The 51,723-nt window shown below is 35.3% G+C and overlaps 1 protein-coding gene and 1 non-coding gene across 3 annotated transcripts; one reads left to right on the top strand and one right to left on the bottom strand.

Moving 5' to 3' along the window:
• Nucleotides 1-39,708: 39,708 nt before the first annotated feature.
• Nucleotides 39,709-39,922, bottom strand: LOC124886341. The gene has a single exon (XR_007043427.1). It is a non-coding gene; the product is annotated as a small nucleolar RNA U3 (small nucleolar RNA).
• A 1,891-nt stretch (nt 39,923-41,813) lies between these two features.
• Nucleotides 41,814-51,264, top strand: LOC107877743 (CCR4-NOT transcription complex subunit 10). Of its 2 annotated transcripts, XM_016724449.2 has the most exons (6): nt 41,814-42,491; nt 45,714-45,800; nt 47,162-47,344; nt 47,447-47,533; nt 47,606-47,677; nt 48,980-51,264. In XM_016724449.2, exons 1-6 carry the CDS (start codon nt 42,264-42,266, stop codon nt 50,945-50,947), a joined length of 2,625 nt encoding a protein of 874 aa, XP_016579935.1. In that variant the 5' UTR covers nt 41,814-42,263; the 3' UTR covers nt 50,948-51,264. The 2 variants fall into 2 exon arrangements, with proteins under 2 accessions (XP_016579935.1, XP_047249404.1); XM_047393448.1 differs by lacking the exon at nt 45,714-45,800 and having other exon boundaries at nt 42,006-42,491.
• Nucleotides 51,265-51,723: the final 459 nt, after the last annotated feature.

Genomic DNA, 51,723 nt, shown 5'->3' with positions numbered 1-51,723 from the left:
TTGAATGATTTGACCTTTTGGTCAAATCATTCAAAATATCTCAAATATTTAACATCAACGTGCTTATAACACACACTTTCTTAAAAAAACAAAATTTCCAATGAGGATTCACGATCCAAATATCAAAATCATGATAAATATCGTTCAAGATTCATGCTTTATATCTCCACACATGTAAATTCATCTTTCAAAATCATAAACATCAAGATATCATAATTATCATCATAAGATATGGGTTCATGCTTCAAATTCTTAAAAATCAAATAAAAGTTATGCCTTTGTAAAGAAAATTACTTTTGGGCACAAGAACGAAAGAGAGTTCTTGTTGAAAAACCCCACATACCTTGAATGATGAACTTTAGATTGATACTCATTCCTTTGAATGATGGTTCTTGGAGTTCTTGAACTAGCAACTTGGAATCTTGAATAAATTTGCCGAATTAATGGTGAACTTTGGAGGTTCTTGAAGTTCTTGAACTAGGAACTTGGAATGTTGAATAAATTTGCAGAATTAATTATGAACTTTGGAGGTTCTTAAAGTTGGATGTAGGAGCTTAGGATTTTCTTTTTGAGGGAATTTGATGAAATATAATATATAATGCTTCTAATAGGCTTTAAATATAGGGTTTGGATGGATTTTGGGTGAGGGTAAATGACCAAAACTCCCCTAAAAATCAAATAATTCTCGAATCTGTCCTTTGGTGGACTATTTTGATAGTCGGAAGTAGATCAACCATAACGTTTTACTCCGATATCCAAATTGGATGAAACTAATTTCATTAGAAAGAGGACTCTCATATCTTTCCGTTGATATATAGTATCTCATCCAGATCATTGTGTACAAGGAGTTATGATCGTTTGAAGTTGACCCAAAAATTCACTTTTGATAGGCTAAAGTAGATCAACCATAAATTTTTGCTTCGATAGACAAATTAGATGAAACTAATTTCATTAGAAAGAAGACTCGCATAGCTTTTTATTGATATATAGTAGATCAACCAGATCATTATGTACAAGTATTTATGATCATTTAAAGTTAGAGAAAAAATACGCCAGGCGTCAGTACTTTTTCCTGCACGTTTTACTGTTCACTACTATTCACGGTTCGATCAAAATGTTCATAACTTGTCACTCGGGTGTCCGTTTTAGATGATCCACATATCGTTGGAAATATTATTTAATACTCTACACAATGGTGGGTCATAATCTAAGACAATTCATATGGAAAATTTATAATTTATTCTAGAAGATAGAACCCAACACGTTTACGCATAAAATTTCAACGAAAAATTTTTTGGGGTATTACACACAATTTCAGTATTCAGTATTCAGTATTCAATATTCAGTACTCAGTATCTGATATTCAGTCCCAGTATTCAGTAAAGAACTCAGATAGTTCTACAGAACCATGGCTATCAGTTATCAGTTAATCAACCATCAGAATTCAGTACTCAAATTCAGTATTATCTTAGATATATAATGCATACCTATATATATACAATATTTTATGTTTAACATGTTCAGCAGTTTTAGTTTTGCATGTACTCTCATCTAGTTACTTCATGATGTTTACTCAGTCAGTTATCATCTCATGCTTTTGAACCTATGTATATCATCCTTACCTCACTTAGCATACCAGTACATTCCATGTACTGATGCATACTCTCTCTTTGTGTTATGATGTCTATTTCATAGGTTTGGACACTCGGGTTCCTGACCGTCTTAGCAGCTCAGTCTATCAGCAACAGTTATAGTGGTGAGTCCTCATATTTTGAGGACAGGGCTTATATCTTTTAGTATTTCAATAGTTCAGTAGTTATTTCAGTCAGAGTTAGTTGGAGGTTTGTCCTATCAACTCCATATTCAAATAGTTAGAGGCTTTCAGACTAACATAGTCAGTTATTCAGTTTTCAGATATTATTTTCAGTTATTGTTTTAGTATTTTGAGAACCTTATGGAATTTTTAGATTTCTTCCGCATATGTTTTCAGGATTATTATTTAGTACTCACAGCAAGTACTAGCCATGGGTTAGCTTGTGGTCCTTCAGGATTGTAAGCACTGTGTGATGCCCAGGGTGTAGTCTTAGGTCATTACAAACTTAATATCAGTGCTTACAGTTATATAATGTCCTAAGGAGTCTGAAATCCATGTCAAGTGGAGTCTTGTGCATTGGTGTGTAGCACGCCATACTTATGGACAAGAGGCTATAGGGTATTTTTAGAAAAAGTTTCCCTTCTTTTAGTATTTATGTCATGCGAGTGAGCATGAGCTCAAGATAAAATCTCTATGTTGAATTTAACTCTTTCTTCCATTTACAGAACATGCCTCCCAGAAAGACCAACGAAAGGAGAACTAGGAACCAGCCAGCACCTCCGCCGATTCAGGAAGATCCCCTAAATGAGTATGTTTCCCATGTAGAATTCAGAGCTGTATTCACCACTCTATATCATTAAATAGCGACACAGAATAAATGCCCAAATGCTTCTCAGGCCAACCTAGTGGCCAATACCACTGCAGCCAGCATTCAAGGCTTCACCTGAATGAATCATCCTTCCTATTTGGGATCCAAGTATGAAGAGGATCCACAGGAATTCTTAGACATAGTGCCAAAAGTAACAGATATTATGGGACTGGCCTCTAGTGAGAGTGCTGAGCTAGCTGTCTATCAACTATAGGATGTAGCTCATACGTGGGTTAAATAGTGAAAAGTTGATATGGGCGCAGATACAGCGCCCATAGAATGGGAGAAGTTTATTACTACCTTTCTAGATTGGTTCTTCTCATTGGAGTTGAGGGAAGCTAAGGTTTTAGTGTTTATTAACTTGAAGTAGGGCAGCATGACAGTGAAGGAGTATTCTCTTAAGTTTACTCAGTTGGCCAAGTATGCTCCTCATGTGGTAGCTGATAGCAGGTCTAATATGAGCAAGTTTATGTTTGGTGTATCTGACAGTGTGGTTAAGAAGTGTAGGACCACAATATTGATTAAGAAGATACACTTATCTAGGTTGATGGTCCATGATCAATAGATTTAGGAATAGAAGACTAAGGAGAAAGAGGGAAAAAAAGAGGGCTAGAACAGGTAGCTTCGATTTTATTTAGCCTAAGTCAAAGGGTGGTAATTATTCTTAGTTCTGCCTAAAATTTTTAGTCCCAGCTCTGTCCTCAGCCATTGCTCCAGTGCTCAAATTCAAAAATGGTAATAAGGATAGGGCGCCAGGCTCTAAATCTCAGGGCAGTGTGAGCAGTGCCTAAACAAATCTTCTTTGTCAGAAGTATGGCAGAAACTATCAGGGAGTCTGTAGAGCTAGAAGCGATGTATGTTTTAGGTGTGGCAAACCAGGTCATAGAATCAGAGAGTGTCCTTAAGTACCAGAGTCAGTATAACCGTCTCCCAGTTCAGTCTAGTCACCCATCTCAACAGGGTGTCACTTCCAGTGATACTAGTGGGCAATGCCCAAACAGGCTCTACGCACTTCAGTCCTAATAGGATCAGGAAAGTTCTACTGATGTGGTCACTGGTATGTTACAAGTTTACCATTTACATGTTTATGCTTTTCTAGATCCAGGAGCTTCTTGTCCTTTGTAACTCCTTATATAGATGTCAACTTTAGAGTCATTCCCAAAATCTTAGCAGAACCCTTCTCAGTCTCTACCCCAGTGGGTAAATTTATCATAGCCCGGTGGGTATACGGGAACTGTCCGGTTGTGGTATCTCAAAAATTTACTTCACGGACTTAATAAAGTTAGAGATGATAGATTTTGACATTATTCTCGGCATGGATTGGCTCCACTTATACTATACTTTAATTGATTGTAGAAATAGAGTTGTTTATTTTCAGTTCCTGAATGAACCTAGCCAATAATGGAGGGATAGTACCACAATGCTTAAGGGCCAACTTATTTCATACCTTAGAGCGAGAAAAATAATATCCAAGGGGTGTGTCTATCATCTTGTGTGAGTCAAAGACTATAGTTCTGAGGCTCCCAGTCTTGAGTCAGTTTCAGTAGCATAAAAATTTCCAAATGTGTTTCCCAGAGTTCCTCACGAAAAGGAAATTAACTTTGGAATAGACCTTCTTCCAGACACTCAACCCATCTCTATTCTGCCATACAAAATGGCTCTAGCCGAACTCAAAGAGTTAAAAAAGCAGTTGAAAGACCCCTAGATAAGGGATTTATCAGACCAAGTATTTCTTCGTGTGGCACACTAGTCCTATTTGTGCAAAAAAAATACAATTCTCTTAAAATGTGTATAGACTACAGTCAATTAAACAAAGTCACCATCACGAATAAGTACCCACTTCCTATAATCGATGACTTGTTTAACCAACATTAAGGTGCCAGTTACTTTTCTAAGATAGACCTCAGATCAGCTCAAATTCAGAGAATGTGTATTTTCATAGCTTTCAAAACTAGGTATGGTCACTTCAAATTTCTAGTCATGTCATTTGGTCTTACCAATGCCCCAACAACTTTTATGGACTTGATGAATCGTGTGTTCAAGCAGTACTTGGACATGTTCGTCATAGTCTTCATCGATGACATTCTTGTTTACTCCCGCAGTGAGAATGATCACACAGACTATCTCAAAATAATATTGCAGACCCTCAAAGCCCATTAGTTGCTCTCCAAATTTAGTAAGTTCGAGGTTTGGATAATATCAATAACATTTCTTGGTCATATCATTTCCATTGATGGCATTAGAATTGATCCTTGAAAGACCAAAGCAGTGAAAAATTGGCCCAGACCCATCTCTCCATCAGATATCAGGAGTTTCTTGGGTTTGGCTGGCTATTACCGATGGTTTGTTGAAGGATTTTCATCTATTGTATCACCTATGTCCATATTGACTCAGAAGAAAGTTAGGTTTCAGTGGTCAGATTCTTGTAAGAAGAGTTTTCAGGAGTTGAAGACTCGACTCTCTACAGCCCTAGTTTTGACTTTACCAGATGGTTCAGATGGGTTTTTTGTGTATTATGATGCTTCTTGAGTTGGTTTGGGGTGTGTTTCAATGCAGAAGGGTAAGGTTGTCGCCTATGCCTCTATACAGCTTAAGCCTAATGAAAAGAATTACCCCACCCATGATCTAGAGTTAGAAGCTGTTGTGCACTATTTGTGTGGGCTATATGTTGACATGTTCACAGACCATTAAAGCCTGCAGTATATATTTTCTTAGAAATACTTGAACTTGCGTCAGAGAAGATAATTGAAGTTTCTAAAATACTAAGACATGAGTGTTTTGTATTATTTGGGAAAGGGCAATGTAGTGGCAGATGCCCTCAGTAGACTGTCTATGGGTAGTGTTGCTCATATTGAGGATGATAAGCAGAAGTTAGTTTCATAAGTTCATCAGCATGCCAAACTAGGTGTCCTTTTTGTTGATTCGGTGGAAGGTAGTATTTCAAAATCTTTTTTAGGTTTTGAGGTAAAAGAAAAGTAGGATAGATATCCCAGTTTAGTTAAGCTAAAAAGATCAGTCAGAGACTAGAAAGTAGAGGTTTTCTCCCAAGGGAGAGATGGTGTTTTGCATTGCCAGGGTAGGTTATGTGTGCCATGTATGGATGGCGTGAGCCATAGGATTCTTTCAGAAGCAAATAGTGCACATTACTCGATTTATCCAGGGGTGCGGGATATCTATTCGTAGAGTGGGATGAAGAAGGACATTGCAGAGTTTGTGTCTAAGTGCTCTAAATGTCAGCAGGTGAAAATTGATACCAAAAGCCTAGTGGTTCCATGAACGAGTTCAGCGAACATGGATTTCATGACGGTTTTACCTCGTACTCGTCATCGGCATAGTTTGATTTGGGTCATTGTAGATAGGATGACCCAAACCACTCATTTCTTGCAAGTCCATACCTCATACTCAGGAAAGAATTATGCTAAGCACTATGTTAGAGAGTTGGTCAGATTGCACAGAGTTTCGTTATCCATTATTTCAGATAGGGGTACTCAGTTTACCTTTTATTTTTGGAAAGCATTCCAAAAGGGTCTTGGTACTCGATTCCACCTCAGTACAGCCCTTCACCCTCAGACAGATGGTCAAGCAGAAGGGATCATTCAGACTTTCGAAGATATTTTGATAGCGTGTGTCATTGACTTTAAGGGCAGTTGGATGATCATTTACCTTTGATTGAGTTCGCATATAATAACAGTTATCACTCTAATATTCAGATGGCTCCATTTAAGGCTTTTTACAGGAGGAGATATAGATCTCCCATTAGTTAGTTTGAAGTAGGTGAGGTCGCGGTAGTGGGGATTAACTTGGTGTTTGATACCTTAGAGAAAGTGCAGTTGATCAGGGAGAGGCTTAAAACAGCCCAAAGCCGACAGAAATCGTATGCAGATGTGAGAAAGAAAGATCTTGAATTTGAGATTGGCAAATTGATGTATTTAAAAATCTCTCCCATGAAGGGAATAAAGATATTTGGTAAGAAGGGGAAGCTAAGTGTTGGTCCTCATAGAATTTTGAGTCATTTCTTTAAGGTAGCTTATGAGCTTGAGTTACTGCAGACTTAGCATCAGTACACCAAGTGTTTTACGTCTCCTTGCCAAAGAAGTGTATTGGTGACCCAACAATTGTAGTCCCTATAGAGAGTATAGATGTTCAGCGCAGTCTCTCTTATGAGGAAGTCCCAGTCGAAATCCTTGATCACCTCTTCTCCACAAACTCAGACTCAGTCTAAGGTAGTAGCCTTACTTAGATTTACTCTATTCCATGCTCAGATACAGCTGCATAACATTCTCATATCACTCATGCATTCATAAAATAGTTAAGTAATGTGTCATGTCTCCAGAATTCAGTTGTGCTTCAATTATGCATGTCAGTGTAAGTGCAGTTCCCCAGTTTCTCTCAGTTCAATCAGTCTCATTCGAGGATAAATGTTCCTAAGGGAAAGATATTGTAAGACCCCATAAGGACCTAGTCATTTCAGCCCCTATAGCATGCTAAAAGAGGTCCCAAACTTAGAAAATTTTTTAGCTAAGTATTGACACTTAGTCTCATTTTTGTCCTCGATAATTCAATGATTTTATTTTTAATCTTTCCGACCTTGGATTATCGATTTTTAAATTAATTCATCATCGGGGTTATCTATAGATCATCTCGGGTGAGTTTTCGAAATTTTAGACATCGTTTGAGTTATGTTTGGATGTCCAAAACAACAAGCCAACTGATCTCAATGAGTCGCGTTGGCTATCGAGTTGACATCCTTAATGCGATGCGTCAATGATCGCGTCTACACCATCGACGCAGCGCATCACCTATCACGTCACTGGGCTAGTTTTGTGTAGTAAGTTATGGGTTTGTGGGGGTAATTGAGTAATTTTTCCCTTACAATACTCAGTCATAACATGAAATTAAACCTCCCAAAGGGCAAAACTCACTTATTATCTCATAAATTCTCTCAATAGCAAAGCCCTAGTTCATCAAGTTCAAGTCCAAGTTTCATGAATTCACCAACAACTCCCACAAAATCAACAATCAAGGTATGTTAGGTGTTCATCTTTGGGACTTCTTCCTCCCTTGGAGTTCAAGAACCCTTTTTAAAACTTGAAATATGATTCCCATGTTATGAATTGAATTATGCTCATGTTTGTGTTGTTGTATGGGTTTCAAGTTAAAATCTTTTATGAGTTCCATGAAATTATGTCATGTGTGTTGAATTATGAATCTCTCATGTCCAAACCCTTTAATTTACAAGTTGAATGTTGTAGTTATGATGACCTATGTGTTTATTTCTCATGTATAGAAATCATGCTCCCTAAGTGTTTGATGAAATGTCCATATGAGTAAAGTATGCATGGTAACATGTTGTTGTGTTGCTAAAGTTGTGATATAAGTTTATCAATTTTGCTATCGAGTCCTGGGGGTATTTATTACCCGAAATCTAGTTGTTTACTTAGTTTCAGTAGTTACAGAATAGTCCCAGTAAAGGTCAAGAATAATAGTAGTCAATCAGTTAACAGTATTCAGTGAACTCAGTCGAGTTCAGTCAGGAAACATGATCAATGTTAGTTCAGTCAAGCCTAGTACACTCTAGTAATCAGTTCAGTGTCGATTCAGTTGGGAGTAGGATTCAGCACCGAGTGGACCCAGGGATGGGGGCATTCCTGCCAACAGAGGGTTTAATCCTTAGTAGCAATCCCTGAGTTACAAAACTACGTAGCCAACGTAGGGTAAGTCATCCTCCTGCTAGACTAAGGTTGACACAATCATATACATATTTCATGAGTCTTCCTTCGAGATTAGGGTTGACCTTGCGTTGTTAGTATACCATGGCATGGTGTTAACACACTTCCAACTGGGTCACAGGTTGGACCCCAAATCAGTCTATAATCGGGGTATGTCGGCTAGATGATAACTCCCACAATAAAAGTTTCAGTATTCAGTACTCAGTATTCAGTATTCAATACTCAGTATCCTATATTCTGTCTCAATATTCAGTAAAGTACTCAGACAGTTCTACAGAACCATGGCTATCAGTTATCAGTTACTCAACCATCAAAATTAGTACTCAGATTCAGTATAATCTCAGATATAAAATGCACACCTATATGTTCAGTATTGCATGTTTAACATATTCAACAGTTATAGTTTTGCATGTATTCTCATGCTTATGAACCCATGTATATCAGCCTTACCTCACTTAGCATACCAGTACATTCAACGTATTGATGCATACCCTCTCTTTGTGCTATGACGTCTCATATCATAGGTTCAGACGCTCAAGTTTCTGACTGTACTTAATAGCTCAAGCTATCAGCAGTAGTAATAGTGGTGAGTCCTCATATTTTGAGGACAGAGTTTATCTATTTCAGTATTTTAGCAGTTCAGTAGTTATTTTAGTTGGAGTTAGTTGGGGGTTTGTCCCATCAACTCCATATTCAGACAGTTAGAGGCTTTCAGACTAGCATAGTCATTTATTCAGTTTTCAGATGTTATTATCAGTTATACTCATTTATTGTTTCAATATTTTAAGAACCTTATGGCATTTTTCAGATTTCTTCTGCATATGTTTTCAGTATTATTATTTAGTGCTCACAGTAGGTACCAGTCATGGGGTAGCTTATGGTCCTTCGAGATTATAAGCACCATGTGATGCCCAGGGTGTAGTCTTGGGGTATTACACTTTGATAGGTACAATCAGCGATGGATGACCCACACACTTCCATAACATCAACACGTGGAACGCCTAGTGAATGAAACTCAAACTAGGAGGCAGCTCCAACTCATATGTGACATTACGAACCCTTTTCGAGACCAAGTACGATCCAACATATCAGGGACTGAGCTTCCGCTTCTTCCCAAACTGCGCCACTCCCTTCATGGGAGACACCTTCAAGAATGGCCAAACTCTAACTCCCTACGCCTCACATCCTTATTGGACTTTTCGCGACTTTGGGCAGTCTTAAGCCTATACCAAATCACCGTCACCTTCTGTATGTCTTGGTAAACCAAGTCAGGGCCAAACAACTCATTTTCACTGATTTCAAACCACCCAATAATAGATCTACACCTCCTACCATACAAAGACTTAAAAGGGGCTATCCTAATACTAGAGTGGTAGCTATTATTATACGCCAACTCCATGAGAGACAAATGATCAACCCAACTACCACCATAATCAATCACGCAATCCCGAAGCATATCTTCTAATATTTGAATAGTCCTTTCCATTTTCACATCCAACTACAGGTGGAAAGTTGTACTAAGGCTCACTTTAGTTCCCAAACCTCTCTAAAATGAACGCCAAAATTGTGATGAGAACTGAGAACCACGATCTAACATGATAGAAACAGGTGCCCCATGCAACTTCACAATTTCCTCAATAAACAACTTGGCATAATCCTTAGAAGAGAAATTTGTCCTTACTGGCAAAAAGTGAGCAAACTTAGTCATCCGATCCATAATGACCCAAATCGAATTAAACTAATTTCGAGACCCGAGGAAGACCGGTAACGAAATCCATATTAATCACTTCTTACTTCCACACCAGCAACTTAATTTCTTGATACAACCCTCTAGGCCGCAAATGTTCAACCTTCACTTATTGACACACCATATATTTAGCCACAAAACTAGCCACATCTCGCTTTATATTGTTCCAACAATAGATCTTCTTAAGATCATGATACATCTTCGTCGAACTAGGATTAATGGCGTAACGCGACCCAATAGCCTCGGCCTAGATCCTCTCTCGCAACCCATATAAATCAAGAACACACAATCTGCCTTGGTACCTCAAGATACCATCGCCTTCTATCTCAAAAGCTATAAACTTTTGTTGTCCCACATCCCACTTAAATTCATTAAGACAGGATCCCGTGCCTATTTTTACTTTATTTCAGTACCAAGAGATGACTGAGCTACTTTTTGCACAAACACACCACCATCTTCAGAGTCCAAGAGATGAACTCCAAGGTTAGCCAAACAGTGAATATCTTTCACCAATTCCTGCTTCTCCTCATTCACATGAGCTACACTCCCCATAGATAACCTACTAAGAGCATCAGCAACCACATTAGCTTTATCTAGGTGGTAATAAAGACTTATGTTGTAGTCTTTTAGCAACTCAAGCCATCTCTTTTGCCTAAGATTCAACTCCTTCTGGGTGAACACATATTGCAGGCTTTGATGATCAGAAAATATATCTACATAGACTTCATATAAATAGTGATGTCAAATCTTCATTGCGAACACCAAAACCAACAACTCCAAGTCATGATTCGAATAATTCTTCTCATGAACTTTCAAGTGCCTAGAAGCATAGACCACTACCCTACCATATTGCATCAACACACAACTAAGTCCCAACAGGATGCAACACAATAAACCATAAATGCATCAATTCCTTCAAGCAGAGTCAAGACCGATGCTAAAGTCAACTTATCCTTCAGCTTCTCGAAACTACCCTCGCAAGCATCCGACCACAAGAATTTCACCTTATTCTGAGTCAATTTAGTCAAAAGGGCTACAAATAAGAGACTTTCCATAAACTTTCTGTAATAATCGGCTAAACCCAAGAAGCTCTGAATATTGATTGGAGTCGTGGGTCTAAGCCACTTCTTAACCACTATAACCTTTTGTGGATCCACTATGATCTCTTCATTAGACACAACATGACCCAGATAAGTCATAACATTCAACCAGAACTCACATTTTAAAAATTTGGCATATAACTATTGATCTTTTAAGGTCTACAACACAATGCAGAGGTGATCGGGATAATCCAACTCACTCTTAGTGTACACCAGGATATCATCTATGAATACAACGACAAATAAATCTAGAAACTAATGAAAAACCCTATTCATCAAGTCCATGAACGTTGTTGGGGAATTGGTTAACCCAAAAGACAAGACCAAGAACTCAAAAAGCTAGTATCAGGTATGAAAGGCAGTCTTAGGGATATCAACTTCCCTAATCTTTAATTGATGATACCTAGATTGAAGATCGATTTTGGAGAAAAACTTAGCACCCTAAAGCTTATCAAACAAATCATTTATCCTTGGAAGAGGGTACTTATTCTTTGTCGTCACTTTATTTAGTTGCCAATAATCAATACACATCTGAAGGGAACCATCCTTCTTATGCACAAACAGAACAGGTGCACCCTACGGGGACACACTAGGATAGATAAAACCTTTGTATAGAAGATTTTTCAACTGCTCTTTGAGTTCCTTCAACTCAGCTGGAGCCATTTTATATGGAGGAAAAGAGATAGGACGAGTGTCCGAAACAAGATCAATCCTAAAATCAGTTTCCCTATTAGGAGGAATACCAGGAAGATCATCAGGGAACACCTTGACATGTTCACAAACCACAGGGCAGTTTGTAAAGAAGGACCTTCGGATCTAGAATCCTTAACATGAACTAAGTGATAGAGGCACTCCTTAGAAACCAACTTCTGGCCTTTAAGATATGAGATAAACCTTCTCTTAGACACTAGGGAACTACCTTCCCACTCAATAACTGGTTCATTAGGAAAATTAAAGATGACCTTACGAGTCCGACAATCTAAAGAAGCATAGCATGAATGCAACCAATCCATCCCTAATATAACATCAAAATTAACCATGTCTAGTTCAAATAGATCCATCAAAGTCTATCTACCACCCACCTATACTACACAACCCCTATAGACCTTTTAAGCCACTACAGAGTCACCCACCAGGGTAGACACAAAAAAGGGGTTCAAAATACATATGGGACCAAAACCAAAATACATAGCCACAAATTGGGCCACTTAAGAAAGAATGGACCCCGGATTAAGTAAATAATACACATTATGGAAAAAGAGTTTTAACATACCAGTAATGACATCAGGAGATGCCTCAGACTCCTGATGGGTAGTAAGAGCATAGAGACAATTCTGACCCATGTCGGAGCCAGATAGGGCACCTTTTGGTGAAGGAGCTAATGAAGAGGCAGCAAGAACATTATTTTCCCCAGAAGCAACCTTACCCACGGGATAATTTCTAAGCATATGCCTAGGCTGACCACACTTGAAGCACTTATCCCTCCCCTCATTATAGAAACCATGATGTAGTCGACCATAAAATCTACATGAAAGATATGATAGAGCTGATTGGTTTCTACTAACCAGAGATTGGGTATCATGTGCCCTAGAACCATTACCACCCTAAAAATATCGTCCATTAGATGGATTGGATAAGGGGAACTAGCCGTCGAATAGGACCAAAAGTTGCCCCACTTCTTTTTGGACCACTTTCCACCATCCCTGCCACTCTGCTGTTGACCCTCCCCCCTTTCTTCCTTCCTTCTTCGATTTAAATGCTAAAATTTCTTATTCAGCCTCTCCCCAATTTCAGTCTGCTTCTTCTTCTATTCCTCGACTTGCTGTATATCAACCACAATCCTAAAATATCTATTTTCTTGTTTAATAAGGCATTCTTACTCTCTAGAATTAAGTCTCAAGATAGCCCAAAAGAAAACTTCCCATTCTATCTCTCATGCTAGATGCTAACTCAGGAGTAAACCGCGATAACTGATGGAATTTCAAGGCATACTTCTTGACTATCATCCTTTCTTACTTTAAATTAACAAACTCTTTTACTATTGCCTTCCTCAACTCTTAAAGGAAGAAGCGGTACAAAAAAATACTAAAGAAATCTTCCTATACAGAAGAATCAGTATCTTTACCTCTCAACTACTCTCATTTTTCATACCACTGGTATGCTATATCCTTCAATTGGTAGGTAGTGAATTCTACACCCTCAACATTTGAAACATACATCACACAAAAGATCTTTTTTATCTCATCAATGAAATATTAAGGATCTTCCTCAACATTAGAGCCAGTGAAAATAGAAGGATTCAATCTCATGGATTGGCCAACTCTAGCGGCCATGAAGGATGAAGCAGTAAAAGTGACTCGCTCAGTCTGAGAGGCTACCAACTGGGTAAGAAAGTGAATTAACTAGTAAAACTCAACATTAGACACATCAGCTAGAGATGCCTGAAGAGAAATAGGGAGAACTGGTGGAGCTCTACCAGGGAAATCAAAAGTAGCGACCCTAGACCAATCTAAACTCCTGGAGTAGGACGAGCTATGTCCACATTATCCTCATAATGGATAGAAGAGTTCCCAGGGACATTAGATCTTCTTGAGGCATGATCTAAAAGCCGAACAAATGGAAATTAGAGAGATTTCAGACCTCGAACTCTATAGCTTGAAACAGAACAACAAGAAAGGAAAATATTCTTAAATGCCTCATAGCCCCTCCCTTATAAGTGTGGTACACTACATACCCATAAAAGAGACTCTACTCGACACGGCTTTATTAGAGATCCAATGACTGACATGAACCAAATCAAAGCCTGGCCATGTCTGGCATCTCAAGTCCCATGTGGACTAGAGATCACCCCTGCACCTAGCTAACACAAACCCAACACCCCCCAAATTTGGATAAATTCTAAACAATAACAAGATAGCGTGCAACAGCTTAACAAAGTTTTAATGCATGTCTATAACTAACCACCGACGATCGGCCAAACGACCGAACGACACCGCTCTATAACCATAATAGTAAAAAACAAAGCCTTTTAAATAATGATCCAAAACTAAATACTAACAAAATATCAGTACATGCCCCCAATAATAGACAAAAAACAAATCCAAGGGAATAGTCAAAATGTAAAGAAAACTATAGTCATAAAATGAAGTCTTCCAAAGTATGAAAGCTCACCACTTCAATCTGACTCACTAGTTGATCTCAAATCTAAGTCACTGAGCTGGAGATATGGAAGTGTGACTAGTTCCTGCACCGCATAGGGATACAACGTCTAAATATGATTAGCGGTTAGAGCGCTAGCATGAAACTCAGGGATAGAGGAACAAAATAATTTTATGATAACAGTTCAAAACCAGTTCAACATATAATACATTATATCATATGAAGTACATATATGTAAACATAATATCATATGCTAGGGTAGGGAAAAAGGCTTAGCATAAACTTCAAAAACCTTAACCTGGGTTGTGAAGCGTTACTATCATAAATACATCCACGGGCTATATGGGTCTAGTGTTACCCCGTGGACAGGCCCCAGTACGTGTTAGCCGCATGAATCAAAGATATCATAGATGACCGGGGATTCTCTTATACCCTTCGCCCTCCATGATACATATATACGTATGTGCACTTAGGGGATTTCCTTGTACCCCACAAGTACTTGGTCATCAATACCAACCCTCATTTCGAAAAACACAAGTTTCTAGTATAGTCCTTCCGACTTACACCTTCACGGCTAGCTAGTACAACCCCCATTATTACACAATTTAAAACATTTAACACATAACCCATCCACCAATTTCAGGAATCAATTATTAAGGCATTATTAAGTGGTATCGACAAACCAACTATAGCTTACAACCAATGTCATTAAGCCAACACTTAGAGATTTCTGTGTACCCCGCAGACTCCATTATAAAAATCACTTGGGGGATTCTCTTGTACCCCAAGGTTTTCAAGACCATTATCGTTCAATTAACCAATTAAGCCATACATTAATGTCAAGAAATAAATCAAACCAAGTGATAACGCATATTCAAACACCAGTAATGCAAGTGGGTTGAGGTTGTTACCAATTTCCATACTAAACCAATTAATTTAGGGTTCCTTTGTACCTCTATTTTCACGATTTACCAATTTAGGGATTCCATTGTACCCATGTCCATCCACTATTCCCATTCACCCCAAAGCATTTACCAACCATCAATTTAAGCAAAATAATTTCATAAATATCATGGAAGAAGCATTTAAACAATTCATATTTAAAAACCCTCAGCCCATAGTTCAAAATCCAAAATCAAAACCATATAAACCTTATCCAAATCATACCATTAAGAAAATAAAAGTATAGGGGAAGAGTAACATGCCTCAAATACCAAGAAATTTGTGGAATAAAGCACCCTTGGAACCTTAGGTAATCACCTCTCTTGGAACCCTAGATTTAACTTGAATGGAGGATTTTAGAGAGTATTTGGGAGTGTTTAATAAGGAATAGTAGGATAATGAAGTCCTAAAGATTCCTTTTAAGTCGTGGGGTCTAAAGGGTTAAAGTGATAAATGACCAAAGTGTCCTCAACTTAAGAAAACTGAAAAAGCGTCGCCCTTACATATGAGTCACCCATCGACTCGTAACCATACCTTACGACTCATTACCACAAGTCATAACCAAAACAAACTCCAAGACCCCAACCTACTATTGTCCATATGACTCAATCGATCGAATCATCACATGACTCTACGACTCGTAGGGTCCAAGTCATAGTTAGAGCGGAACCCAATTAGGTGAACTCTGGACATTCTACGGTTTAATCATTATGACTCATTATGAGTCTTTACGAATTGTGACTTTAAGTCGTAATAAAGATAGTGTCTTAGGACAAACTTACTGGACACCTTATGACTAGGGTGAGTCGTCACCTGACCCGTTAATACACCTTACGACTCGTAGAGTTAGTCGTTACCAAGGTAGTGAGCTCAAAGCACAAGGAATTGTCAAGGACCAAAAATTTGGGGCATTTCAGTATTCCTATTAGACCCTTTCAATTTTGAAAAATTATTTTTCTACTTATTCTCACGCATCTCGTAAATATCTAAGTTAAACCACATAAATTTGTCAGAAATGCCAACATGAACACTTTATTATGTGTTTAGGTTCTTGATTGAGATAAATTATATTGACTTCAAAATTTCAAATACTAGACAAAATCTTAAATATTGATATAATATTTTAATAACAAAAAATTGTTCAGGAATAAATTAATTTATTAAAGGTGTATACATAATCACCTTAAATAGTCCAAAAACATCACATTCCATCAAAATGTATAATTAGCATACACATTCAAACCACAAATTATATTAACAAATACAACTAGTTTCAGTACTCGCTCACGAATGTTTAAATCTTTTACTGCATTGATAGTGGTTATTTATTATTTCATTATGTCCCTTTGGAAAAGTACCACGCTTGTAGTTAACATGTTTTCTTCCATTCAAATATGAGAATTGATGATACCGAGTTCAGGAATTCTTAGGCAAATGGGTTAAACAAAAGTATGAAAAAAACATTAAAAATGTATAAAGTTGGTAAAGTACCATATTTCGAACGTCCTCTCGAGTGGCGGAGCCACAGCCAACAAAGGGTGGTCAGATGAACACCCTTCGTTGGAAAATTTTTTTGAGTATATAGGTTAAATATAGATATTTATGGTTATATACATGTTGTTGCACACCCTTGACAAGCTAGAGAAGCATAGTCCAGTGGTTAAGAGTGTGCATTTCCGTATCAACAACCCGGGTTTGAACCTTGGCAGGTGCAACAGTGCTTTATTTTCTTTATTTTTTAAACAGTTCTTTGCCCAAGGAAAAATATGAACACCCTTAACCAAAAGTCTGGCTCTGCCACTGGTCCTCTCTATGCATATTTTGTAAGTGTTAAGAAATTTGTCAAGCAATAAAGCATCATATTCCACAAGCTTATGCGTCGTGCTAAAACTAATAAAGAAATCTTAAATCATGCATGATAACAAAGAGAAATCATAAATGATTCACAATACATTAAATTGATTTAGTCAATTGACCATTATATGGCTGATATAAAAAATAAATAAATAAATAAATTATTGAATAGAGAAATTATAAAAGATTCATAATATATTGAATTGATTTAGTCAATTGATCATTATATGACTTATATAAAAATTAAACAAATAAATTATTGAAGAAAATCAGGGGTGGATTTACGAGGTTAGGTGGGGGTTCCTGGAAATTTAGTAACTTTCGTACGGATCTTGTATTTATATTGAGAAATCTAGTAAATATATCAAAATTATAAGTTGAAAACTATGATGAAGTGTGTTATTGGTCTAGTGTCTAAGAAGGTGCCTACTAAAGCATTGCTGCCCTTTTGGTTGGGGGCTCTAAACCCATCAATCACTTCTTTTTGGATCTTTGTTTTGCCCAAGTAACCCACAAACTTAAAATACTATTTTATTTTGCCAAGGAACCCACAAACTTAAAATACTAGATCTGCTTCTGAGAAAAATCTCTCCTAAACAAATCTTCGTTTGTGAACGACGTTGTGAATGTTATTATATTGTTTTAAAAAAATCAACTTATAGAAGTTCAGAACCTATTTCCCCCTAATAAAAGAATTGCCTAATATGGAAGATTTTTATTTATCTTCCATAAATTATTACCAATATGAAAATAACTTCAATTCCAAATAAACCAAAATTCATACATTTGTTTACTTATAGTGCGAATGAATCTCAATATAACCCCCAAACACTAGTATAATAAGAAAAATTGTAATGACTACTAATAGCCCGTTTGGATAGGATTAAAATCTGATCAAATCAGTTTTTAATCATTTTTTTTTATTTTTTAGGTGTTTGAAAATAAAAAAGTACTTAAAAAAAGCTAAAAACTAATTAAAAAAAGGTAAAAGGTGAGAAGCTGGGTATCCCAACTTTTTACTTTTTAGATTAAAATTCTTTCAAATTTGACCAACACATTTACCTTTTTATCCCTTATATCCTCCAATTCCAACAATACTCCTAATTTGTAACCCTTAAATATATTGTTTTTCTTTTTTTTCTCTTTGTTGCTTCTTTTCGTCTCTTCCCTCCAGCTTTCTCTTTATCTCTCCAGTTTATTTTTGAATTATTATAATTAAAAAATTATATATAATTCAACTTATTTATGATGTTAATAATATTAAGGGCATTTAAGTCATTTTGACAACGAAAAAAGTGTTTAACAACACTTGTTTACCAAACAAGTCAACAACTTATTTATGAAGAAAAAAGGTGAAAAGACGATTTGTCTCAAACGGAGACTTTTAATGAAGGACAAAAAGTTCAGGCAACATTTCTAAGGCCCTTCACTCTTTTAGTATAACTAGTTTAGTGTACACGTTTTGCGTGGATACTTATATGTTCAATGTTAATTAAGTGAGTGATTCTTAGAAATAATTTAGTTTTCATAGGCAATCACATACTTCTTATTATTATTTAGTTCTTTGGTCATGTTAAATTTCTTTTTCAACTCCAATTTATTGTTATTATTATTATTAATATTATTATTATTATTATTATTATTAATAATAATAATAATAACAATCTATATTCTATTATGACCAAAAAGAAATATTTCTAACGTTCATTTAGATATTTTGGGGATAAAAATAATTTTGTCAAGTTGATGATTAGTACCTTGAAAAAAATCTTGTTGCATATATTGGCTATCTTAAATTTAAACTGTTCTTCTAAGGTCAATTATTCTGATCGCTCGATTAAATTAAAGAGAAAATGATATGCACAATAAATTAATACTATAACATTACCTTTTGATAAATGTATATGTCTTGACGCTTTATATCTCTTGATTATTAATCCTTAATGTGTGAAGACTATCTAAAGCAAGTAACAAACAGGTATGCTACAAAAGATATATCCTCCATCTGCTTGAAAAAAAAATCAGTACAAAGAAATCTGAAATATATATATATATATATATATATATATCATCTTTAAATAGATATTCAGAATTAAGGATGTGTAAAATAACTAAATCATTTTCCAACTTAATCAAATTTCGACAAAAAATTAAAATTTACATGCATAGCCCATCCAGGATTAATATGTACTTCTATTTGGTAAATTCAAATATATGAAACAATCCCTCTTAATGTTCCCTCTCCAAAATATGTGTAAGAATATAACCAACCTTTGGATCGTACAGAATAATCATTTTAGCGATGAATTTAACGATACCGTTATATATTGATAAATTTAACGATATAATACAATAAAATTTAAGTAACAATTAAAATAAATACTATATTTTAACCAAGAACACAAATACACAATAAAAAAAACAATACAACACAAATGCAATATGCAAAAATAATATTAAATTGTTTTTTTAAAAAGCAACATCAATCAACATCTTTGAACACAAAAAATAAGCAGTTGATGTAATGTCCCGCAAAATCCTCTTCCAGTCTGAGCCTTAGAGCGTATTTGGTAAAGCGAAAATCCGAGTCAAAATATTTAAGAAATATCCTCCCAAGTATGAAATACTTAAAATCGTGTGATAATCTACTTGAGCATGAATTAAGATCATAGAGGTCCCCTAACTCATGAACGAGTTGAAAACTTTCCTATCGTTCAAATTTTAGTGACCATCAAAATTTGGGTCAACTTCAATAGACCATAACCTATTATATATTAATAACTGGGTGGTTTGCTATATATTGAATGAAATATCTTTGAATTATCTTTCAAACGATACCAATTTCGCCTAAATCCGATATCGGAGCAAAGAGTTATGCCCATTTTACTCTAGCATGTCAAGCTGAAAAATGGTGACGACGTTTCTGACCGGCTATCACGTTTCTGACGCCCTTTTTGATGACGTCGTCACATTCTGATGACATTTCTGACAACATCGTCAGACCTGGGCAGAAAATCAAGAATTTGGACCCTTTTTGTGAGGACCATTCATGACGGCCTATCACGAACCTGACGGCCTGTCACGGATGGCGTCAAGTATATTTTTCCAACAATTCAAGGAAGTTTTTGCAAGGGTATTTTGGTTATTTCCCACCCTTTTTGAGCCTCTATAACTATGATGAACCCTCATTCAAACTCTAATTCAATTATTTTCTTTTTCAACTCTCTCAAGAGAGTATAACTAGGGTTTCAATCAAGAACCCTAATCTTCCAAAAATCATCCATAAATCTTCAAGGTTTCTTCAAGAATCAAGTTCCTCATAGTGTAGGCTTCAAGAATTTACTTATTTCAAGTGTGGATAAAGTTTCAAGCACTAAAGTTCATCCAATTTCAAAGGTTAAGGTATGTAGATGTTGATTCTTGGGTCCCTTTTATCCAAGAAGCTCAAGAACCCTTTTTAAAACTAAAAGATTTTTATGTTTATGAGTTGTAAATGATTTGTATGAGTTGAAATGGATGTTTAATGTGTTGTTGAGTTTTGACTTATGTTTTTCTACAAAATTTATGAGCTTTGACCCTAGTATGTGGAATTCATGTGATGTTTATGATAGACCCTCTTGAAGTTGTTTTTCCATGTGATGTGTTCATGACTTTTAGGTGAAAAAATGGTTGAATAAGTGAAGAACGTTCCCCATAGGTTTGATAAAGAGCTTAGGTGAAGCATAAGGGCCACTATAGTATGTTGAATAGGAAACCCCAAATTGTGAGCTAGTTCATGCATGCCTTAGTGAGTCAAATGTACCAAGATAGCATGAAATCCCAAAGTAGGTGTAAAATCGGTCGTGTCTAATGGTTGTTGAAAGACCCTAGTGAATAAGTCAAGATATGATGGTTGTAAATTCCCCGATTTTATTCTCTTTGATATATGCTAAGCTTTTAATACATGTCAAGTGGTTAGCAAGCAAGAGTGACGTGTTAGTATGAAGTTTCCCCCAAATCAAGTGATATGCAAATACATTACAAGACCGATATAGGTATGAAGTACTTGATGTACGATCTCGTTGAATAGTGTATAATCTAATAGCTTGTCTTCCCTAGGTTAGTATATGATGATGAATAGAGGTCTATCTTTCCTAAATGCTTAATGCAATGTCCTAAGGATCTTGAGAGGGAAAGTATGTTGTGATGTCCAATTACTTGAAGTGATTCTTTAACGATTGTGATAATACATGAATGATTGTAATGATGAATGAATGCTTGTAATCATGAATGAATGATGGTAGTGATGAATGGATATCGTGATGATGCATGAATGATTTGTGATGAAGAATGATTATGTCTTACTTTTATGTTATCGAGTCATAGGGGTATTTATACCCGAAAATAGAGTTGTTGTCTAGAGCATATGTCAGTTTCTCGATAATTCCAATTTAGCCATGATTTTTAGAACTCAGTGAACTATAGAACTCTGTTTCCTCAGACAAGTGTGAAGCTTAATAAAGCTCAGTAATCTCAGTTATCTCTGTAATCTCTATATCGCTAGTAATCTAACCTCAGACTTGTAATCCGCTCAGTTCTAATAGTATTCAAGTGATTTAATCCTAATCTCAGAAGCAATTCGAGTAATCTATTCAAGCTTCGTATCGTCAGTCAGATACCATGATTCGATATCTTTTCCGTCAAATATGGAACCAAGTGATCTCAGCGTAACTCAGTCATACCTTTTGAGTAATATGATCAGTATCAAATTCAGTTCAGCCAGTGTTCAATTGAGAATTCAGTTCTGAGTCTTTCAGTTGGGAGTAGAAACTAGTACCGAGCGAGCTCAAGGATGGGATCTCACCTACTAGTAGAGGGTATGATTCTTAGAAGCAATCCTTGTGCTCCAGAACTACGTAGCCAACGTAGGTTGAGACATCACACCTATTAGTTGAGGGTAGATGAGAGATACCATACCTGCTAGATGAGGGTAGATGAGGTGGCTTGACCTGCTAGATGATGGCTTCACCGTTCTCGTTTGAGGACCTACTAGATGAGGGTCATATAGAGTTATCTTTACCAGTGGCGCGGTAATGACACCCTTTCAACTGGGGCACAGGTTGGACCCCATATGTGGTAGGTCGGGGCATGTCGATTAAGTGACTACTTCCCACAGTTTCAGTTTCAGATTCAGTCTCAATTTTAGAATTAGTCTTCAGAAATCAGGACTGTCAGATACAGTCATCTATCATTGTGAGGAACTCAGATAGTTCCATTGATTTATGGGTCATCCGATCAGATAGACTTGGTCTCACATACAGTTATTTGATATTATATTCAGAGATATGCTGTCAAACAGACTTGATCACAGTATCAGATTTCTATAGAGTATTCTTGCTGTCAGATTCAAATATAATAATATTTCTTATCATTGATAAAGCTTCCGAAATCATCTGCTAGAAAGGTTGATCTCTAATACTGTCAGTCAAAAGCAGTAAGTCCAAGAATTCAGTCATTGATGTAAGCACATCCAGATCCTCAGTTATCAGTATCAGATGAGTCAATGATTCAGTATCTCAGTGTTAGTAGTGAGTTCAGTCTGCAGTAAAGTGGTATCTGAGTTTCAGTATCTAAAGTTACGATAATTGTGTTCATGTTCTGTGCATTCATGTATGTGTTCTCATACGGCATTTTCATGATTATTCAGTTTAGATATTGTGCATGCATGAACCCTTGCATTAGCCTACCCCATCTAAATACTCGGTGCATTTTTGTACTGACACATTTGCGCTATGGTATTTTATTTAACACCATAGATTCAGAGGCTCAGGATCCAGTTTATCCTCAGCAGTTTGGTCCCAGTCAGCAGCAGTAGCAGTAAGTCCTCTTTTTTTTAGGACGAGTCTCAGTTTACTACTATTGTTTCAGACTTTGTTTATTTTTTGTTGACGGAGTTAGTTGGGGACATGTCCCATCAACTCCACAGTTCAGAAAGTTAAAGGCTTTCAGACGGATGTATTTGTATTCAGTTTTCAGTTTTGAGTATGTCCAGATGTGTTGAACCTTATGGCAAGTTCCCACATTTTTTTAGATATAATGCAGTGTACAGGTACAGTTATCAGAAAAGGGTTAGCTTGTGGTCCTTCGGGTCCATAAGCACCGTGTGACATCTGGGGATGGAATCTCGGGGCATTACAGTTGAGCATTTAATTATAATTCTCTTTGTAATCCTTCTCCCAAAAGAAATTATGTTAGACAAAAAAAAAAAGAGTGAGGTTGATTTTGTTTTTTCTTAAAAAAAAAAAAAAAGAGTACTACTCCTTTTATACAAACACTTTTTAAATTGTCCTTACTTAGAATTTTATTTTTAGAAAAAGAAGTACAATTCGTGTTCAAACTTTACCTTCTATAAATATTCGAAGAAATTTATACCCATTTATTTTAGGAGTTATATCAAAATATTATTAAAAAATAAAATTAGAAAAATAGGTAAAAAGACAATTTTGTTCCTTAATCATAAAAACTTAAAATGCATGACTTTTAAGAATATTATGAAAGACACATTTGACGAAAAAAATAATATTATACATATAATGTCATAAAATTATTAAAATATTTGACAAAGTGATAATCTATCAACTCTACCTAAAAAATGAATGGTTTGCAATGTGAAATATCAAGTCAATACAAGTAAAACAAATAAAATAGAACTAAAAATATAATATAAGTTCAAAATTCAAAACAAAAAAGTTAACATAATACTCTTATGTCAAATTTCAATGTAACGTACATAAATCTGATCAAAGAAAAAAAAATGTAAGTCTATAATCCTACAATGAATTCTACTTTAATTTAAAAATTAGAATACTAATAAAATTATGCTAAATGTAAAAACTAACATAAAATGAATAAAGATAGACAATACGAACAACTGCTTGGAATCGCAAGAAGTAAAGGATGGAAATGAAATATAAATAATAAACAATAAAAAATAAAATTTGAAAAATATTAAAATAATAAAAATAAAACAAAAACACCAACATACCTAGTGTATTCCCACAAAGTGAGGTCTGGGAAGGGTAAAGTATAACAGTCCATACCACCACCTCAGATGAAGTAGAGAGGCTAATCTCGGTAGACCCTCGACTCAAGACATATAACAGTATAACAAACAAAAAATAAAAAAGCACATAATAATATGGGATAACATACTGCTAGATAATAAAGGAAATAAGACACCCAAAAGGTACTACTATAAACTATCTATCAAAAATCAAAGACATCACCGAAACACTATTCGTCTATTTCTCCTCGTTGTCCTTTCTCTCAACCAAATTTTCATAGGCCACCCTCTTAGTAGTCACCTTCCTTTAAACATATTCATTCCATAACCAGTCCCCCCCCCCCTCCGGTGCTTGCCAAATTGGCCTCTTGATACACCCAACACCTTTTTAGTAGTCTCCCTAATGCAACTGGTCGTCGTCTCTCACATACTATTCACATTCTCTCTACTCTCCTAGGCCCCATAGCCATCAACTTCTCCTCTATTTCTAAATCACTTGTCAAAGTCAAGCTACCTCACTTTATCATGTGTCGATCCTCCGTACTCCTCTTCATTCTACTCATTTTGATTACACAGTCCATCACCAACAACTTATGTTGGGTTGATAGACTCTCACTATATATGACTTTATAGCCTTTACATAGCGCTCTATCACCCTTTCTAAGAAGTAAAAAGTCTATCTAGGTATTAGTCACTGAAGTGCGAAAGGTAATAAGGTGCTCCTCCTTCTTTGGAAAGCTCGAATTCACTACGCACAAACCAAAAGCCCTAGCAACATCTAAAAGTAAAGCTCCTCTTTCATTTTGTTCCCCAAAACTAAAACCGTCATGCACATCATCATAACCTCTCGATAAAGACCCAATATTCCCATTGAAATCCCCTCCAACACAAAGTATCTTAGTGTTAGGGATGCCTCTCACCACCTCATCCAAAACCTCCTAAAAGATCTTATTCTCCTCATCGTCCAATCCTTCTTATGGAGTGTAGACACTAATAACATTCAACATAGACCCTCCAATGACCAACTTAAGCGACATCAACCTATCCTCAATGTACTTAACCTCCACCACCTTCCCCCCCAGCTCTTTATCTACTAAGATACCTACCCAATTCTATGTCTCACGCTACCCAAGTACCACAGCTTATACCCGTCCACATTTACTACCTTGGATCCTACCCATTTGGTTTCCTAAACACAAGCTATACTAATCCTTCACTTCCTAAGAAATAAGAATCTTCATGAGCTCTATGGACTTGCCTTGAAGAGTCCCTATGTTCCAACACCCAACTCTCAACTGGGAACCTTTCTTGTCCCTTCTAACCCTACTACTCCTCGCCCTCAACCCCAAACTCAATCCTAGACTTATCCCTAACCCACTGCCAGACCCATACCCCACCATCACCCTCGACCCTAGTCCATACCCCAACCCCAACTCCCACCTATGACATAACCCTATTCTACCATCGACTACCATAGCCACTACTTAATAAGAAAAGAAAAAGACAAGCAAATATAAGGCTAAAAAGCAAATAGATAAGGCTAAAAAGACACAATGGTAATAATGAATGAAATCTACAAAGAAGAATTAATAATCAACCACGTATATCAAAAGCTACAAAACCAATACACTATAACACAAGTTTGATAAACAACAATCAATAACACAAACTACTACCCATAAGTAAAGAGAAAGTAACGCCCCACTGTAAATAGATATGCTAGTCTCATAAGAACCAGGCAACAAGAACCAATAATCCCATAAGATAGTCAAGATAATAAGATAAGAAATAAGAAAGTACTGAAATAGTCAGACAACCAAGATCAGATAAACTAGAGGAGATAAAATAAGTGCACCTGATACAGAGATAAGATGAAGTGAGGTCATATTCATGATCGGTTTATCATATTTCAACAATTTAGTGGAGAAATTGGTCAGTGGAGTTTTGTTGTCATCGCCTTTACCTACTATTGTGGTCATGGCACCAAATTCTGGAAATTTGAGGCACAAATTGGTCGCCAAAATCTTAATGTTGTTGCTTGAGAAAAGGTTTCAGATCTAGACTTATAGTACCTGCAAAGGGTTAGAAAGAAAAGAGGTGAGAGATAGCCGATGATGGGTCGGTATGATTGATAAGGTGTTGGAGATTTTCTTTTCTAGGTTTTCGAAAATCCTACTATCCTAGTCTCTGGAGAATCATTTGCCAAAGGCTTCAACTGCTCCATCATGGTGAACCGGCAAATGACTTTGAAGATTTTTGCTGGAGCTTTCATCAAAGAAAAGAGAGTTGGTGAAAGAAATCAAACTAGTCTTGTCTAAAAATTGGCAAAGAGTTGTATATATATCAATAAAATAAAAAAGAATTTAAAGTAATAGAAATAAAAAGTTAATAAAATAAAAAATAAAAATAAAAGAAAGAAATTAAAAAGTAACAAGCTTATATTTATACCATGTAATTATCAACAATTCACAACCCTCCCCCTAACCCGTGAATTGAAGAGTGTAATTACCCCATGCCAGTTACACCCAATTACCTGCTGACCAAATAATTACATGGCTAACCAAACATTTCAAACTATGTAATTGCACCCAATTACACCAAATCCAATTCTCGGCATGGCTTTCCGAACATGCCCCAAGTATTTGTGTAATCATAAATCACCGTCTAGGTATAAACCTAAAGAATAGATCTTAGAATTCATAAAAAAATATTCTTAAATTTAGGATTAGCTGTTAAGTCATGAAGTTTATCATACAAGATTGAAGGTTTATCTTTTTCTTCTCCCGATATCAATGATTTTGTAACCACATACATATGATAACTCACATTTTCACGTTAATGCATATTAACATGTATACAATGACATTAGTGAAAATTTTGTACAAAAACAAGGATATTTGTTAAGCTACTATGCTTACCTTTTCACTACAAGTTTTTGAGCACTTTAATGTTAAAATTTAGTTATTTTACATAATATTTAGTAATTAGGGCAAATCATGAATCCCGATTGTTTAATACTTAATTACAATCCATCCCATCTTTTTTCATATTTACAAAAAATTCAAATTTTTGGATTCTTGCGATGCATAAGTCAGGCACCGATACATCATAATCTGGTACATAAGTATCAAATTAAAAGACTGACACATAAGTGCCGAAACATAACTTATATATGTAAATATTATAGAGATACATTCAGATACATAAGTCTTATGAATCAGTTGCACAAAAAAATATTTTGAAACATGATTTTTGTCAGATTTTCAACCAAAGACATCCTTCCTTTGTATTTGTAACCTTAAGATGCATAGCTTGTGTACATTTGTTGTAGGGTCACTTTATGTATCTTTTTATTTTTTTCAATTGGATAAATTATTCTTATATTTTTTTGCACCCAACCACACACGTAGGTGTAAGTTGTCCACCAAGTAGTAAAATGGCCTTATAAAAGCCAAGGATTGATCCCACAGGGGCTTGTGTTAAACAACTATTCAATTCTAGTTCAACTATCAAGATTTATCAAGTGCTAAAGTAACCAAACAAATTTGAGAGCTATAACTTGAAAGTAAAGTAAACAATATGATAATTAAAGGTTCTTGAACAACAATGGGGAGAAACCCAGGTTTAATGCACTATGCACAATCATACTAAGCTATGCAACTTTGTTGGTTAGGTTAATTATCTTGGTTTTTGGTCAACGGGCTTGATATTATGACTATGGCCTTCCAAACCTCTAATTAATTATCTAACTTAGCCCCACAACTACATCATTGAGTGAGGATACGAGAACTAAGTTAAAATGCATTCATATTTCATCCCATCATTGAACCAAATAGGGAACTTAGGTACATTCCTATCATAAATGTAAATCATAACACCATTCAATTGAGATTACGATCCTATTCTATTTATCCCATGTTCCATCCTATCGTTCCTCCTTTTGGGTTCATAATAGAATTAAGCATGTATTCTAAGGGTCGAAAATCCTTAAAATAATTAACATAAGGATAAATAAACAACCAATAATGATAAATAACGAAACCCAATTTAATTCATAACAAAAGTAACCATATTCTTGGCCTTAACCCCGTAAAAGGGTGTTTAGCCGCTCATGGACATACACGTAATCACAATCAATGAATCCATGATATAATCCTTAAATAAACTGAGGTAAAGGAATAAAAAACATACTTGAATCCTTCTCCGGTATATTTCAAATCACCAAGGTCATCCAAGGTGGTTACTTGAGAGTTTAAGTGTCTTATTTATAGTAGGACCAAAGCTGCCGATTTGAACTTAGCCTCCGGGCCACGGTCTTATCGCGTGGCTTAGGGTTCGTGGCACGTTGCTATCATGGAGGAACACTGTTTTGTGCCATTTGAGTTCCAAGGGCATATCATGCCAATAGCGTTCCATTAAGGCGACATGGTACGCCAATGTGTCCAAATTTTCCAAATTTTGTCTTGCCTTGTCCCATGCATTTGTCCTTCAAATCCAAGCCTTGTGGTGACTTTTTCTCTTAGTTTACAGATTGTTTATCAACCACGTATCATCTTTATTAACTCACCAAGCATTCTATAACATCAAGAACTAAATATTAGAGTTCAAAACAATATAGAATCCAACACGATGAGCTAGAAAGAAACATAACTCAAGCTAAGCGTACTAGTTTTCACGTTGAACTCAAACTTAATATTTTGACTCCAAACTCATTACGAACACACCTTAAACACTATAACAGGTAACTAAACTATATGATCATCTATACAAATATTACATCATTATGCACATGAGATGTCCTCAAAACTAAGCTAAGTAAGTGTAGATAACAACACTAAGGTACATAAATCCACCTCAAATCATCACCCCACACTTAAAGACTTGTTCATCCTTGAACAACTCTTTACTATAAGCATCATATATAGGAAAGACTCCAAACTAATATTACAAGCAAGATACTTAAGCTAGTACTATAATGACTACACAGAATACAAGTTTTACACTAAGCACATTATAGACACTTGAAAGCTCAAGAACACTACTTCAAAACATCCCAGCTTCTAGAATTGATTCACCGGGTTGGAAAACTCATGCATATTTCTCAATCCAAAAGATCATACAAATCACCTAACTATCATCAAACATGTTTCCTCATAACAAGATAGTTACCCATATTCACTAATGAAGATGCAATTATCACTAGAATAGGTACAAGAATCAAATTACGCTCACTCTCACAAAGAATTCACAAGTTACACAAGATGAACCATAGTATTTCCCTTAATGTAGTACTCCACTAATATCAGAATGTTAAGGCTTAAGATTAAATTGGACTTTAAGGGTTGTAATGTGGGCTAAGGGACTGGTAGGAAATATTATGGCCAAGAATAGTGACTATCTCCCCTAAGAGCTTTAATACATCACACTATACATTAAGATCTATCTATTAACAATCAATTTCCACCACATCTATCTACACACATCTCTTATTTTTTTCCCATCTCACTAAGCACATTCACAAATACTATGGAAGGGAGTATGTTCTATCACACATGCTTACATTTTTTTTACATACTTTTATTTATTTTTATTACTCAACTCCCCATCACAACTTATCATTTTGTCATACCAATAGCTACTATTTTGGGGCTTCATTTTCACCTCTTTCCTTCTAATTTTCACAGTCATTAATCTCATTAATTTAAAATTAAAATATTTAAGATCTTTGAATCAAATTAAGGTCAAACCAAATAAAGGGAATAGGTTGATATAATTCTATAAAAGAATAGGCTAAAGGCTCTACGGAGCTAACTAAGATTATGCAAAGGGGTAGATAAAAGAGGGTATAAAACATGGCCATCAAAGAAATACCTATATATCTCCTTAACTCACACTCTTTATTTCGCTTTGCACATGTAACAAGCAAGTTATAGATGTCAAATGCAATAAGGAATGCAAAAGATCCTCATATCACACATGGCATATGCTTAAATCAAGCAGGATCATTATCGACTCTAGACCAACAATAGCACAAATTTAAAATTAATCCAATAACGCTCAAGAGTCATATTCATGAGCCTAAGTGTCATATTCATGAGCCTAAGTGACTCAAAAGTAGTTATTCAAAATAACTAACATGCTCTTACATACAAAACCACTTGCCTTATGCAATCATACATAGCGCCGACACAAGCATCTTACTTAATCCTAACACAAAAGTTTAAAATTTACACCTAAAAATAAAAAAAGGAATATTGGGTTCAAAGGACGCCCTCTTGGAAAAGAACCAAAAAGAACAACCACAGGATGGGTGAAACACACACCTACTAGACTGGCCCCAACAACTAAAAACTAGACTCAAACAAAGAGAAAATCTTTTTGTAATTTTTCAAAATTTTCAAATTGAACCCAAAAACTAAGAAAACAACTAACTTAAGATCCTATAGCATCACTTCATCCGAAATCATGGAAATTTCCTCACCCCACACTTAAAAACTCACTTTGTCCCTAAAGCAAACTCAAAGGTAAGGATAGAAGTATTCCCTGAAGCCTTTAGGCCCAGTTAGTAGTATCTTTATACATCAAATGGGTTCGAGGACCCTACATCCAGTCGTTGTCATGCTCCTTAGCTCTTATTTTTTATACTCAAACTTCCCATCAACCTATGACTAAACAAAAATAAAAACTATGTGAAGTAAGAACTAACAATACAAAAAATAAAATACCTATCTTAACTTGGGTTGCCTCCCAAGCAGCGCCTGATTTAGTGTCGTATACGGCCACCTCATAACTCAATTGTTTTCCTTCACCTTCTTCCTCCTACTTAGAGGACATCTTCTTATTTATTTCTGACCTCTTGAGTGTGTACCCTCAAGTTGATCATCTTTTTCAGCAATAGCCTTTTCTTTCTCCATAATTTTCATAACTCCAGGCTTAATTGGGATCTTAGGCAACTCAATAAGAGAGTCTAAAGAGGTCTTTTGTGGGGCACTTTCCACCACCCCACAGTCATCAACTTCCATAGCAGTTATCATACATAAATTTTTATAGTGTAAAGGTGGATTGAGTGGCTTATAAACTTTGAAGACCACTTCTTCATCATCCAACCTTATTTTTAGAGTTCCCTCACTCACATCTATCAGTGTTTCTCCCATCGCCAAAAATGGACATCCTAATAGGATTGGAACCCTATCATTTACATCATAATCAAAAACAATAAAGTCAATAAGAATAATAAATTAACCAACCTTAATAAGAACGTCCTCAATAATTCATTTGGCCTGACTCTGGTTTGGTCTGCCATCTATAGCACCACCGAGCGTGGTCTTGGCTTTTCCAAACCCAAAGTATTGAACACTAATAGGAGAATCAAGTTGATACTTGCCCTTAAGTCACTCAAAGAATGGACAACATTGTTGTTACCAATTTATAAGGGAAGAGTAAAATTCCCTAGGTCCTTAAGCTTTTTGGGCATTTTTTACATCACCATAGAATTGTATTCCTCGGTCATCACTACTGTCTCAATGTCTACAGCTTAATATTTTTAGTCACCATATCCTTCAAGTACTTAGTGTACTTGGGCATACCTATAAGATATTTAAAAGAGGAAGGTTAATGTGAAGTTCTCTAAATGTGTCAAAGAACTTCTTAAAGCAATCATCCTCTTTAGCCTTCTTAAGCCTCTGCGGGAATGGTGGTGGTGGTATTTTGAGCACACACTCAACTTCTTTAGTTTTTGGGAACTCAGGCTTCCCCAAATTTGTAGCATCCTTGCTTACAGCCTATTGCAGAACCAACTCTGCCTTTACCTCCTTATTTTTCTTTGGAGGTCTATGACTAAGAACTTTACCCTCCTCAAGGTGATTTTCATAACTTATTTTGGATGATATAATAACTTCCAATCCACCTTGTGGTCTAGTATTCTATACCTGAGCTAGTTTCCCCAACTGTTGATTTCTTATTTCAACAGCTATTTCTTTGCTGATTTTTATTTCAACATCCATTTCTTCTTGATTTTCCAGGATCTTCTTCAAGGTATCCTCAATGTTACTATCTTGTGTGTTGTGCTTCTACTTGATATGTCATGGTTTCATGGCACTTTCAATGCTTAAAATTGGAAAATATGCAACTAGTTAGGTTTGTTTTGGTAGATATGATGTGTTTTTGTGTCTATTTTTTAAGAAACTAGGTTTTTGGAGCTTAAAATAAAGACACGGAGTTAAGACTGCAAAAAGCCCAACTTACATGTAATCTACGTGGCGTAAGTGGTGTGTCTTAGGTTGTAGAAATTCCAAGTTCAGAGAATCTGAAAGATGAAATGTTAACTAGCACTTATGATGGGTCACTTATGGGACGTAAGTGCCACTTACACCCCATAAGTGCTATCATAAGTAGCAAAAACTGAAGTTTAGAGAAACTGCTAAGTTGGGGATTTCCTAGTACTTATGGTGGCCACCTACATGGCATAGGTCCACCTACGACTCATAAATAGTACCGCAAGTGGCCACCAACCTAAGTTTCTCAGTTTGTTTTAGTTTGGATTTTTAGGGTTTTTATGCACTCTATAAATACTCATTTGATGTTTTTAGTTAGTGTTACGCACTTTGATGCTCTCATACTATTCTCTTATTTTTTGTTTTTGGTTGATTGATTAATTTGAGACTTTGAGTTTTCTTCATCAATTAGTATAAGATTAATCATATTCTTTGTTTACTGAACTCCTTGGATTATTTTGTAATTATGAGCGACTAATTCTTTTAGCTAGGGTTTTGGGAACCCTGGTAGATTAACAAAGTAGGGAAAGAGTTAGATTCATCTAGATCATTGTTATTACATTGGCTATGATCTTCTTTATATTATTTGCTTCCTCGTCTACTTCAGAAGCTAAGGACTTGCATGTACTCGTGATCATCTTCACAAGAGAGGTCAAGATTGGGAAAAAAAGATTACAATAGTGATTCAAGGCTATCAAACTGTAAGACCCCATAAATTTTTCTAGTCGTTAAAACTCTTTAAAGCATGTCAAGGGAAGCTTCACACTTAGAAAATTTGGCTAAGTGTTGGAACTTCTTCATTTCATAAGACTTCAAACTTTGATGATTTATTTCATGACCTTCCCGACCTTCGATAGTTGATATTTTGGCTAATTCATAAGCCAGAATGTCAATAGGGGTTTCCGAATAAGTTTAGGGTTGTTTGGACCTCGTTTAGACCACGTTTGGGGTCTCGAAACAGTATACCAACATGATCTTGGCATGCTGCATCGCTTATCGCGTTGGTTAACATTGTTACAGACTTCCAGAGTCAAAAGTACTGAGGCTCGACGCGATCATGACGTGATGTATCGGGTATCGCGTCGATGCCATCGACACACCACGTCAACCAGCGCGTCGGTACCCAATTTTTCAATTATTAAAATAGCCTCTACCCCAGGGTTATTTTAGTCTTTTCCCCACTCTTATATAACTCGAAAACACATGATCAGCCATTTTTGGCCCAAACTATAGTGGTTTCTCTCAATTTCTCTCGAGAACAAGTTTAGGATTTCCAATTGACGATCCAAATTCAAGAAACTTTCACTGTCAATCTTCATAAAATCAAGAACTAAGGTATGTTAGATGTTGATTTTTGGGTTTCTTCCACCCAAGAAGTTCAAGAATCCTTTTCTACATTCAAAGATTATATATATTGAGTTTTCATTATTCATGTGAATTGAAATTGAAGTTCATGTTGTTATTGAGTTTTAATTTATATTTTGTGTACAAAGTTCCAAGCTTTGATCCTAGTATGTGATATTTATGTGATGTTCATGATAAACCCCCTTCAAAATAAATGTTGATTGATATAACCATGTTAATTAGGTATATTGAATAAAGTATGCTCCCTAAATATTTGATAAAATGCTTATGTGAAGGAAATGGAGTCATTATAGCATGTTAACAAGAAATCCCCAATTATGTATAAGTTAATGCATGCAAAGTGTTTTTGAAAGGCCTTAGCGAATGAATTATGATATGTTGCATGCATTCCTACTCATGTGCATTCCTTATTGAATTAATTATGAGATAATAGTATGCACTCCCTATACGTTTACATGTTTAGGACTTCCAAGTGATTGAAGAGATGCCTCATTGATTGTGTTATGAATAATAGCCTATTGCCATATTATGTACGAGTTGTCCTATCTTGTATTATTTATGTTATAGAGTCCTGGGGGTATTTATACCCGATAAATTAGATGTTTGTCTAGAGCCAGTGTTAGCTTTATGATAATCTCAGTCATACCATGATTAGTAGTACTCTCAGTCAGTTACAGAACTCAGTAAAACTCAAACAGTTACAGAACTTAGGAAATCTCAGTAATCTCAGTATCAGTAGCATTCCAACTTCAGTTCAGTAGTCAATTCAGAACTCAGTAATATTCTTTCAGTCAATAGAACTCAGTGAATTCAATTTAGCTCAGTCAAACAAGTATGATCAGTAACAGTTTATTCAAGCCTAGTATGAATTAGTAATCAGTTCAGTGTCTTTCGGTTGGAAGTAGGATTCAGCACCGAGCAAACCTAGGGATGGGGGCTCACCCGCTAGATAGGACTGAGATCCTTAGAAGCAATCCCCAAGTTCCAGAACTATATAGCCAGCATAGGTATGAAATGTCACCTGTTAGATAGGACTGACATACTCTGGGATCACCTGCTAGTACAGGACTGGTCTCAGGGGTCACCCGCTAGATTAGGACTGACCCCATAGTAGTTGTCTGTACCCATGGCACAGTACTGACACCCTTCCAACTAGGGTTACAGGTTAGATCTCACTAGTTCAAATTCGGGGCGTGTCAATTAGATGACTACCTCTCATAGTCTCAGCTTCAAAATCAGTCTCAATAAAAGAACTCAGCTCAGTAGCATGGATTCAGGACTGTTAGATGCAGTCACGCATTAGTATTATCAATGGATTTAGAGATCACCCGCTAGATAGGACTAAATCTCAGATTTAGTCAAGAAGTATCAGTACCAAAAGATTCAGAGATCACCCGTTAGATAAGACTGATCTCAAATATAGACAATTAGTATCAAGTACCATTAGATTCAGAGATCACTCGCTAGATAGGACTGATCTCAAATTCAGTTAATCGTCTTCTTTATCAGTATATTCAGAGATCACCTGCTATATAGGACTGATCTCAACCTCATTCAATCAGATATCAATATCAGTAGACTAAGTTATCAGAAATCTAGTTATTAAAATTCGGTATTTAGTGTTCCTACAATTTCAGTTATAGTTTGTGCATTCATGCATGTATCCTCATTTAGTATACTCAGATTATTTAGTCAGTATTATTAATCCATATGAACCCCTGCATTTAGCCTTACCTCATCTAGCATACCAGTACATTTCATCATACTGATGCATATTTTTCTGCGTTATGGTATTTTATATTATAGGTTCAGAAGCACGAGATCCAGAGCACCCATAGCAGTTTAGATTCATCCAGAAGCAGTAGACTTAGTAGTAAGTCCTCATCATTCGAGGATGTTCTATTATTTCATTATATTTCTAGATTCAGTATTTTAGTAGACGGAGTTAGTTGGGGGATTGTCCCATCAACTCCTTATTCAGACAGTTTAGAGGCTTTCAGACTAGATGTTCTGACAATTGCTTTAATATTTTTTTTATACTTTATTCAGTTGTATTTTAGCTTTGAACCTTATGGCAAGTTTTTGCCAGTTGTTTTCTACATTTTTACAGTATATTATGCAATGCTCAATTACAGGTACCAGAAAAGGGTTAGCTTGTGGTCCTTCGAGATCATAAGGCAATTTAGTGGTGATCAACTTGTGATAGTGAATATCGACAAGAGTTATAAAGATTGAACATTGATTCACATATTTTTTATTTTAATTTAATGATTAAAGTCGTAAGAGTGATGTAGCATTATTTATTTTTTTATATTCAAAATGTATATACTTGATAAAACTAAAAATATGTATATTTTTGTTTTTGGAAATTAAAAAATATAGAATCAAATAGAAAAAATTGAATACAATTACAGAAAATTTAGGAAATAAAGTATTCAGATTTGAAAAATCAAGCATTACAAACTAATACTAAAATTCAGAATTCAATTTTAACATATAAAAAATATATAAACAAACAAAGAAATTTGAATACATCCAAACACTAACACCGAAGATCCATTATATAGATATAGGCATGCGGTTAAGTATTGTTCTTCGAATCTCTTTTGTTATATATTGTTAATTGTTAGCCCTTAAATAGAGGCATTGTAAGGTTTTTTATAATTGGTCGCATTATTTTTTTAAGTTTTTATGCTTTTTATATTTATTATATTCATGCTCAGTCGAAAAATTAGATGAAGACTATTAAGTGATATTCGGTTACTGGAGTGGATATCGACAGAAACTCAAAAGATTGTTCATTAATTTCACATATTTTTTCTTCTATTTTTTTATGATGGTTGAGGTTGTAAAAATGAGTCACATTATTTATATTTTTATATGTTCTCTCTATGATTTCTCTTTATTTTTTTTTATATGATTTTTTGTTTGTCATAAGTTTATAGCTTCTTTTGGTTTAAAATTGTAACTTTTTGACTTTATTAAAAGTTTGATAATTACTGGTCAAACATTTACCTCTATAAAATCAATTATACATATTTTAGAAGTCTACTAAACATTTCTTCAAATTAAATTATATAAATTATATTTAACAATATTATTAATATTTTACCTTTTTTCATAATCGTGCAAAGCGCGGATCAGTTTACTAGTATATAATAAATCTATATAAGTCATTATTGATTGATTCTTCAATATTCTTATTCGGCTGAAGGAAAATTTATGTTGAACGTGTAAATGAGACTTCATACACATTACATGTGTATTTGAAGGTATGTATTTTATTTAAAAAATAGAAAAGGTACAAATATATCCCCGAACTTTAATAAATGGTACGAATATAACCTCCGTCATATTTTGGGTACAAATATACCCTTGTCGTTAATGAAAAGATACAAATATAGCCTCTAACTTTAATAAATGGTACAAATATACCCTCCATCATACTTTGGGTATAAATGTACCCTTGTTGTTAATGAAAAGATACAAATATACCCTTCTCATTAACGACGAGACACACGTCAACATCGTATTGGTTGATCCTTTTTAATTTATTTTATCTATGAATAATTTAATTCATCCTATATTATAACCCATACCCGGTTCAAATAATCCGACTCGACCAGTGATACAATGAGGACCTTTGTCCAGGGAATATCCAAACTTTACAAGTTTTTCTCATGTTTTCGTTATTAAAATGTTGTCTTCTTGTTCACTCTTTGAAGTTGGTGAACGTAACAATGAATTTAAAGTAGGTAACAACAACCATGAATCAGAAATAATTTTTGATTCATCGATGTTCATGAATTAGAAAAAAAACAATTGTTCATGAGGAACATTAAATAGTATCAAAATATTAATCTACTATCAGAATATCAGACAACATGACAATATTAAACAAGTCTCTACTCAATTCTAGATGATAGATGGATCAAAATATGAATCGAACCGATGCGTTTGTTAGGATTTTTTAGGTTGTGAGAGATTGTGAGTGTGAGAGAGTGGAAGAAAGAAACATGCATGAATAGAGACGTATGATATGTCTCTTAAAGCTTCTCTATTACACGGGTCAGGTCGGATTATTTGGATTGGGTATGAGTTATAATTTAAGATAGATTAAATTATTCACAGATAACATAAATTAAAATGGGTCAACCAATACGATGCTCACACGTGTTCCGTCATTAATGAAAAGGGTACATTTGTACCTTTTCATTTACGAAAAGGGTATATTTCTACCCAAAGTATGATGGAGGCTATATTTGTATCTTTTTATTAATGGCAAGGGTATATTTGTACCCAAAGTATGACGGGGGGTATATTTGTACCATTTATTAAAGTTTGGAGTTATATTTGTACCTTTTTCGCTTAAAAAAAAATGATTACACATTATATGTTTGTTGTCTTTGCAAAGTTATTAATTTTCTTCAATCAATATATAAATAAATCTATTAACACTTACTTTAATGCCAATTGCTACTTTTTAGTAATTTTATTTTTTTTATTTATAATTTTATTTATTAACGTAAAGCACACGTGCAAAACACATGCACTAAACGAGTTACTAAAATAAAGTGAGAATTTTTCAACATTAAAAATATAATTGATAATTCATTAAGCCTCAAAATCAGGAATGTAACAAAGCCGTTTTGGCATGCATTAAATTTTTTATTATAAGCAATCCTACAACAAAATCATCTTATGATGGTAGGCCAACAAACAGTTAATGAAAGGTGGAATAATTCGTACATTCAGAAGAAGTAAAAGATTAGCTACAAGGTACGAAATAAAGTATGATATCATAAATTGCATAGCAGTGGAGCAAAGACTATCCAATTAGATATTATTTAAGCTTTCTCTTTCTTAAGATCTTGAACATAGTACTAACGCATGATTTAACTAGACCAATTTGTTGATAAGTCAAAGTAAGAAAATGCTTGTTTATTTTATTCAGAAATATGTTTTCAGTCTATCTCCACATTTCAATGTAAAAATATTGAATACATTAAAGCTCAAGAATTAAAAGACGATATACAAAACAGTAAATGAATGGTGGAAGAATTGGAGCGCTCAGAGGAAATGAAAGACTAACTATCACGTACGAAACAGAGTATGACTAATAAATCACAAAGCAATGAGGGGCATACCCAACCCCTTAAATATTATTGGAACTTTCCCTTTCCTAAAATTCTGAACGTAGTACTTACACGTGAAACATTGTTTACATAAGTTCTAGGTAGATTATAACAAGATGATGAATAGTAAAAAATTTATAAATGTCATAAATACTAGTTATAACAGATTAGAACAAGATGATCAATAGTAAAAAATTTATAAATGTCATAAATACTAGTTATAACAAGATGATGAATAGTAAAAATTTTATAAATGTCATAAATACTAGTTATGCAGAAGGTTATTGCATAAACTTGCACAATCTACATCTATCTACATCTACATCTACATCTACAATAAAAAAAAGTGTGAAAGTTCTTAGAAAAGTGATTAGAACTTTTTGTCCTTCATTAAAACACTCCGCAATAGATAAATTTGTCTTTTTACTTTTTTTCTCGATTATTATTTAACTATTTTAATGATATTCACTCCTATAATATATGAGATTTTTTCTTAAATTAGGAGTACTAAAATATACTATGAGGTAATTAAAAGAATTATAGTGTGCCAAAAATAAGGACTCCTAAAAAGGACATGTAACTTTTCTCTAATATTACCGTATTATGTTATTTGATTTTTAAATTTATAATTGAACTTGATTATTTATTTTTGTTTGATTATGTTTCTTGTAATTTTCTAGGAATACAAATTGGCATATGTTGTAGATTACGTATATAATTTTAGTGAATCTGTCATTCTTGATTTTATTTTTGTAAGTTGTGTATCTTCATTGTGTTTTACTTCTGTATTTATGTGTCAAAGTCAGCTAATAATTGTGCTTCCATTTTTAAAGTAATAAGAAGTGAAATTCGAGGTGAAAAGAAAATTCATCTAGTTATATTTTTTATAAAGATTTGAAAAGTCTGACAGAAAGTCATGAGACCATCTCTAACTCAGTGGACCAGGCTGAGGACGATCATCTACGACATCATGACCCGAAGGCTATGGAGGCTGTTAATCACGCTCTAGTCGCATGGCCACGATTCATCCACCAAACTTGGTCTCTTGTCTCCTTAGAACTCAAGGATACAATGGTACGAGCCTATAAGACAGATCTTGTTCAAGTAAGGTCGTCAAGATATAATATTTTATGAGTACTTCTTTTTCTACTTTAACTCATTAATATGCATGTTATCTTTTGTAAGATTACTAAGCGTTTTTCAACAAATATATAATAAATCTTATATAAGTCATTATTGATTGTTTCTTCAATATTCCTATTCAGGCGAAGGAATTTAGGTTGACCGCGTGAATGAGACTTCGTACACATTACATGCGTATTTGAAGGTATGTAGTATGTTTTTTATTTTAAAAAAATGATTACTCATTATATGTTTGTTGTCTTTGCAAATTTATTAATTTTCTTCAATCAATATATAAATAATCTGTATAACACTTACTGTAGTGTCAATTGCTATTTTTTAGTAATTTTACTTTTTTTTATTTATAATTTTATTTATTAACGTAAAGCATACGTGCAAAGCACGTGCACTAAACTAGTTACTAAAATAGAGTGAGAATTTTCAGCATTAAAAATATAATTGATAATTCATTAAGCCTCAAAATCAGGAATGTAACAAAGCCATTTTGGCATGCGTTAAATTTTTTATTATAAGCAATCCTATAACAAAATCATCTTATGATGGTAGGTCGACAAACAGTTAATGAGAGGTGGACTAATTCGTACATTCAGAAGAAGTGAAAGATTAGCTACAAGGTACGAAAATAAAGCATGATATCATAAATCACAAAGCAATAGAGCAACGACTATCCACATTTCAATGTAAAGATACTGAATACATTAAAGCTCAAGAATTTAAAAAATGATTAAGCAAAACAGTAAATGGTGGAAGAATTGGAGCACTCGGAGAAAATGTAAAACTAACTATCATGTACGAAACAGAGTATGACTCTAGTAAATTACAAAGTAATGAGAGGCATGCCCAACTCCTTAAATATTATTGGAACTTCCCCTTTTCTAAAATTCTGAACATAGTACTGACAAATGAAACATTGTTTACATAAGTTTTGAGTAGATTAGAATAAGATGATGAATAGTAAAATTTCTATAAATATCATAAATACTAGTTATGCAGAAGGTTATTGCAAGAAACTTGCACAATTACTAAAATAGAGTAGAAATTTTTCAGCATTAAAAAGTATAATTGATAATTCATTAAGCCTCAAAATCAAGAATGTAACAAAGTCATTTTGACATGCGTTAAATTTTTGCTTATAAAAAATCTTACAACAAAATCAGCTTATGGTGAAAGGTCGACAACCAATAAATAGTCAATGAATGGTGGAATAATTCGTACATTCAGAAGAATTGAAGGATTAGTCATAAACAAAGCATAATATCATAAATCACAGAGCAATAGAGCAACGACTATCCCATTCGATATCATTTAAGATTTCTCTTTCTTAAGATCCTGAACGTGACACTAACGCGTGAATTTAATTATTAACTAGACCAATTTGTTGATAAATCAAATAAGGAAAGGACTGCTCATTTATTCAGAAATATGTTTTAAGTCTATCTCCACAGTTCAATATAACAATATTGAATAAATTAAAGCTTAAGAATTAAAAGAAGATTAAGCAAAACAATAAATGGAGGGTGAAAGTATTTGAGCGCTGGAAGAAAATAAAAGACTAATTACCATGCACGAAACAACGTATGACTCTAATAAATTACAGAGCAATGAGGAGCATGCCCATCCCGTTAAATATTGTTGGAACTTTCCTTTCCTAAAATTCTGGACACAGTACTGACATTTGAACTTGATTATCAATTTAACCAGTTTATTCACAAGTCAAGTACGAAAAAATCTGTTCATTCATTTGATAGTACATTTCTGACCTATCTATTTATTGAAAACTCATCTCATAAAGCTACTCTATCAAATCCATAAAACTCAAGATTCAAGACATAATAAAAGCTATCGTAGTGTTTTAGAACAATCAAATTAATTAAGATAAAGGTTATAACTACATCATTTTGACAAAGAATATGTACCTATATGTAGTGCGCATGGAAAAAAAAGTTGGATCATGTTAATCTTAAGTCAAAAAATAATGGACCATTTTGAGTTTTTCCTCATAACTTTCTTTTGTTCATAGTAATAAACTAATAATATATATATGGAGTGAAGTGTAGTACAAAGGTCCCCATTATTCTCTCTCTAGATTTTCTCTCTCTATCGAATTTCTCCCCAATTTGGGAAAATCACTCTCTTCTCTCTCTCTCAAAATCGCAAATCGATACATACACATCGTGTATCTATATGTCTGTTCTCTTACGTAAACCTAGGGTTTTGGTTATCGGAATTCAGATTTGAATTTCACGGCGGCGCCGGAAAACTGAGGGTTTTTGGAATCGTTACGTTTTTTTTGGGGATCTGTGTGATTTGAAATGGATACGACGTCAATGGCGGTAGGGAGTAACAAGGATGTTAAGGATGTTTCGTCTTCGACGGCGGCGGTGACGGCAGCGGCGGCGGCGGTGGCTGAGGATGACGGAGCGATGACGGTTAATTCAGGACTTGCGAAGGAGGCGGCGTTGCTTTTTCAGTCGGGGAAGTATGCGGAGTGTGTTAGAGTTTTGTATCAGTTGTTGCAGAAAAAGGAAGGCGATCCAAAGGTGAGTGAATCTGTATTCGCTTTTTTTTTTTGGATTTTTGTATGTGATGTGTGTGTTTTTATACATTTTTCGAGTTGTTGTAGTGTATATATAAGTGATTTTGGGGTTATATATTTGTTTGGGATTTGCTCGTATCGTTAATTGAATTGATGAGTTGGAGCTGAATTTGCGCGTGATTTTTATTAATTGAATTGATGAGTTTGAGCTCAATTTGCTAGTAATTTTTGAGGGAAAATGTAGTTTTCGAGTTCAAAATTGTGGTTTGAATTGTATTTTTATACGTTTACAACTTGTGGTAGTATATGAGTGATTTTGCGGTCTTATATTGTTTGCCATTCGCACGTGTGTTATTTGAATTGACAGTTTTGAGCTCATTTGCATTTGATTTTCGTGTGAAAATGTAGTTTTTGATTTCAAAATTGTGTTTTGATTTGGATCTTCATACATTTTCAACTTGTTGTAGTATAGAAGTGATTAATAGTTATTATAGTTTGCCCTTTTTCGTGTCGTTATTTTTATTGATGGGGTTGAGCTCAAATTTACGTGCGATTTTCGAGGCACCATCAATTTACGAGGCAGTAGGCAAGACCTTTGCTTATGACGTTGTTATGCTAATTAGCACAGATAACCACAAATGTAACAACAACAAACCCAGTGTATTCCCACATAGTGGGGTCTGGGGAGGGTAAGATGTATGTAGTCCATACCACTACCTCCGGAGAAGTAGAAAGGTTGTTTCTGATAGACCCCCGGCTCAAGACAACGACACAAATGTAAAAAGATTTAATAGTATAACTAGAACAATTACTATTCAAACCGATTTTAAACTTCAAAACTGCATTTTCACTCGAAAATCACGCGCAATAATTGAGCTCAAATCAATTAGTTCAATTAGCAACTCGAGAAAAGCGCACAGCACAGATAACGATTAGTAAGTTATATACAAAACAAAAATATAAAAAGTTGTAAGAATCTATGTTGCACGTACTCGTTGGTTTTGCCGCCGAACCTGTCCCTACGCAACCTGGTGTGGGCACGGGGTGCGTTTCCGATTCGGTCAAATGAATCCGGAGACGTTAACCCAACATCAAGAACAAAGTTGGTTGTCGTCGCCGAAAGGGAGAAAGACCAGCGTCTGTAATTATTATCGTCGATGGAAGTGAGAAATCCGACGATTATAATTGTTGTCGTCGGAATTTGAATCGTTGGGAAGAAAGAGAAAGATATGGTTGGGAACTGGGAAGAATGATGTCAGATCTATTTGGTGGATTTAATAATTATATTATTTTTAAATATAAAAAGAATTATTATATTATTTAACATAGTAAAAAAAGTATATGTGCACAAATATATACTATATATTACTCCTATTGAAAAAGTAACTAAAAGTTAACTTAAAAAGTTAAAGTGGATTTTTAGAATATCTTCGTAACTATATATTTATAATATTTGATTTTTTTAGCCGAATCCTTGCACCCGTATCCATACTCGGATCACACCCCCGAATCTTAATATTTAAATTTTGATGAATATGATTCTCAGATCCGCACCCGTGTTGGATACCCGCACCCGAGTCCATGCAACTTAGGTAAAAATATAACTAGAATAATTACAATTCGAATTGATTTTGAACTTCAAAACTGCATTTTCCTTGAAATCACGTGCAAATGAGCTCTAACACATGGGAAAAACACATACTATAGATAACCATAAATCACTTAGCAAAACACAAATAAATGATGTAATAGTATAACTCGAATAATTACAATTCAAAACGAATTTGAACTTGAAGACTGCATTTTGGCAAGGCCATGATTTTCACTAATTTGAAGAAGTAAACACCAGAAGAAGCCAAAGGGGTTTAACATTTACCATTTACATACATAAAAAATCATTTAACCATGTATTTTTGGTGTAATTTTCCATCGAACTCGTTGAACCCCCTCTCTTCGCCCCTGGTCCTTTCTAGTGGGTGATGATTTTTTCTGGGAAATGGTGGGTTGGTAATTGAGGATCTTTTGATTGGTGGGTAGTTAAATGAGCTTAGTGAAACTGAGGCATACATCTGTTGATTTGTTGTAGCTGGTTTTGGAATATCTTAACTGGCATTTGGATGTAATCATTTGAAGATCTCTAAACTCATTTTATACTATAAGTAGTATGTGCATTGGAATGTGAATTGCTGGTTTGGCTTGTTGGGATGAACAAGGCTTGCTGCGGTCGAGATATTTAAGGGGTCTTTAGTTTTAGCTATAGTTGGGGTTTAAACTTAGTATGCTATTGGCGATTTTAGTTTGGATGATTAGATATCTGCTCTCGGTCTTTGAAGAAAGGTGTTTTGTATTAATCGATTGCCTGATACTCAGTGGTGTTATGATTAATTTGGAGAATGTTTGGTTTAAATTTCACTTTGAGTGGGTCAAGCATTTGATGTTCATTCGGAACTCATGGGTCCATTGGTAAGTGTATGTTTAATGATATCCAACATAAACCTTCAAATGCATCGGTTCGGATGTGTGGCCTTATTTGATTAAAAGTACTTAAAGGGGCAGGGTTAGGCCTAAAACCGCAATGAAGTTATTTCAACTCAAAAAATGAGAGGTCATGTGATATTAGCTTCAACAAAAACAATATTTCCAGTGTAATCCCACAAGTGGGGTCTCTACCTAAGTTAGAGAGGCTATTTCCAAATGCCATATCAGCTAAGAACAAAAAACAATCAAACCAATGATCTACGTAGATGATATCGACTAGTTGGGACTTATTTGTTTTTCTTGCACTTGCATTAGGAATCATTAGCCAAGACATAAGAACAACGCATTTGCTAGCATTGGAATTTGCAAGTTGTTTTGAGTAGTGCATAATGAATATAGATTGTTTATATGGGCCATCTTTCATGCACCTCGATTACTTCTACGAGACAACCTCCTGCCACCACCACTCGCAATAGGTACCCATTAACTCCTTTCACCAAGGCGAGGACAGATGGAAAGAAATCACCTAGTGTATTTTTTGACTCTACCTGGATTTGGACCTGAGACCTTATGGTTCTCAACCTACTTCATTGACCACTAGGCCGCATCCTTGGGTGCTGCCAAGTCATCAAACCGTTTGATTTGTTAATATTTCTTGTAGCTCGGTTTCATGATGATGATGTTCTGTTGCTTCCACTTTAACTTCTAATTGCTTTATTTATGTTGTTCTTTGCTCCTCATGCGCTAGGTTCTACATAACCTTGCGATTGCTCTGAACTTTCAAGATGATTGCTCCCATCCTAAGAAACTGATGGATGAACTTAATTATGCAAAGGTACGTAGAGCTGTATCATTGAAATATGGAGGTATAATAATCTTGTGGTTCATCAATGCCGTTGTTGTGGTACTGCTTGTTTGCTGCTGTTATGCATGTTTAATGATTCTATATATGTTGTGAGCTCCTAGAGTCAGATTTGATCTTAGAGCTCTATTCTAAGTTCTCTGTTGTGAGAGCAACCCTGTTCATGATGTATGACCTTGGCAGAAGGAGTGGCCTTGTTTGTTCTGCAGAAGTTCAACTGTGCATAAAATGTACTTGCTTTGGTTTTTACAAAGCGAAGTTTATGCTTGTTTTGCTCATTTTATATACGCACATACCTCCACCAGCTTAGGAGAGTCATTAAGTGTAAAAAGATGTTTCAGAATATAACTCAAGTTAGCATAAGTGCATTCCAATGAGTCAAAAAACCTTTTGGAAGGTAAAGGAGCCATCCTTGATACATTTAAAGTGATGGACTCCCTTTTTGTAAAATATTGATTGTGGAACCTTGTGAATCGCGTCAGGGTAAGACACGGCAAATTGGTTTGAGGAGAAGAGGGGGAGGGGGTCAAAGAGTTTTAGAACCTTCTTGGAAGAAAATATGTGAAAAAAGGTTCTCATTGCGTTGAATTGGCCATCGGGACTATAAGTCTGCCTCTTGTCATTCATTCTTGTATATGTCTGGATGAGAACTGCACTGAAAATAGAAATAGATTGTACAACTTCTTCAGTCATAGAGATACAAATCAAAGCAAGATATAAAGATCAACCAACTTTTACTTTTCATTTTCTTTCAAAAGGGATTTTCTTTTTTAGAAGTTTTTGTTTTAAAGATTTGACGTAATTGAGAAGCTACAGGCTGAATTTCTCCTTCTGATTTATGTTATCTTTTACTTTAATCACATTAAAAAAAGGAAGAGAGGTGCCACCACAAGCGTTTAGAGCAATAGATGAAAATCAATTTCTAATCAAAGGTTTTGATGAGCATAAGACTCTGGCAATAGTTTAAAGGTTTTCCTCTTCCTTTTTATGTGAACTTTCTGCTTTTACTTGATTGCTATCTGGCAGGAAAGGGGAGCCTTTGACTTGGTTAATCTGTTTTAGGATGTGTGGTATAGAGTAGCTCAGAAATTGTTCTTTCGCAGTTCTTCCTTCTACTTTTCTTCCCTTTCTTAATTAGTCTGTTTCCGGATGTGTGGTATGAGTAGCTCAGAAATTCTTCTTTCTAAGTTCTTCCTTCTGCTTTTCTTCCCTTTCTGACTACTTTGGTTGTTAATATTCCTATTGTAGTATTAACCTTTACCTTATCCAAAAGAATAAATATTCATATTGTATTATAGCTGTTGTGATACATTATCATTGCTTTCAATGTTTAGAAAAGAAGCGACGAGCTTGCTTGTGCTGCTGGTGACCAGGCAGAGCCTGCTAATAATGGTGGAGCCAAAGCTGTGACAGGAGCTAATGGAAATAACAGTGGGCCAAGGCAGCTATCCTCTCAACATAGTTCCAAACTTGTTTATGCTGAAGGGTTTGACCCCTCGGTGACCATGTACAATCTTGTATGTTCAGCTGATACTGGCTTTGGCTGTTTTTTTCCAGATAAATGACATTATCTTTGATGGACCTTTATTTGTAATAATAAATGCATTTGAATTATACAGGCAGTTTGCTGGTTTCATTTGCATGAACATGCAAAGGCATTTTCAATTTTGGAAGGATTGTTTCAGAAAATTGAACCAATAGATGAGGTAAACAATTACTGCAGATTCTGAAATATTAAAAATTCAAATCTGTTCATCGACTAATGAATTTGCTGACAGGAAATAGCCAAGCGCATTTGCCTCTTACTGTTGGATGTTGCATTACTTACTCGAAATGCAGCAAGATCAGCTGTAAGTCGTACATGCCCAACTGTTTGTTTCTCATAAGTTTTTATCTTTTGATTTCATATACTGTCTTATCATTATCGTGATTTACTTGCTATATTTGAAATTATCTTTCCAACAATTTATGACGGAAACGATTATATTGATGACTATGGAGGTCTTGAGTTTAGTTACATTGCCTGAGGGTTTTGTATTCTGTAATTGTAGTTAACAGGTGTGTAACCCATAGAGGTTAAGTCTTGATTTCTTTAGTTTCCTTGTGGCAATTAAGGTTAGACAAGAAGATAAGACAGAAACATAAAATTCTCATATTGATAGGTCTAGGATTGCCTTGGACTATCTTATGCATCTTCAAATTAGTCTGGATGAAATGATTAAAATGTGATGGTGTTAAGTCATGAGTGCATTTGTAATTATGATCAGTGATGGATTACTTCAGTGGAACTAGGTGTTTGCATTTGGTTTTTCAGTTTTCTGTTTTGATTTTTTGAAAGATGGCGCCAATCAGAACTAAAATGAACTTTGTTTGGTTCGATTTTTCTCTTTTCGGTTTGTTTTTTCTTCCGGTTGTGTCATACAAGATAATATGGATCTAATATAATAATATAGTAGCATATTTGAATAACTATTTTAATAATGAGTAATAATGTCAAATCTCTTAAATACCTTTTCTAAATTCAGTCCACATTATTGAAATAATTAACTAATGAACACCATTAATAAGATAGTAGTACATTTGATGCGGTAGTCAGCAACACTCCTAATCTCCTATAAAGGCATAATGCAACAATCAAGATGAAGAAATCTTCACGTACATCATCATCATTAAAGCAAAATGTAGGTAATATTTAATGCTAGTAGATTCCTTGACTGACCATATGCCAAGAATTTAATGTGTTTTATAGAAAAGTTACTTTAGGACTTCTCTCTAAGCAGAGAAGCTTTGATGAATGTATATGTAATAATTCATTTTTCTCTATTTTCGGTTTTTATTTTTTTCAAACCTGAAACCAAAAGGAGAAACCAAAATTGTAAGTATTAATCTGAAACCAACCAGAAACTTGAACTTTTTTATACATTTCTATAGCTAAATGAAGATCACTATTTTTATCAAGGATAGTTGTTTTTCGTTTTTGTTTCCATTGTTGAAAATTTGCCTTGCTTTTTTGTAGGATGGTTGAATCAGTGTTGGAGTCTCGTGTTTGTTTTCTAGTTCTATTATATTGCTTCTTTTCCCTTTTGACTTTATGTAGCGAACTTCTTTTCAATTTTTTGTTCCAAATAGTTGAATTATGATTCTTCTTCCAGGATGTGATCAGCTATGTGGAGAAGGTCTTTTGTAGCAGTAGTTTATTGAGTCAAGTTGACAGTGGAAACTCTGCACTGCCAACAGCTTCAGCTGTTTTGAAATCAGCTTCGTTTCCCAGCAATTCTACTATTCCTGATGCATCTAATCCAGATTCACCTGTTGCTGGGATATCCTCTGAAGGTTCTCTGACTCGGACATTATCAGAAGAGGGACTTGAAGACGAGCAAGCTCTGCATTTAATATCGTCCATGGAGATTGGTGGGCAGAACCTACCACGACAGTCTGGCTTGAAATCTTCAAATGATTCAACAAGGAGCCAAACTGATGAATCTATCTCAACTGCTGATATGAGGATTAAACTGCACCTTAGCAAGGTCCAATTTCTTCTCCTCACCAGGAATCTTAAGGCAGCTAAGCGTGAAGTTAAGATGGCTATGAACACAGCACGGGGGAAAGATCATTCTACGGCTCTCTATTTGAAGTCCCAGCTTGAATATGCTCGTGGAAATCATCGAAAAGCAATCAAGCTCTTGATGGCATCAAGTAATCGGGCAGAAACGGGAATATCTAGCTTGTACTACAACAACCTGGGGTGCATATATTATCGACTTGGCAAACATCACACTTCTTCTGTGTTTTTTGCCAAGGCTCTGAGTAATAGCTCGTCTCCATGGAAAGAGCGACCTTTAAAGCTCTCAACCATCTCACAGGATAAGTCTCTTCTCATAACATATAACTGTGGTGTGCAGTACCTGGCCTGTGGGAAACCATTGCAGGCTGCAAACTGTTTCTATAAGGCTAGTCAGGTTTTCTACAATAAGCCTCTTTTATGGTTACGAGTTGCAGAATGTTGTCTAATGGCTCTTGAGCAGGGACTGCTCAAGTCCAATGATGTTGTGGCTTCTGACAGGTCTGAAGTTAAAGTTCATGTTGTTGGGCAAGGAAAATGGAGGCGACTTGTTATGGAAGATGGGATATCAAGAAATGGACAAGAAAGTTTTCCTGGTAAGGAAGATTTGGCGACCAAGGATAGACAGCCTAAGTTATCGGTGCCACTTGCTCGTCAGTGTCTTCTGAATGCGTTGCATTTATTGAACCATTCTGAATCGAAAGGTAACAAATCCACACAGCCTCATGCTTCTGGTTCGGAGGATAGTGAGACAAGAGAAGCAGTACCATCCAAGACCATGAACTGTAAGAATGGATCAACTGCCGACCCTAAGGCACTGAATGCGCCAACTTCAGGTCAGGTTAGTGCAAACGGGGAGGTGAAAGAGCAAAAGGGTGTGGGCAGTCAAAATGCATCCTTCTTGAGTTCTATTGGTGAGTATGAAGCTTCTTGTAGAAAAGAGAATCTGATGATTGAGCAAGCTGTATTGGCTGATTTGGCTTTTGTAGAGCTGGAATTGGGAAATCCATTGAAGGCCGTTACAATTGCAAGATCTCTATTGAAAGTCCAAGAATGTTCTAGAATATACATCTTTCTAGGCAATGTGTATGCAGCTGAAGCTCTATGCTTGCTAAACCGGCCAAAGGAAGCTGCAGAACATTTGTCAACGTATATATCCGGTGGCAAGGTTGTTGATCTGCCGTTCAGTGAAGAGGATTCTGAAATGTGGAGACAGGAGAAAACGTTCGATTCTGAAGATACTAATGTTGGATCAGCGGCTTTGAATTCCTTTATATCAGAGGAATCTCAAGCATTTGTGTTTGTTAAGCCAGAAGAGGCCCGTGGAATTCTCTTTGCAAACTTAGCTGCCACATGTGCTTTGCAAGGCGACATTGAACAGGCTCAAAATTATGTGGTACAAGCACTTTCAACGAAACCTCAACATCCAGAAGCTATTCTCACTGCAGTATACGTGGATCTTTTGCGTGGGAAGGCAGAAGAAGCTATCACCAAGTTGAAACAATGTAGTCATATTAGATTCCTACCAGGCAGTTCGACTTTGAAAGGTTCATCGTGATGATTTGTATCAGTGGTTTTTACTGTTGTTGTCCAGCCCACCTTTCAGTTATGAGTTAGCAGTAGTTCAGGAATCCCTTGATAGAGTATATGTATCATATATATAGCTCAATTCAGGAATAAGTTTTCGTTTTCCAAATTTTTATGATTTGCAGTTTTAGAGTTGAGGAAGTGATAGTGGGTGGCTGGTGGGGCTAAGATTATTTTGGGATGTATTTTTCATGCAGAGAGCCTTTAGTCTGTCTAGTTCCCTTTTAGAGATATCTAGATGAATCGTGAACTTATCAGTTCTTTCATAAATTTATTTCAATCCCTCAACTTATGGCTTTCATTATATAGATGCAGTTTGGAAGGGGTTTTGCTTTTTAGAATCGTACATTCACCAATCGTGAAAATTTCAGTGTGTATTCAACGTTTTAATGCAGGTCAGTTGTATTAATTTTCAAGTTGAATTTACTTTTTATTGGCTTTTTGCTGAGGATTTATCAGAAATAGCTTCTCTGCCTTTCAAGGTAGGGGTAAGATTGGTATAGTACTCTATCCTCCTCGAACCCCATTTGTGGAATTAAGCCAGACGTTTTTACTTTTGTCGTCTGTCTATGGACGATGAGGGCAATTGTTGAAGGGTTTGGACTGGGACAGGAGAAATTAAGGGTGGGCGTTTGGTACTTCGGTTTGGGTTTGGTTTTTTTATTTTGATTTTTTCGATTTTCGGTTATGAAATTAGGTGAACCGAAAATCGAACCGAATTAATTCGGTTAGGTTTGGTTTATGTAA

The sequence above is a fragment of the Capsicum annuum genome, chromosome 7, assembly GCF_002878395.1.
Source record: "Capsicum annuum cultivar UCD-10X-F1 chromosome 7, UCD10Xv1.1, whole genome shotgun sequence".
Classification (NCBI taxonomy): domain Eukaryota; kingdom Viridiplantae; phylum Streptophyta; class Magnoliopsida; order Solanales; family Solanaceae; genus Capsicum; species Capsicum annuum.
This window is presented reverse-complemented; position numbering and strand designations above follow the sequence as displayed.

What these genes read in the sequence shown, in the direction of transcription:
- LOC107877743 (XM_016724449.2), top strand. Translation starts at nt 42,264, where the DNA reads ATGGATACGACGTCAATGGCGGTAGGGAGTAACAAGGATGTTAAGGAT. An exon ending in AAAAGGAAGGCGATCCAAAG is followed by an intron (nt 42,492 to 45,713) that starts GTGAGTGAATCT and finishes CTCATGCGCTAG; the next exon opens with GTTCTACATAACCTTGCGAT. An exon ending in ATGAACTTAATTATGCAAAG is followed by an intron (nt 45,801 to 47,161) that starts GTACGTAGAGCT and finishes TTCAATGTTTAG; the next exon opens with AAAAGAAGCGACGAGCTTGC.